The 72089-nt window shown below is 39.9% G+C and overlaps 1 protein-coding gene and 1 non-coding gene across 2 annotated transcripts; both read right to left on the bottom strand.

Annotated features, from left to right (window-relative positions):
- Window positions 1-39680: 39680 nt before the first annotated feature.
- On the bottom strand, window positions 39681-39787 carry LOC143845699 (small nucleolar RNA R71). Its single transcript, XR_013234500.1, has one exon. It is a non-coding gene; the product is annotated as a small nucleolar RNA R71 (small nucleolar RNA).
- A 3003-nt stretch (window positions 39788-42790) lies between these two features.
- On the bottom strand, window positions 42791-43243 carry LOC143888329 (uncharacterized). The gene has a single exon (XM_077392706.1). It carries the CDS (start codon window positions 43241-43243, stop codon window positions 42791-42793), a length of 453 nt encoding a protein of 150 aa, XP_077248821.1.
- Between the last annotated feature and the right edge of the window lie 28846 nt (window positions 43244-72089).

The raw sequence follows: 72089 nt of genomic DNA, 5'->3' as shown, positions 1-72089 counted from the left end.
TTAAAGTAAAGCAAAATGTGGGTGTCTACACCCACTAAAACTGTCATAACTCTTTAACCGATTGGCTAAATTTAAAGTGTAAATATGAGTTGGAAAGATCTTTCAATGGGCTACAAATTTATAGTTTATAACTTTTCGTGATTCTTCCACTAAATAGGTTGAAAACAAGCTTTAAAATTGGAAAGTACTTTTTGGACAGGAATCACCATGATATCTTGCTTTGTTTTTTTTATTTTGAAAACTACAATATTTAGAAATGCAAAATAGAATGTCTTGGTCATTAAGATAGCCTTTTGTATGGAATTTGAAAAAAATTACAATTAGAAAACAAAAGGAAAAGCAAGCCAATAGAGAAAATTAGAAAGAAAGCTAGAATGGCAACTCTCACATGAGAAATTGTCATTCTTGTTTTTTGTCCTAACTTTCTTTACAAAAGGAGATCAAACCAACCTTTTAGGGACTCTTGGATTTTCGCCTAGCTTTTCTCTCCGAAAAAAAATTCGTTCCTCTTCGTGTGGAGGAGTTCACCATATTTCTTTGAATTCAAGTGGAGCAAGCACATCTCTTTCATCTCTTTTCGATTATTATTCGGAGCGGCTCATCTCTTCATCAAATTTGGGTTTTCTTTTACGTCTCAAAAGGCTTGTCAAAGCATATATCTCGGATTACAAGCCTTAGAGACCTCGGATTTGCGATCAAAGGTTAGCTCATCAACCCTTTTTAGAGTATAACTAGTATCATATTTAGGGGTGTCTTTTTCTTATTTTTCCATGGTTTTTTGTAAATAATTCATGAGATATTGTCTTGCATGATCATAATATGATTTATGATGATCCAATTCATATTGTTACTGATTTTGATGGAAGAAAAACCATTTTACATGTAGAAAATAGGATGTTCAACGGATTAGGGTTTCAATTGATCTTTCTGTTGATTTTCTAAGCAAACTAGTTCAAAACCAAGGGTTTTTTCTAAGGTTATAGTTAAAAGAACATTATAAATCAAAAAATTTCAGTAGAATTCTTTCATCTTAAGGATTTAAAAATTCGTTTAAAAAATACCTAAAAAATGATATTTGTCGAATAAAAATTCGTTTACATAAAGAATTCAAAATTTGATGAAATTTTATTCCTAATAGCCTTTTGATATTTGAATTTAATACAAAAATTTTGAAAGAATTTTGTGTTCATTTATTATTTTTACTGGATTTTTTAATGAAAATCAATTATTTTCCAAATGAACTCCTTGGAAGCTAAAATTCTATAATAAGATGGAATGACGCAGAATAATCATATTATGAATTTTTTGAAATTTTTTATGCATGATATAATATTTGTAGTGATTTTTATTTGAATCGGCCAGAACATAAATAAATCTATTAAAAACAGTAAATTTCAGAAATATTGTGGGAAATTTCTATTGTAACTTTCTATTATTATGAACATGTTCTCGTATTAATTTGGATTGATTTGGATGATTGTTTCTATAGGTTGCTTTAGAACTCCAATAAATTGCTTAAATTTGTAAAAATCATTAAACATGACATAAATTTCGTAAAATCATGAAAAATTTCAGAACATCACAAAATTCCATGAACATAATAATCCTCATGTTTCTTAGATACAAATTGTTAAAACTCACTAAAAATCTTCACAACTTGCTAAATTTGTCAAAATCCTAGTCTAGGTGAAGTTACCCTTAAAACTATAGAATACCTTGATTTCTTAGTAATAGGAACCCTTTAAAAGATAAAAATCAGCAACTTAATAACTTGGGTGTGGCAAACCCAAATTTAGATCAACTTTGGAACCGTTGGATCACAGTCCCACCTCATATGAGCCTTTAGAGCCCCCTTTAGGAACACTTACGTCACGTTAAGTTCTAGGTATTAGGGTGTGCTAGAGTTAGGAGTCCAGTTAGCATCATCACGGCCGGTTGCTATTATTAGCAACTGAGCCATAGATTAGGATTCACTAGTTAACCCCCTTTCTCTATAGGATAGGCCTAGTTAACCTAGGATGTAGGGCCCACTTGCATTAGTCTAGAGAGTGTCTTGTATTTAGATAGGATCATATAGCATCTTAGATGGAGTCCTAGGTTAATAAAAAGTAATCAACTTGAACTAATTAATCTCTCTCATAAACTTTCAAAATAGTCTGTCTAGTATAGATCGGTGTCCTAGATGAGTTAGGCATGTAGCTTAGTTTAGGCCACCGAACTATGTCGACTTTGATCCCAGTGAGGCTTGGGTATGTAGGCAACTTGGATGGGATTCCGAGCTCAAGTCGACCCTACACACACTCCAGTAGGGTTTTAGGATTTTTATTTTGTTTATTTCTTTATCATTTTTCAAACCCTTAATTGAATTGATTAAAACACTTAAGACTTCCTCAAAATTAGATTTTAGGAGAACTCTCACATAGATTGAACCAAACTGAATCAAGAGAATCAAAAGATGCATCTAGGAATCACATTGAAATTAGATTATTTTGGATGTATGTCCCATAGCTTGCACATCAAGAGAGTTTATATGATCATTGTAAAAGAAATTCAAGAGAGTTAACTTTTGGAATTGAAGATCGGATTATCGGACGAGAAAGATGTATATGGTGGTAATCCATCATACCTTCCATTCACGTAATCAGGTAACAAATCTAGACTTCTGAGATAGCAGATCATTGCAGTGTCATTTATGGGTCCTAGGTCCCTTACCTAGGTGGTGACTCTGGTCATTCTCTTTTACGTGAAATTTGGATTGCTTTAGTGATCTCAAGTTTACGGAAAAGATGATTCATATCAATAATCAAAAGCACATGCCATTCACGTGGGTACGAAAGACCAAGAGAGGTGGGTTGCGCCCCTCTCGGCGTCGGGTCCCACAGACTGGCGACTCTGCTGGGGACCACCTAACTTTATTAAAATTTCGAAGGATAACTTATTTGAATTTAGTTTAATTTGCTCATAAAAACTCTATCTTACATGCTTGTGTTGCTCTTTGCTAGATTGATTTGTATGTTATGCTTTATTTTCTTATCACACTGAAATCCAAGTAGAGACTTGGTTTGGCAACCTAGAGGGGGGGTGAATAGGATATTTATAAAGCTTTTGCCTTTTGAAAACTTTTACTAATTTCACCCTAGTTTTATCCCTTGGTTAATTAAGTTGAATCAGTTAAACTTAACCAATTTTTACAAATGTATATAAGCTTAAAAACCCTTGTTTAAACAACCAACTTAATTAGGAGATTTAGTGGGCTAATTAGTAATGTAAAGATATTCACGTTGGATGGCAATGCTAACTCACTAAATTCTAAATAATAAGACAAGCACAAATAAGAGAGTGAGAGAGAGAGAGAGAGTGAGAAATCGAGAAATACCAACACAAGCGACACAAGGATTTATAGTGGTTCGGCCAACGGCCTACTCCACTCTACTCAAGGTCGCACTTGAGGATTTCCACTATTGAGACCTCCACGACGCCCGGCTCCAAGGCTTTTACACTCCAAGGGAATTAAATGAGGATGCCCTTCCACCTTTACAATGACTCTCCTTCTCCGCCGAGTTCTAAGCGCTTAACCCAAGGGAATTAAAAACAACGAATGCCCTTGCCACCGATTGAATAAAGAAGAAGAAGTATTAGCCTCTTACTAGGCTTGATTAAGTTGTAGCTCCAAGGATGCTCTCAAAGATAAACAAGTTGAAACCTTACCAATCTCAAGTGGATTTTTCCAAAGTCAAGGCACAATGAAGGATTGGTGAGAGATTAACCCAAAAATGATTCACAAATGGATTTCTAGGGTTTATTAGAGTTGGACAATGTTCCTCTAATGTTTTGGACCCTTTGAATGGGTATATATGAAGTCCCAACTCCATGTGACCGTTTGGGGAGCAAAACAGTCAAAACTGGGTCAAATAGTCAACTAGCCGTTGGACCACAACGGCTATATTTTTTTGAACAAAAATATTTCTCGGAGTTCCGAGCAAATTCTCGGAGTTTCAAGAATTCAAACAGAGCTTTTAATTTTAGAACCTGGATCATTTCTCGGAGCTCCTAGAATAATTCTCGGAGTTCCGAGACTGGATTTCCAGCAAACAGTGTCCCATTTGAAAAATTCATATCTCCTTCGTTTCTCATCGGATTTCGATGTTCTTATACTCTACGGATATGAGAAAAATGAGAGATATCTGTTAAAAATATTTTTAAAAATATTTGAAAATGTTTTAAATAAGTTTTGATAGGATTTAGTTGCTGGTCCAGGTTGTTGCTTCAGAACTCTGTTTTGTTCATTCTTGTGCTGAATGCCATTTGGTCCCAACATGTTGGTAAACCACCATGGCCATTCGCTTATCCATTTAAGTCCTTAAAGGGTGTGTTAGTCTCTTTGAAAAATATATTTTTAGGGGTTTTAAGATGTGCCTTGATAGGAGAAAACACAAGAGAGATAGGTGATACAATCTACCCTTCTTACCATTCTCTTGAATGAACTCTTGAGGTAGCCATTGCTTGATCTTCTCTTTGAGTGCATGGCTTGCTTTGGGATCTTCAAGGTTGAGCTTCTTTGCTTGACACCTTCCAAGGATGATGCCACCATTTGGTTGAAGCTCATTTGCAAGTTGTTGATCCACAAGCTTTGGCCTTCATTGATCTTCCTTTGTTTGTTCAATTCTTTGAGATGGTTGATGATGAGCTTCTCCTTGGTACCTCCAAGGTGTGATTGGTCCAAGTATGTTCCAAGCTCTTTTGCCATTGTGTTTAGTTCATCTTCAAGCATAGGCCAACAAGGTGTGTGCTAGTATGATTTGACTTGTGTAGGACCTGTCTAAAGCACAACACTCAAGGCAAATGATTAGTCCATAAACGACTAATCAATTTGCGTTTCTTAATCATCAAAACAAGGTGATTGAATAAACCCATGGGGAACCCTTGGGCTTACACACACTGTACTGCAGACTAAATCTAACAAAAACCTGAAGGCATCTTAGATTGCGAGAACTTATTGCACACTTACATCACTGAAGCATTCCACTCTTAGCCTAGTACTTTTATGGTGCGTAAACGGATCTGTTGGTTCACGTACTGCTACTCTGGACACCAGTAGAGTATATCGAACATGGATTCGCACTAAGGGAACTCTTTGCCTTACCCGTATATTACCCCACACTTGCATATAGCACGGACATGTGTACATCACGTGTGTGAGCTTAGATTAGGATGCCTTACCCATTTGTGTCTAGATTAGGCTGTAGTCCATCTTCCAATGGCTACGATCGGTTTTAGGTACACAAACAAGTCATGAGTTGAGATCCTCTGCACTCCACTAGATTAGGATTATGATTGATACCTTCAGGTAACACCAGAGAAAATGTAAGAAAATGTAACACCAGGATATAAATCTCATCTTTTTCCAAGATCTCATAGGTTATCTTCTTATATTATCCCTCATGTATGATCTCATCTTGACTGTATCCTTCTTCATCTATGATCCATCCATCAAGAATGGTGATTCTATCTCCATATTTCTCTGATCCCGTAACTTTCATTGGTTTCATCTTCTAAATTTTTCTTGCTTAAATCTTCATCATCTTGAGGTTTAGAAAGTCCATTTCATAGGCCTATCCTCGCCAGTCTCTGTTCGGACTATTGTCATAGTTGTCATTACCTCTCAATTGTCTGCCCATTCATCTCTCATAGCTAAGGATGTATTTGAAGAACTCATTGGTCTCATTCTAGTTAAGAAAGTCCACTCCATGACACTTGAGTTTGAGCTCCTTGCATTTCTAGTCTAGGATTATGTTCCTTCGCACTAGGGGCATTATTCAAATCCTCTCTCTTTATACCCAAGTGTTCATTTTCGTAGTCCTTAGACTAGGGACATTCCTCTTTACTCATCATGTCGCCATTGTCATACCTTACTCATTTCAGGATTCATTCTGTCATCCCCCATCGCTTGCAAAAGCCACAATCATTTCTAACCATTGAGAAGAAATACACACTGAATGCCAATCTTATACCTTGTGCTTATTATTTCCATATCAGGGGTATTCACCATTGATCCCGCTCAAGCTTCTTGGGTTCGAGTCTCTTTTCGGCTAGTAAGGAAGTCACCTCCCCCACCTCCTTTGGAAGCGTCTCCGTCACCTCCTTCTACACCCATGGCGAAAAACGTTGAGAACCCTCAGACCAATAACCTTAAAGCCACATTCATCGAGAAGTTTGGTTCATCATTTCCTTCACCTTCAAAGGGCAAAGAATCCATAACCCTGTCATGTCGGAGCTTCCTTCTAAGCCCATGGTGATCCCCATTCCTCAAGGCCCATTTGATGTTACTGATGAAGAACAATATGGTGATGAGAACTGCAATCCGGTCTCAATGCCAGTTGATAAGTCAGTCATGGAGAAGTTTGGAACGGCTAACTAAGAAGGTTGATAATATGCAGATTCAAGAGCAAGAGGCATTTAGCCTAAATGATCTCACACTCTTTCAAGAAATCCATCTTTCAAAACATTTTCAGATGCCGGATTTTGACAAGTATGATGGCACGAGATGTCCTACTTCCCATCTCCAGATGTTCACTATCATGTGCCAACCTCAGAACATATTGAAATACAAGGTGACAATCCAAGAGGGGGGGTGAATTGGCTAATTAAAGATTTGGGGCTTATTTAACTAGATTATTAAAATCAATTTACTAATTAAGCACTAGTTAATCTAACCCTTGTTTAAATAATCAATATAGTAAAATCTAGGGTTTAGTTGTTACTTTAAGCTTATATACTCTAACCCTTGTTCAATAAATCATAAATGCAATTTAAAGGGTAGAGATTACCAATCACTAAGTGCAAAGAGAGGGAGAAGAGAAAGGATCCACAAGGCACAAGATTAATAGTGGTTCGGTCACAACTTGACCTACTCCACTCTTCCATGTTTTCCTCCTTGGGATTCTCCACTAACTAATGCGATTCTTCAACGGGCGAATCTCAAAGCCATACACCAACTTCTCCTTCAAAGGGATCACACCATTTTTTGCATGAAGCCTTGCGAGGGCGCTGCCTTCTTACAATGATTTACCTTTCTTAATGGGCCGAATCAGAGACCCTCACAAAGAAATGAAGAAATAAAAGAAACGAACTCTCTTTGCCTCTTAGATAGGCTGATTACAACTTTGAAAGCTTACAAACACTCCAAGGAAGATAAAATGTAAAGCCTATGGAGTACCTCTTGATAGAATGTACAAATCCAAGTTCAAAGAGGTTTTAACCTCTCATATAAAAGTTTACGTTCAAGAAGATAGGATTTAATCTTGCCAGAAAGGTTGTTTAGAAAGGTTTGGATAGTGTATATATAGTTCACAAGGAAATATGACCGTTTGGGGGTAAAACTGTAAATTACAGGGTTGAAAAAGTCAACCTACGCAAGCCCCAACTGATCTATTTCCTTGTCGCGGCGATCGACCGAGGCACAGCGGTTGCCCTCCCTTATCGGGCTCTCAGTTTGAATTTCAAATTTCATACCGGTGCAGTCGACCGCCCTGCGAGGGCTACCTGTTTGAAATAAATTTTTGGTTAAAAAACACTATCGCAGTCGACCGGACCTATGGCGGTCGACCTCCAAGCCCAACCTGGATGTTTCCTGGATTTCCAGAAAACACATCTGCGGTCGCCCGGATTGCCATGGTCAACCGACCCTATAAATTTCGAGATGTCCTGGACTTCCAGGTAGCATCCCGCGGTCGCTCGGCATAGCTCAGTCCACCGGCCCTGAGTAAAATTCAATTTTTAACTTTTAAAATCCAAGGGCTTTGGGCTTTGGTCTTAGGCTAAAGTCCTAGGTTTTCAAACACATATTTGGGTGTGTGTATGGTTTCCAAAGATGTAAAAAGTTAAGTATGAAAACCATTTGAAAGTGCATTTTAACATAAAATCAAGAGGACTCGAAATACATTCTAAACATAAGAACCTTGAGTCTTCTTGGAATGTCTTGGCTCCTTTTCACTTCCTTGGACTTCTTATGCTTGAGTGAACATCTTGAGCTTTGTCTTGGCTCTTGTGACTTGACCTCCAATCTTCAATGCATGTCGAGGTACATGAGGTGTCACCATGGCATGTTCAACTCCAAGCTCCTTCTTGACACTTGCTAAGGAACTTGTGGGATCTTCAGGTTGAGCTCCTTGACTTAATCATCTCCAAATGGTGATGACTCCAATGTAGGTGCAAGCTCCTTGTTCCTTGCTTTCTTGATCCACAAGCTATGTGTTGAGTTGAGTTGTGTAATGGCGATTATGACATGAAATTCCTGTATATAACACAATACCTCAAGGCAACACATTAGTCCCTAAAAGCTAATCAATTTAGTTTGCTAGCATCAAAACAAGAAGGTAAGGTGAATGATTAACCCATGGTAACCCTTGGGCTTACATTTTCCCCCTTTTTGATGATGGCAAACAAATTGATTAGGGAGGAAGGAGATGTTAACCAAGTAGATGAGTATGCATGATATGATATATACAATAGAGCATATCTCCCCCTCACTATATTCACTAATATAATTAATGACGGTAAAATATATGGTGCATATACAATTGGACTATTTAATAAATTCTAAAAATTCTCCCCCTTTTGGCAACAGCAGAAAGGTAGGTATCAACAAGTGAAAGTGCAAGTGGGATGTCAAGATGAATAATAGCTTGTCTAAGCTATGTGCCTTGTATATGATATACCATTCAATCTCTTGGAATGCTTATCAAATAGAAAACAAAAGTGAAATGCTTGATAAGCCCTTCTCTTTTTATTTTTTTTATATTTTTGATCCAATGATTCGCAAGTTAAGCATAAGAATAGGGGCAATAGACCTTGTGAACACATCACAATGATCTATAGAAGCATGAAGATATAACCATTTGGCTCTCCCCCGATAATTTGTCATTGGCCCTAGGTGAAACCTATGTTGTAGGGAATGACATGGCATAATGATTTGAATACTTGGGCTTCATATGCAACTTTTGAAGCAGATAAGTATCTACCTGAGCTAGGATATGCTCAGATCTATAACTTAACCTTTCAAGTTTACAAGTTGCATTATGTAGGGGTTTTCTTGTCATGGGGCATACATTTGCAAGTGAAAGCTTCCCCTGACTATGTGCATCAAATCTAAATGTAATAAGTTCTAAGCACATAGGCCCTTGATTTAAATTGCCTTAATCATTCTAATTTTTGCTCCATTCAAATGAGAAGTACAATTTGAATTAGTATGGATGATTATTAGACATAGGATTTAAAAGTTGAGGCAAGTACAGTCTAATAACCACATGGATACCAAAATAATGAACAAGAAGTGAATACACATCCATGGCAACCAAAAGATCATATATATATATATACATATATATATATATAGATATATAGATAAGATAAGGCCCCATATACATGAATAAATGATGGAAGAGACACACCCTCTTCACATCAAAACTGCATGACAGAGATACACAAATACTGGGTGTGAGGAACAAGAACTCATCACCACTACAATGGGTAAATCACATAATCTATGAACATGACAAACAAAATGAACCATAGCGCACAAGGCCTTTCTGGCCACCATCCATAATATTCAAAAGCCCATACTGGGCATCTAACCAACAATATTGAAATATTCAAGAGGGGGGGTGAATTGATTTTAACACTAAATTAGCCCTTTTGAAAATTACCTATGAACCCTAATTGGAATTTTTCTTTACTTAATTAAATATTTGGTTAGTGCAAATATAATTGAAAGCAAAATGAAATGCCAAACCGAAAACAATAATGAAAGTGCAAGACAAGAAAGAACACACCGATGTATAGTGGTTCAGGCAAAGCCCTACTCCACTCTTCTTAAGATCGTCCTTAAGGATTTCCACTATTGGAGACCTCCACGATGCCCGGCTCCTAGGCGGTTACACTTCCAAGGGATATTAAATGAGGATGCCCTTACACCTTTACAAAGACTCTCCTTCTCCGCCGAGTTCTAAGCGGTTGCTCTCTAGGGAATTAAAAAAGGAATGCCCTAGCCACCTATACAAGGAGTGAAGATTGAATAGCTTGGCTTCTTCTTGAAAGCTTGATGCTCTTTATAGATCCTTGATTGCTCTTCAATGATGGTAGTTGCAAGTGAAAGCTCTAAGTATCCCAACTCAAGAAATTTGCAAGTGCAAGGCAAGTTTGGAAAGAAAAACAAAATATCAAGCACAAATAGATTGCAAGTTTTCTTTGATGCTCAAGTATGTTTTCAAAATGATCAAGACAGAGGAAAAAATCCTCTAGATGTTGTATTTATAATCTCTCAAGAGAATATGACCGTTTGGGGGTGGAAATATCAAATTTCACAAATTAATTCAAATCCCAACGGCTATATTCTTACTTGTCGCGAGGTTCTCGGAGTTCCGAGAACCATCCTCGGAGTTCCGAGAAATATTCTCGGAGTTCCGAGAAAACTGCCAGAAGAACAAAATATTCTATTGGACCATTTCTCGGAGTTTCGAGAAAATGGCCAGAAGCTACTGGACCATTTCTCGGAGTTCCGAGAGAACTCTCGGAGTTCCGAGCTCGGAGCTCCGAGAAAAATCTCGGAGTTCCGAGAAGCCTAAAAATCTGTATATTTTGAGATTTTATTTCTTGTTTGATTTTTGGCTTTTGGAACTCAACTCCTATGATAATTATGGAATGTTTATGAGGGTCCCAACATGTTGGTCCACCACATAATCATTCACTAAACCGTTGAAGTTCTTTAAGTGTTGTGTGAAAACAATTTTGGAAAACACTTTGAAAACGTTTTGCCTTGACTTGAAAATCTAAAGAGAAGGGATGTACAATGATACCTATGCAACCTTCAATTCCTCTTTAGCTTTGGTCTTCAATTGATCTTCCATCTTTGTATGCTTGCTTGAGTGATGATGTGAGCTCCACTTAGCTCCTTTGACTCTTGTTGGGTACATCTTCAAGCATGACCATGTTGTGTGTTGGTTTCTTCAATGATCAATCCTATCTTAAACACAACACTTCAAAGCAAATTGATTAGTATTCAAAAACACAATCAATTATGTTTAGAATCATCAAAACAAGATTGGAGAGTAGACCCTTGGGCTTACAATCTCCCCCTTTTCGATGATGACAAACAAAATTGATTATGAGGTGTGTGTGTGGAGTGACATAGTAGGCAAGTGAATACTAGAACTCCCCCTCAATATATGCACACAGATAAATGATACAAGTTATAAGCATGTGGTGCATATAGTCAATTGAATAGATAATCAATTTCAAACCTTCTCCCCCTTTTGTCATCGACAGAAAGGGTGTAAAAAAATTTTTGGAGTAGATAACTCCCCCTAAATCAATGCTTATGGTATAAAATTATATAACCAAGTAATGCACATATATCTGTTCATGATCGAGATGTTGACATATGTCAAAATGTTAAGTATTTTAATTAAAGTGAAGGTACCTCTCCAACTTAGAGAACTAAGAAGGCTAAGAGTACCAATTGAGTGATTTTTAAGATTAAAAATTTGACATCTCATTCATACAGATACTACCAAACAAAGATGATATATATAAATACTATATAGATAAGCTGGTGAAAGGCACAAAGTATTTATTTGGCAATTTCTTTAACTTGATCCGCACTCCATATGTTTAAGGCACTTCAGATATAACAAATTCTATCATCACTAAAGGATTTTGTAAAGATATCCGCTAATTGATCTTCAGTGTTGATATATTTTAAGCAAATATCCCCTTTTTGTGAGTGATCTCTGATGAAGCGGTGCCTAATCTCAATGTGTTTTGTTCTTGAGTGTTGTATGGGGTTCTTTGTTAAGCTTATAGCACTAGTATTGTCACATTGGATGAGAATATTTTCCATTTTGATTGCATAGTCCATCAATGTGCTTTTCATCCATAGGACTTGAGCACAGCAAGCTCCAGCTGCCACATATTCTGCTTCTGTTGTGGACAGAGCTACTGAATTTTGCTTCTTGCTAAACCATGAAACAAGTGATTTACCCAAGAATTGGCAAGTCCCACTAGTGCTTTTCCTATCTACTCTACATCCAGCGAAGTCTGCATCTGAATATCCGATGAGAGTGAAGGAAGATGATCTTTCATACCATAGTCCTAGACTTTGTGTTCCTCTTAAATACTTGAAGATCTTCTTGACTGCTGATAGGTGAGACTCTTTAGGATCCGATTGAAATCTAGCACAGAGACAGACAGTAAACATAATGTCTGGTCTGCTGGCTGTCAAATAGAGCAGACTACCTATCATACCCCTATACAATTTCCGATCCACAGATTTGCCAAATTCATCCTTTTCTAGCTTAGCAGTAGTACTCATGGGAATTCTTGATGTCTTACTACTATCCATGCCATACTTCTTTAATAACTCTTTTGTATATTTTTCTTGGTTTAAAAATATTCCATTTTTGTATTGTTTAATTTGGAGTCCTAAGAAATAGGTTAACTCACCCATCATGCTCATTTCAAATTCATTTTTCATTAAGGTTGCAAATTCATCACACAATTTTTGATTAGTTGAGCCACAGATGGTATCATCCACATAGATCTGAACAAGGAGGATATCTTGATTTTCTCTTTTGATAAACAATATTTTATCCACCTTTCCCATCTCAAATCCTTTTTCAACCAAGAAAGTGCAAAGCCTCTCATACCAAGCTCTAGGAGCTTGCTTTAATCCATATAAAGCTTTATCAAGCCTGAAGACATGATTTGGATGTTTGAAGTCTTCAAAATCTGGAGGTTGCTCAACATACACTTCCTCTTGGATATAGCCATTTAGGAAGGCACTTTTGACATCCATTTGATATAATTTAAATCCTTTATGGGATGCATATGCCAATAGTATCCTAATAGCCTCCATACGGGCAACAGGAGCAAATGTCTCATCATAGTCTATTCCCTCCTCCTGATTGTACCCTTGGGCTACCAGCGTAGCTTTATTTCTAGTGATAATTCCATTTTCATCCAATTTATTTCTATACACCCATCTCGTGCCAATGACTGGATGATCACTAGGTTTAGGCACTAGCCTCCACACCTTGTTCCTTTCGAATTGACTTAACTCTTCTTGCATAGCCATCAACCAATATTCATCCTTTTCAGCTTCTTTGATGGATTTAGGTTCTAATTCGGATAGGAACGCCAAATTGTTACTCACACTACGATAGTATGATCTAGTTCTCACTGGCGATGTGGCATCACCTAAAATTTGGGATTCAGGATGATCTACCAATGTTCTCCTATCCCTAGGTAATGAGTTATCATCTTCATTTTCTACTTCCTCACTGGGTAGTGTATGACTTGTAGATGCATGAGGAGGAGCACTTAACTTAGGTAAGAGATGTTCATTAGGTTCATCCTCATCATGTGGCATTTCTTGAGGTGTTGGCTCTCTTTCATCAAATGTCACATGCATGGATTCTTCTACCACTAGGGTTTTCCTATTAAATACTCTATATGCATTGCTATGAGAAGAATACCCTAAGAATATTCCATCATTCGACTTCCTATCAAATTTGTGTAGATTATCTTTGATGTTTAAAATGAAGCATTTACATCCAAACATTCTAAAATAGCTTATATTTGGTTTCAAGTTTTTCCAAAGCTCATATGATATTTTCTTAGAAATTGGCCTTAAATATACCCTGTTTATGATATAGCAAGCGGTGCTAACCGCTTCCGCCCAAAAATATCTAGGGAGATCATTTTCATGCAACATTGTTCTAGCCATTTCTTGGAGAGTTCGATTCTTTCTTTCTACCACTCCGTTTTGTTGAGGTGTTCTAGGTGCAGAAAAATTATGTTTTATGCCATGTTCATTACAATAAGTGTCAAAATGTACATTTTCAAATTCCGTTCCATGATCACTTCTAATGTAAGAGATAGCAATACCTCTTTCATTTGTATTTGATTGCACAATATAAGGAAGTTTTCATAAGTTTCATCTTTGTGTGCTAGAAATATGACCCAAGTAAATCGTGAGTAGTCATCCACAACTACAAACACGTACCTCTTTCCACCTAGGCTACTAGTCTTCATTGGTCCAAAAAGATCCATATGAAGTAGCTCCAAGGGATAGGAAGTTGAAATCATATTTTTAGGTGCAAATGAGCTCTTTAATTGTTTTCCTAATTGACAAGTTCTACAAATGTGATCTTTGGTGTATTTGAACTTAGGCAATCCTCTAACAATTTCTTTTGATGAGAGGGTCGAAATGAGATCCATTCCGGCATGACCCAACTTCCTATGCCATAGCCAAGAATCCTCACTAATGGCATTAAGACAAGTCACATTTTGAAGTCTAAGATCATCTAGTCCAATTGTGTAAATGTTATTGTCTCTAGAACCTATGAATTTTACTTCTCCATCTATCTTATTTTTAACAATGCATTTATTGGGATTGAAGACAACTTCAAAACCATTATCACATAATTGACTAATGCTAATAAGATTATGGGACAAGCCATCAACAAAGAGTACATCATGTATGGGAGAGGTAGAGTTACCTATGGTGCCTTCACCTTTGACTTTTCCTTTCTTATCATCTCCAAAGGTAACTTCTTCACCATCCTTGAGTGATAGCGATGCGAATTGAGTAAGGTCTCCAGTCATGTGTCTAGAGCATCCACTATCAAGGTACCATGTGTTCCTCTTGTTGTGGCTTTTAAGGCATACCTACATATGAATAGGCAAGTGAGATCCCTTAGGTACCCAAATCTTCCTAATCTTGCTATGTTCATTTATTTTCACTTTAGAGTTCAACTTGATCTTATCTTGTTTAGCATGCAAGCAAGCTACCTTATAATGACCTTCTAGACCACAATAAAAGCAAATTTTGGTACTGCTAGAAGAAACCTTTTCAAGTTTGTTTTTATAGTTAGATATTGTGGTATTCCATTTATGTCCAAGTCCACTTTTGTCACTTGACATTCTTTGAAGATTAACAAGCTTATCCAATTTCAATGAACTATTTTCAAATTTTTCAAAAAGTTTCTTTAGTTCATTATATTCAAAGGATAGTCTACCATTTTCATGCTTTAGCTTGTTGTTTTCATTAGAAAGTTCTTCTCGGTTTTCATTTAAGATTTTGATAGAAGCATTTAACTCATGAATTTCTACTTTGTATTTTTCATTTTTATCATCTAAAAATTCATGATCTTTCTTTAACCAACCAAATTCTTTTGTCATGTTAGCAAGAGAATTTTCAAGTGATGCAATTTTATCAAATTGAATTTCAAGTTTATCATTTGCATTTTGTAAGGAATCAAGAACTTCTTTTAAAACAATGACATCATTTAAAGTGTTTACCTCATTATTGTCGTTTGTTGAGGCCATGAAGCACACATTCCTTGCCATCAAGCAATCTTCGCCATCATTTTGTTCACCTTCGCTTTCAATTTCCTCATCCCACGTGGCGGTCATTCCTTTCTTGCCTTCTCTTCTCTTGAAGCGGTTATTTGAAGTAGGTTCATTGTTGAGTGGACAATCCGGGCGAATGTGTCCAAGCTTCTTGCAACCGTAGCATCGGGGTTGAGAAGATCCATCACCAAGTTCTTCTTTCTTCTTGAATGGGGGATTTGTCCTTCTATTTCTCATGCCTCCCATGTTTCTTTGCAAGAATTTGATCCTTCTTGTTAGGAGGGAAACTTCATCTTCCATGTCTTCCTTTGCATCTTCATTTTCACCTACATTACATGCAAAAGCAATTCCTTTTCCTTTTTCAATTTTAGTTTCAATTTCGGGTGCTTTTGTTTTGAAAATCATTTCATGGGTGATCAAGGACCCTATTAGTTCATCTAGGTTCAATGTGTTCATATCCTTGGCTCCGGTGATTGCGGAGGTTTTGGATTCCCAAGACAAAGGTAGGGACCTAAGGATTTTAGTCACTAAATCTCTATTGGAAAATTGTTTTCCAAGACCCCTTAGTCCATTTACAAGATTGGTGAATCTAGTGTACATGTCGGCAATTGTTTCATCGGGTATCATTTAAAAGAGTTCATATTGCCGAAAAAGATGGTTCATTTTAGATTGTTTCACTTGATTGGTTCCTTCATGGGTGACTTCTAAGGTATCCCAAATTTCCTTAGCCGAATTTAAATTTGATACTCTATTGAATTCTTCGGGAGATAGAGCACAAATAAGGGAATTCATAGCTTTGGCATTATAATTTGAAGCTTGTTGTTCGCCTTCGGTCCAATCATTTAGGTTTCTTGTGGGTAATATGTATTCATTATTAATGGCTCTCCACATTTGATAATCTTGGGTTAAAAAGATTTTCATTTTAGTTTTCTAAAAACCATAGTTTGTTCCATCAAAATAGGGTGGCCTAGTGTTTGAATAACCTTCATGGTGTTGAGGGTAGTTTGCCATTTTAGAATCTTTACTCTAGACCGGTTAGGGTTTTCTAAAAATTAGAGACGAGGCTTTGATACCAATTGAAATATTCAAGAGGGGGGGTGAATTGATTTTAACACTAAATTAGCCCTTTTGAAAATTACCTATGAACCCTAATTGGAATTTTTCTTTACTTAATTAAATATTTGGTTACTGCAAATATAATTGAAAGCAAAATGAAATGCCAAACCAAAAACAATAATGAAAGTGCAAGACAAGAAAGAACACACCGATGTATAGTGGTTCGGGCAAAGCCCTACTTCACTCTTCTTAAGATCGTCCTTAAGGATTTTCACTATTGGAGACCTCCACGATGCCCGGCTCCGAGGCGGTTACACTTCCAAGGGATATTAAATGAGGATGCCCTTACACCTTTACAAAGACTCTCCTTCTCCGCCGAGTTCTAAGCGGTTGCTCTCTAGGGAATTAAAAAAGGAATGCCCTAGCCACCTATACAAGGAGTGAAGATTGAATAGCGTGGCTTCTTCTTGAAAGCTTGATGCTCTTTGTAGATCCTTGATTGCTCTTCAATGATGGTAGTTGCAAGTGAAAGCTCTAAGTATTCCAACTCAAGAAATTTGCAATGCAAGGCAAGTTTGGAAAGAAAAACAAAATATCAAGCACAAATAGATTGCAAGTTTTCTTTGATGCTCAAGTATGTTTTCAAAATGATCAAGAGAGAGGAAAAAATCCTCTAGATGTTGTATTTATAATCTCTCAAGAGAATATGACCGTTTGGGGGTGGAAATATCAAATTTCCCAAATTAATTCAAATCCCAACGGCTATATTTTTACTTGTCGCGAGGTTCTCGGAGTTCCGAGAACCATTCTCGGAGCTCCGAGAAATTCTCGGAGTTCCGAGAAAACGGCAAGAAGAACAAAATATTCTACTGGACCATTTCTCGGAGTTCCGAGAAAATGGCCAGAAGCTACTGGACCATTTCTCGGAGTTCCAAGAGAACTCTCGGAGTTCCTAGAAGCCTAAAAATCTGTATATTTTGAGATTTTATTTCTTGTTTGATTTTTGGCTTTTGGAACTCAACTCCTATGATAATTATGGAATGTTTATGAGGGTCCCAACATGTTGGTCCACCACATAATCATTCACTAAACCGTTGAAGTTCTTTAAGTGTTGTGTGAAAACAATTTTGGAAAACACTTTGAAAACGTTTTGCCTTGACTTGAAAATCTAAAGAGAAGGGATGTACAATGATACCTATGCAACCTTCAATTCCTCTTTAGCTTTGGTCTTCAATTGATCTTCCATCTTTGTATGCTTGCTTGAGTGATGATGTGAGCTCCACTTAGCTCCTTTGACTCTTGTTGGGTACATCTTCAAGCATGACCATGTTGTGTGTTGGTTTCTTCAATGATCAATCCTATCTTAAACACAACACTTCAAAGCAAATTGATTAGTATTCAAAAACACAATCAATTATGTTTAGAATCATCAAAACAAGATTGGAGAGTAGACCCTTGGGCTTACAAATATCCACAAGCCCACTAGGGGCAACATCCACACAGTCATAAAGCCCACATCGGGCATAAACGACATCCATGAGGAGAGAAAAACATAAACATAGTCCAAAAGCCCAAACTAGGCAAGAAGAAGGCTAAACAGAAAAAATGATAGTCAGTAGCAAGATGTGATCGTCTGTGTCTGCTACAGAGAAGATGCTGTTTATCGACCAGTCCTGAGGTGGAGGCTGGTGCTCCTCACGAGGTGAAGTCCTGGAGGTGCAGTATCTGGTGACCTGACTCCTCTGATAAACTTGCACCATCTCCCTATGCTGCCTCACCATAAGCTCCATAAGTCTTTCATGATCAGAGGCTCTCTGACTCTCTGCAGTTGTAAAGGCAGTAGAGAGAGAATCAAAGCCAGTCGTGAGGGCGTCCATCCCAGATTTTAATGATGCAATATCTCCGGCAAGAATCTCATATGAACCAGTGGTAAGGGGCTGACGCTGCTGAGCCTGTGCCTGCTCATGTGCTCTAATCTGCTCCTGCATCCGAGATACGCTATCAGCTTCAGCTATCGCCTCATCAACCGCATCAGATGTGACCCCACTAGGACCACCTACTCCTGGTATAGAAATTCTCATAAGGGTAATGGTGGAGTGGTTGAGTGGTGGATCAGGGTTTGTTGAGAAGACTTTTTCAAAATTGAACTTATTGCGCCTTAGTAGCTTAGTAATCTGGACCCCAAAAGAAAGACCACCTTTTCCTCTCTCGAATGCCTCATCCATATAACTCATCATAATGAATCCTAGGTTTAGCTGGATCTTTTCCATAATGCAATGGATTATGAGAGCTTCGAAGGGCTTTACGATATCAAAGTTTCCTGCTCTAGGGGGGTGATGTTGTAGCCCATAATTTTGTGAATCAGTCTTGCAGTGTAATTCATCGAGCTGGCATTGATGTTCAGTTTTTCTCCAGAAGGGGTACAGTTTCTAAGGTTTTATAAACATTCGTCCTTGAAAAATATTTTTCTATTTCATCCTTTTTCAAAAAGAAAATCCTTCTCCCGTCATCAGGTACATCAACCCAAGCATAGAAGTCCTTCAAACTTAATCCAAATTGTTCTCTTCGAAGGTGGGTGTTCATTAGTACTCCTTCATGGGTAATTTCGAAATTGGCATAAAAATACCTAACAATTTCAGGGTTGACCAAGGCGAAATAAATGAGGAAAAAGGACCAACCTTGGAATTCGAAAAGCGTAGAACATCGAACTTATTGAAGTCTTGAAAAATCACTTTTCGCCCCGCGATGACACCTCTCTGTTGAAAAATTGTGAAGAGATTCATGGCCTTTTTGTTGAACAAGTGTTCGATGGGGAACATTTCTTCTTTCGGTTTTGTTCTTCCTCGCTTCCCTTTTTTAGCTAAGGTTTTCCTTGACATTTTAGTTTCTAGGGTTTTGAGAGAAAAGTAAAGAATCAAGGGGGTTTTGAAAAAGATGATGAGAATGGATTAAAAGGATGGGAACAAGTAGGAAATGAACGATTTGTGGGAGAAAATGGCGAGAGAAAAAGAGAAGAAATGGAATGGAAAGATTATATGGATGAAGACAAGGAAGAAGATAAGAAAATGAGAAATAGAGGAGGAAGGATGTATCAAAACTCACTTGAATGCCTTAATCTTGATTATCTTCCACCGAAAATGGCTTGGATGTGTTTTTGAAGAAAATCCTAAGAGAAGAAATGAGAAGCGGAAGTTAGAAATGACTCGCGGTTGCCATTTAAAACGCAGTTTTCGGCCTTCGCGGTCGACCGGGCTATCGCGGTCGCTCGCCGCAACCCACCTGTCCCTTTTTATTTTTCATTTTGCGACCATCCGCGGTCGACCGATTTCACGCGGTCATCCGCCGCGTCTAACCTGTTTCGATTTTATTTGTCCAGGTTGCCTTCCGCGGTCGCCCGCCAAGGCTCGGTCGACCGCCACACCCCTGTTTTCAATTTTTCAATACTTTTCAAGAGATTTTGTGATCTAACCCATTTTCTTCTATTTTTCTTGCATCTATGGGATTTTAATGAAGATGTAAACTTGATCCCTAGGCTATCTGAGGACATCCCCAAGCTTACAAGAATAAATGGACATATGTTTTCAATGAAGCTCTTTGTGGATGTGTTTTTGATGAATTTTGCTAGATACAAAATGTGACACTTGTTAGATCCATGTCTAGCAATTTTTGACATGTTAGCTCATGTAATTTGTGGATGCTAAGTGCACATGTGTGTGTTTTTGCACTTAGATGGATTTTACTAAAAGATTTTCAACAAAGCACAACATATAGTCTAAAGAGGTAATTTCTTGTTTTCTTTATAGACTATAAGTTATATATGATGTGATCGTGAAGCTCAATAAGCAAAGATACATTCTATTAAAAACATGACTAATGATATGTATCTATGCTTAATTATCAAATGATATATCATCAAAGCACAGGTGATCTAGATACAATGAATGTACATTGAAATAGTATCTACAGAGAATTCATATGATATAGCAATTTAAGCAAAACCCATTCAACCAAAATGCTCAATAAAGAGTTTGAATGGGTGATTTTGGAACCCAAATTACTTTGTTTCCAACCAAGTTTTTGTGTGGAAGTGAGTCTTTTCTTATCCACACAATCTTGTTTGATTTCACAAATCTAAGCTTGCAACTAGATTTGTGATGCCCTAATCTACCACAATATGAAAATGAATATGTATGGGTAGATGAGGAACAACTAGAACCACAGGAATACATATGTGAACATATATGTTTATCTTTATCTTCTTGTAATCTTTGGTTCTTTATAGAGAGTTCTTTATTCATTACTTCAAACTCATTTGTTTGATTCTCAAAATGATTTATTTGATGAGTAGAATTAATTTTTAAATGTTCTTCATTTTCACAAACAAGTTTATATTTTTCATTTAAATCCTTGTTTGTGTTTTCAAGGCTTTTATTTTTTTTTCCAATAATAATGCATTTTTTAATTAAGTCATCATTTTTTTATCAAGATTTTGCTCAAATGACATAATTTTTCATTTCTTTCCAAACATTCATTAACTTCCGATTTCAAGTCTTCAATTTGTTTTTCCAAATTTAAAATTGAATGTCTGAAAGAATTTTTCTTTGCGAAAGATTTTTATAGAGTCCCTTTTTGTTCAAAAATAATATTTTTATCATTTGAAGAGAGACTACTATTTTTCTCATAAAGATTTTCAAGAATAGTCCAAATTTCTTTTGCATTTGTACATGATGAAATTTTCTCAAAAGCATTAACACATAGTCCACAACATATTATAATTATAGCTTTTAAATTTAGTAAATATAATTTTGCATCATGTTTAGTGCATTTCCTTGGAATACAAAATCCCCTTTCAATGACATCTAAGATGTCAATGTCTATGGATTTGAGATAGGCAAGCATCTTTACTTTCCAAGCTCTATAATTTGGTCCATAAAATGGAGGTATTATAGCGGATTGGCCGAGCTCAAAATCCATTTGGCATGTCATGGATCTTTATCTCTTGTAGATTTCGAATTTAAAAATCTCTTTAAGAGCCTATGCTTTGATACCAAATGAAATACAAGCTGACAATCCAAGAGGGGGGTGAATTGGCTAATTAAAGATTTGGGGCTTAATTAAGTGGATTATTAAAATCAATTTATTAATTAAGCATTAGTTAATCTAACCCTTGTTCAAATAATCAATATAGTAAAATCTAGGGTTTAGTTGTTACTTTAAGCTTATATACTCTAACCCTTGTTCAATAAACCATAAATACAATTTAAAGGGTAGAGATTACCAATCACTAAGTGCAAAGAGAGGGAGAAGAGAGAGGATCACAAGGCACAAGATTTATAGTGGTTCGGTAACAACTTGACCTACTCCAACCTTCCAACTTTTCCTCCTTAGGATTCTCCACTAACTAATGAGATTCTTCAACGGGCGAATCTCAAAGCCGTACACCAACTTCTCCTTCAAATGGATCACACCCTTTTCTGCACGAAGCTTTGCGAGGGCGCCTCCCTCTTACAATGATTCACCTTTCTTAACGGGCAGAATCGAAGAAGCTCACAAACAAATGAAGAAATAAAAGAAACGAACTCTCTTTGCCTCTTAGATAGGCTGATTAGAACTTTGAAAGCTCACAAACACTCGAAGAAAGATAAAATGTAAAGCTTATGGAGTACCTCTTGATAGAATGTACAAATCCAAGTTCAAAGAGGTTTTAACATTTCATATTAAAGTTTAGGTTCAAGAAGATAGGATTTAATCTTGCTAAAAAGGTTGTTTAGAAAGGTTTGGATAGTGTATATATAGCCCACAAGGAAACATGACCGTTTGGGGGTAAAACTGTAAATTACAGGGTTAAAAAAGTCAACCTGCGCAAGCTCCAACGGATCTATTTCCTTGTCACGGTGGTCGACCGAGGCACAGCGGTAACCCGCTCTTATCGGGCTCTCAGTTGAATTTCAAATTTCATACCGGCGCGGTTGACAGGCCCTAGGGCGGTCGCCCGGCGAGGGCTACTTGTTCGAAATAAATTGTCCGCTTAAAAACAGTATCACGGTCGACCGGACCTATGGCGGTCGACCTCCAAGCCCAACCTAAATATTTTCTGGATTTCCAGAAAACACACTGTTGTCGCCCGGATTAGCCCAGTCGACCGGCCCGATAAATTTCAAGATGTCCTGGACTTCCAGGAAGCAGCCCGCGGTGGCCCGGCATAGCCCTGTCGACCGGCCCTAAGTAAAATTCCATTTCTAACTTTTAAAATCCCGGGGCTTTGGGCTTTGGTCTTGGGCTAAAGTCCTAGGTTTTCAAACACATATTTGGGTGTGTGTATGGTTTCCAAAGATGTAAAAAGTTAAGTATGAAAACCATTTGAAAACCTTTTGAAAGTGCATTTAAACATAAAATCAAGAGGACTCCAACTACATTCTAAACATAAGAACCTTGAGTCTTCTTGAAATGTCTTGGCTCCTTTGCACTTCCTTGGACTTCTTATGCTTGAGTGAACATCTTGAGCTTTGTCTTGGCTCTTGTGACTTGACCTCCAATATTCAATGCATGTCGAGGTACATGAGGTGTCAACATGGCATGTTCAACTCCAAGCTCCATCTTGACACTTGCTGTGGAACTTGTGGGATCTTCATGTTGAGCTCCTTGACTTGACCATCTCCAAATGGTGATGACTCCAATGTAGCTGCAAGCTCTTAGTTCCTTCTTTCTTTATCCACAAGCTATGTGTTGAGTTGATTTGTGTAATGGCGATTATGACATAAAATTCCTGTATATGACACAACATCTCAAGGCAACACATTAGTCCCTAAAAGCTAATCAATTTAGTTTGCTAGCATCAAAATAAGAAGGTAAGGTGAATGATTAACCCATGGTAACCCTTGGGCTTACACTTATCTTCTTAACAAATGGCTTAGCTTTTCCCTGTCCCTTTAACGAAGGTTGCTAGAAGGTGGTTTTTGGGTTTGGACAAGTCCCGTTATAGGACATGGAAAGACATTGCTAAACAGTGTGTGAAGCAATTCAAGTACGATGATGGGGAAGAGATCACTGAAAAAGACTTAGAGAAGACCAAACAAGATTCAATGGAGTCTTTCTTGGCATTTGTGAAAAGATTGAGGGGGTTGGCAGTTGAAATACAAGTGTGACAACCCAAGAGGGGGGGTTAAATTGGTCAATTAAAAATTTGGACTTAATTAAATGGATCATTAAAATTAGTTTACTTATTAAGCACTTATTAATATAACCTGTTAGCCCAAGGGTTCAACAAGTACTCCTATTGAATTGTTTTGATGATTAACAAACTAAATTTGTTTTAAAGGTTTTATACACTAATGATTTCCATTGGCAAAGTTATAATGTTCACAGTGTACCATCCTCCAGAGTGCATGACAAGGTTGAACTCAAGGTTGAACTCGAGGTTGAACTCAAGCACAAGAATGGCAAATCAACTCAAGCATCAATGGAGTTGAGTGAAGACATGTCAAAGCCTCTACAAGGTGCCAACAAGATTGAAGACCAAGTAAATTTAGAATGTAAATGGTCCTCAATGTTTAGTCTAGGTCTATGGCACAAAGGAGAGTTAAAATCAACCTAGATAGAATTTAATGGGTTTGTGAATGTTCATAGTGGTGTCTCAACATTGTTGGACCCTCATGACACTCCATTTATCTTGAAAAATCAAAGTTCCAAAAGCCCAAACAAAATCAGTAAAATATAAGGAAAATCTGCTGGCCGTAGGCTTCTCGGAACTCCGAGAAAATTCTCGGAGCTCCGAGAATTGTTCCAGGTTCAAAAAATAGCCGCTCGGAGCTCCGAGCCCGGAGTCCGAGACGACCATTGGGGTGCGAATATTTTGTGTTTTTTTATCCCCTCTATTTATATGAACCTAGGGACTCTTGGGTTTTTTGAACCTAAGGACATTACAAAGATTTCAAGAGCACAAAAAGCCATTTGTTCTCCTTCTCTTGAAGATCTTCACTCTCCATCTCTCACTTGTGCCATTTACCTTAGATTATTCTTGAGAGACCTTAGGACCTTCACTTGTTCAATCTTGTTCTTGTGAGAGTGAGTGAGCTTTACCTTAAATTAGCCTATCTAGAGGCAAGCAAGCTTTTTCATTTCATCTACTTTGTATTTGGCACAAAGGGCGCCGTAGAAGACCCTTGGAGCGTGGAGCTCGATTTGTACAAGGCGGAAGGAACGCCGTATTTAAGTTCCTTGGAGAAGATAGTGGAATCCTCAAGGAAAGTAACTTGAGAAGAGTGGAGTAGGTCTTGAGCTAAGACCGAACCACTATAAAAATCTTTGTGTCAAAGCTTCTTTGCCTCTTCTCCTCTTCTTGTGTGGTAAGTTTTCACTATTGCTTTGAATACTATTTTGGATTTCCTATTCAATCTAAAACTAGTGCAATCTAAGTTTTCAAAAATCTTAAAATTAGAAAAGAAACCCAATTCACCCCCTCTTGGGTTGCTAAGTGGAATTTCATAACCCTTGTTCAAATATTCAAGATAATGAAATTTAGGGTTTAGATATTACTTTAAGCCTATTTGCCCTAACCCTTATTTTAATAAAACACAAATACAAGAAAGGGTAGAGTTTACCAATCACCACAAAGTGCAAAGAGAAGGAGAAGAAAAAGCATCCATAAGGCGCAAGATTTATAGTGCTTCGGTGTATCACAAGACCTACTCCACTCTTCCAAGTTTTCCTCCTTGGCGCTCCACTAAAAACAATGAGATTCTTCAAATGACGAATCTCCAAGTCTTATAACTTCTCCAACTCCAAAGGGGACACACCCTTTCTGCACGAAGCCTTGTCGAGGGGACACGCCTTCTTACAATGATTCACCTTTGTTAACGGGGCGAATCGAAGACCCTCAGGAACAAATGAAGAAATTAAAAATATAACTCTCTCTTGCCTCTTGATAGGCAGATTACAACTTTGAAAGCTCACAAACTCTCCAAAGATAGAAAATGTAAGAAGCCTAGTGGAGATCCTCTTGATAGAATGTAAAAATCAAGTTCAAAGAGGTTTTGCTTTTGATAGAAGATTTTAGCTCGAAGAAAATGGGTTTTGATCTTTCTCAAATGTTCAAAAGCTTATTTAGATTGGTTTTAATCATGCATATATATATATATATATATATATATATATATATATAAGGTATTTAAAAATATGACCATTTGGGGGTAAAACTGTAAATAACTTAGTTGAAAAAGTCAACCTGCAAAAGCCCCAACGGCTAGTTTACCCGACCGTCGAGGTCGACGGAGCCACCGGGGTCGCCCGCCCCTATCGGGTGCTCTTTTTTATTTTCAAATTTCTTACCGTCGCGGTCGACCGACCCCGTGGCGGTCGCTCATTGAGGGCTACCTATTTGCTGAAAAATTCGGCTTAAAAACCTATCCCGGTCGATCGACCCACGACGATCGCCCGCCCAAACCCATGTTGGAATGTTTTGTTTCAACAGAACTATTTCCACGGTCGCCTGGACCTTCCCGGTCGACCGGCCCGATAAATTTCTATAAGTGCTGGATTTCCAGCAACCTTGCCGCGGTCGCCCGAGATACCCCTGGTCGACCGACCCTGTGTAAAATTCCATTTTAACATTAAAAATCAGAGATTTTGGGCCATGGTCTTTGAGCTTAAGTCCTAGGTTTTCAAACACATTTTTCGGTGTGTTGATGGTTTTCAAAGATGTAAAATGTTAAGTATAAAAACCATTTGAAAACCTATTGAAAGTGCATTTTACAAAATATCAAGAGGACTCTAAATACATTCTAAAAATGAATACCATGAGTCTTCTTTGAATGTATTCGCTCCTTTGCACTTCCTTGGACTTCTTTAGCTTGAGTGAACATCTTGAACTTTGTCTTGGCTCTTATGACTTGTCCTCCAATCTTCAATGCATGTTGAGGTACATGAGGTATCACCATGGCATGTTCAACTCCAAGACACATGTTGGGAACTTGTGGAATCTTCATGATGAGCTTCTTGATTTGAACATCTTCCAATGAGGATGTCCTCACTGTAGGTGCAAGCTCTTGGTTCATTTGCTCCTTGATCCACAAGCCATATATTGTGAAGAGTTGTGTAATGGCGATTATGACATGAAATTCTTATATACAACACAACATCTCAAAGCAATACATTAGTCCATAAATATTAATCAATTTGTGTTTGCTGGGATCAAAACAAGAGGTAAGGTGAATGATTAGACCCATGGGAACCCTTAGGCTTACATTCTCCCCATTTTTTATGATGGCAAACAGATTGATTAGGGAAGTAGGAGATATCAACCAAATAGATGAATAAACATGATATGATATAAACATTAGAGCATGGCTCCCCCTCACTATATACACATGTATAAAATGATAATGTAAAGCATGTGGTACATATACAATTGGAATACCTAACCAATTCCCAAAACTTCCCCCCTTTCGGCAATAGCAAAAAGGTAGGGATATGCAAGTGAATGTGCAAGTGGGGTGTAAAGAGGAATGATAGCTTATCTAAGCTATGTACCTAATATATGATATCACATTAAAGCTCATAGATGCTTATCAAAGAGTAAAACAAAGTAAAATGCATGATAAGCAATTTTTTTTGTTCTAAAAGATTTGTAAGTTAAGCACAACTATAGGTGTAATAGATCATGTGAGCATATCATAATTATCTATATAAACATGACCATATGACTATTTGGCCCTCCCCCTATTTATTTGTCATTGGCCCTAGGTGAAAACTATGTGATAGGGCATGACAGGACACTATGATGGAAAAGGTGAATGATTTGAACACTTAGGCTCCATTAGCAACTTTTGATCATGTAAGTATCTACCTAAGCAAGGATATGCTCAGATCTATGACAACCATTTAGGTTCACAAGTTGCTTCAAGAAGGGGTTCTCTAGACAGTGAGCAGACAAGTCTCTTCCAAAGCATATATATGCTCTGAACTATTAACTTAACTTTTAGAGATCACTTATTGCTTGCCCTAAGAGATTTACACATAAAACTGTAAGCTCCCCCTGACTATGTGCATCCAATCTAAATGTGAATTCCAAGCGCATAGGCTTTTGATTCGAAATCACCTTAACCATTCAAAATTTCTGCTCCATTCAAATGATAATCACAGTTTGAATTGGAATAGATGATTATTAGACAAAGGAAATGACCTTGAAGAAAGCAGTCTAATAAACACATGGATACAAAAGTCAAACCAATGAGGTACATATTCATGGCAACAAAAGATCATGTATATATAGATAACAACTATAATGCTCCATATACATGAACAAATGATGGAAGATTGAGACCACATTTCAATTAATATCTCTTGAAATGATAAAAGTGGTATTTGAAAATTGCTCGAAAGATTCTATCCGAAACTCTTCTATTGATGAATGTTTAGAAGAGCTTAGATCAATGGTTGACCCTTTCTTCCATGTAAGGGTAGCATCTTTACAAATCTTTCCGGATTGAGAGATTAGGTACTTGTTTTAAATCTTCTCCTTCATCAAAAGATCATCCTTGGTAGGATTCAGGAAATGCCCATGCCAGCTAAGAATCTTCAATTTTCCTAGTCTCTGTTCATCCGTCACCATAGGATTGGACAGAGAAAAATTGTGTACATCTACCATCTTATTACATCTGGCATGATAGAAGGGGACAAGTACTTTAGATAAGCTATGAAAGACTGATTATATGAAATCAATCAACTTGAGTCATTCAAAGCTAAAATCTTGAAAGAGATGACGGGACAGGATAAGCTTAAAAATATTTTTAATACTTTATCAGCTCAAAGAATAGACTCTCTCCTAAGAATTTGTCATTGGCCTTTGCTAGAACCTATAAGGTAAGGCATGACAATATAGAATGGCTATAGATAAAACTGTAAATGTATAGCCATTGGATCTTATCATGATGAATTATAAGTTTTCCTTCAAAAACTCATGATAAGAGACACACTTCATAAGCAATGAGATAAATAGCTCAAGCACTATCTTATGAAAGAGAGTTCTAGAGAGTTTTAAGACTCTAGAACAAGATACTTATTATTGGAAATGATGGAAATCATAAGAGTACATCCAAGATAAGTATAAAGCCTAAGAAGATATGGCACTGAGGCACAGGCTAAGGGATTTTGTCAAAAATGAGAGATGATCTCAAAATGTAAGCATAAGACAAATCCCAACTACCACACATATGAAGTAATAAAGCTCCATATGAGTGAACTCATCACATGTAGTGTGATACCCATATCAACCTACATATGACAAGATGGAAAGGACAACAATTTTTATGTATTGCTCCCCTTTGTTAGAGACTCATACATGGTATGAATCCAAAGGGCTATCCTAACACAAAAGCACCAAGGGATTTTGGGGTGAATGTTTGACAAACAACCCTTGGGCTACTAATGCATGATTGCTATAGGTAGTCATATGATACTAAAAGAGATGAAAACTTGGCAATCCATGCTCCCCCTAAATATGTGCATATATATATATATATATATATATTATATGTATAAGTGACACTTTAATGCACATATGGCTTATCATGGTGAAGATGTTGGCTAGAAGCAAAGAGATTAGATGTTTTAATTAAAAGGTGAGTGTACACTCTCCTATCGGGCGCCCTTTTTTATTTTTAAATTTCTTACCGTCGCGGTCGACCGGCCCTATGGCGGTCACCCGGTGAGGGCTACCTGTTTGCTCAAAAATTCGGTTAAAACCCTATCCCGGTTGCCCGACCCACGGTGGTCGCCCACCCAAACCCATGTCGGAATGTTCTGTTTCAACAGAACTATTTTCGCGGTTGGCCGGACCTTCCCTGTCGATTGGCCTGATAAATTTCTGTAAGTGCTGGATCTCTAGCTACCTTGTCGTCGTCGCCCGGGATACCCCCGGTCGACCGGCCCTGTGTAAAATTCCATTTTAACATTAAAAATCAGGGATTTTGGGCCATGGTCTTTGGGGTTAAGTCCTAGGTTTTCGAACACATTTTTTGGTGTGTTGATGGTTTTCAAAGATGCAAAATATTAAGTATAAAAACTATTTGAAAACCTTTTGAAAGTGCATTTTAAAAAAAACCAAGAGGACTCTAAATACATTCTAAAAATGAATACCATGAGTCTTCTTGGAATGTATTTGCTCATTTGCACTTCCTTGGACTTCTTTAGCTTGAGTGAACATCTTGAACTTTGTCTTGGCTCGTGGGACTTGTCCTCCAATCTTCAATGCATGTTGAGGTACATGAGGTGTCACCGTGGCATGTTCAACTCCATGACACATGTTGGGAACTTGTGGAATCTTCATGATGAGCTTCTTGATTTGAACATCTTCCAATGAGGATTTCTTCCCTGTAGGTGCAAGCTCTTAGTTCCTTTGCTCCTTGATCCACAAGCCATGTGTTGTGAAGAGTTGTGTAATGTCGATTATGACATGAAATTCCTGTACACAACACAACATCTCAAAGAAACACATTAGTCCATAAATGCTAATCAATTTGTGTTTGCTAGCATCAAAACAAGAGGTAAGGTGAATGATCAGACCCATGGGAATCCTTGGGCTTACAACAGCACAGATGATTGACCGTCCCACTGAGAAAGAGCAAGTTCAGTTGATACTAAAAAACCTGTCTCCTTAGCTCTATTATCACATGTCTCCCTAGTATTATTCTGACTTCGAGCACCTCATTAATGCTGGCACACAAATTGAAGAAGCAATGGCTCAAGGGGTGAATAACTGAAGCAATCCTAATACCCGAGATTTTAAGAACCCTGTACCTGCACAGGTCAAAGTGGTTGGCAATGTCTCTCATGCCAATCTTCAACCGCCAAGACCTCAGAACCCCATTGTCATGGATTATGATCAACCCATGATCATGCCCCAACAGAAACCAAGGAAGGATTTTGATCCTCTACCTGTTTTACCTTCTAAAATCCTACAAGAATGTTTAGCCTCAGGTTGCATCATTTTGCTTCCCATTCGACCACCTCCCAATCCATTACCCCAAAGTTGGAGAGCACATGAGCGCTATGATTACCACTAGGGCCCGGGCCACATCACTGATTGATGCATAGCCTTGAAGTATGTAATCCAGAAACTGATTGATGAGAAAAAATTAGCATTTCAACAGAGGCCGAACGTTGTCAATAATCCTATGCCGACTCATGCAGTACCACCGCCGGCAAATCTCAATGCTTAGACAACCCAGGGCTCAAAGAAGGATAGGTCTAGTTGCAATGAAGAAGAATCAGATGTTGAAAGTACTAGACATGAGCCAGCCTTCGTCGAGCCTCTGAAACTAGACCGTTGCAGCAGTTAAAGTCAAAGTTTCAGTCATTTACTAATTTATATTGAGTCGAGTCTTTGTGGTCAGTCCAGTCATTGTGGTCAGGTCAGTTATTCAGTTGAGTCAGAGCCAACGCCTAGTCCGGGTGAGTCTTTTTCTGCATTTATTTTCAAATCCTGAGTATGTTCAGGATGGGTCATCATATGTAGTTACTTTCTATTCGATAAAATTCGCTTCCCAATAATGTGCCAGTGATTATTTCTGATCTTATTAAATAAAAAATGAGACTCCTTCCTTGGAAGAGGATGAAGTGGTCGACGAAACTTAACTTGAGTTATAGCAGAAGTTAAAACAAGAGGAGCACCGAACCCAGCCTTTCAAGGAGGAAATTGAACTGATAAACATTAGCACTAAACCTTTAACTCAGAAAATATGAATGAGAAATGAATTACGCTCTAAGGAGTGTGAGGAATTAATAAACCTAGCAAGAGGAAGAAGAGATCGTCCAGTAACCATTACCAAGATACCAGGGGCATGGCCCAAAGAAAAGTTCAAAAGAATAAGGACGTGAAACACACCTATTATACTAGGGGCATGGATTAGAAATCCCCTCTTCGATTTTCAATCATTGACCTTAGTTTCCAAATTCATTTGAGACACTTAGTATGAAAAAAGGTTCAAAAGCAGACACCGCAAAGCAATTGTCAATGTCAACATTCGAAAAGCAAATTTTCAGAATTCAATTCAAGTTCAGATATTACATTCAAGAATATTAAAGATTGGTTCACATCCTTAATAACAAAGCACACATCAAGATTCAGAAGGAAGAAAACTCATTAATTCTTACCTGGAAATGCAGTCAAACTCCGAGAAAATTGATCAAAGATGAAAGTCTATCAACCTAGATCAATTCTAAGCTTGAACACCAGAAGGCCTCCTTTGGCCGAACAAATGCCCAATGTCATAACCCAATGTCAAAAAGAAAAGAAAAGAATACCCATTTGCAAACCCCTTTGAGCCTAAATAATATTTTCTTTGAAAATCAATTACATTAGGGGCATTTGCCCTGAACTACGCTCGGCCTGATCCCTACACTGGGGTACGTAGCCAGCTTGGTCAATCCAAGTTCGGTTGCTGTCAAAATCAATCCATCAAAGAAAAAAAAATTACCTTTATACTTGGTCAATCCAAGTTCGGTCCTTCAAAAAAAAAGAGAAAGAAGAAAAGAAAGTGACAAGAAAAAGTCTCTCACAAGGAAAAAAGAAAAACAAAGAAATTTTTTTTTTACCTTTATACTAGGGGCATCTGCCCTGAAATACGCATGACCGGATTCCTACACTAGGATACGTAGGCAACCTGTTTACAGGTTCAGTCAAAATTTGCAAGCCTTTAGCCTTTTTCTTGTCTAACCATATCCAACTTACAAAGTCCTGTAGGTGTTCAAAGTTAAGGTTCTAGACCAAAAAACAAACACAAAAAAAGAGAGAAAAGAGAAGAACACGGAGTTTGAAGATCAGCTAGGCTGAAAACCCAAAAGGGCGGTCTAGACAAAATTTAGGATCAATCACCTGCTGAGTTGAAAACTCGAAAGGGCGACTCAGGCAAAAGTTAAGGTCAAACGGTCCTCCAAGTTGAAAACCTAAAAAAGGCGACTTGGTCATGGTAAGAGAAGGTATTGAAGAAGGCTATCTCTAGTATCAAGATTAAGGATTCAAGAAGTTCAAGCAGGTACACTTTGCATTCTCGAAACTAGGGGCATGAAACCAAGTGATCCAAGGGGTGGTAATCAAATCCTTGGAGTATTACTGTTTTAGAGAAAAAGTCTAATGTGTATCAATTCCAAAATTATTCCTTTAAAGGCAAGACCTACCAAACAAAACGCTAACTGAGTCAGAGGCATCATTGTGTGTCCGTTTACTCAGTCAATTCGTGTTATTTTTTGGTCATTCGTTCAGAAATCCTCGATTATTCGATTAGTGTCTTTTACCAGTTTTCCCCTTTGAATAGAGTCGGTCATTGTCTTTGACTCCAAAGGTCACAACTGTCTTAGTGAAAGAGGTAAGGTATCAGCTTATCCGCAACTGTAACTGAGCCATACGAATCTTGAGGGAGGGACTTCAGAAATTAAGTGAAAGGGTCCGGTTTAAGCAAAGCCACTTCAGAAAGAATTCAGAAGCAGAAACGTCAGAAAGCACAGTCTTCATAGGAAGACCATGTCCCAGAAAGGCACCATAGGCTTGGGAGAGTCTTGTAAATGACGATGGTTGGACCGATTTCTCAGCAAGATGAATCATTAAAATTCAGAATTTCCTTCCAGTCCATTGAATACCATTACCATCGAGAAAGTTTTGTCCAAATACTTGTTAGGAGAAAAGGCCATTGTTCTAGATTACCAGTTCAGGTTTATAGATCAAAATACGCATTTTCTCATCATTCGTCAAAGCCTCAGTGTCAATCTTAAGTCAGTTTCAAAATTTATCAAATCCAAGTTCATGCTAAAATCTTCAAATTCGATTTCATTTCAAATCATCAATTCAAGTCCATTTCCAATTTTCAAATTCAAGTTCATTTCAAGTCATCAAATCAAGTTCAGTTCAAACTTCAAAAGCCTTTTTCCTTTTCCTTTAAGAGAAAAAGAGAAAGTTCATCTCTGAAATACAGTTGTGACAATCCAAGAGGGAGGGTGAATTAGTCAATTAAAAATTTTAGTCATAATTAAGGGAGATTAAAAATTAATCTATTTAATTAAGCACTAATTAGTCTAACCCTTGTTCAAATAGATTTATCAATAGAAGCTACGATTTAGACATTCTAATCATGCACATTTAGCTAACCCTTGTTCAAATGGATATCATAATGCGATTAGGGTTTATAACATTTAACACAAGTGCATTTACTAACCCTTGTTCAATTAAAGCATAAACATAAGTAAGGTTAGAGATTACCAATCACCACACGTGCAAGAGAAGGAAAGGAAGACAGAGAGAGAGACAATGCACACCACAATGTGAACACCAAGATTTATAGTGGTTCGGTCACAACTTGACCTACTCTACTCTTCCAAGTTTGGCTTTGGGTAATCCACTATGGTGAGATTTCAAGCCTAATCTCGAAGCTCTTACAACAAGCTTTTCCATTCTCAAGGCCCAAAGCGAAGCCCATCTGCACGAAGCCTTCGGCAAGGGAACAAACCCTCATATGCCGTCTTCACCTTTCTTGGGCCGAAGAGACCCTCGTCTTCACCTTTGTTCATGGGCCGAAGAGAAGACCCTCTTCTTCACAATTCTTTTCGGGCTGAAGAGAAGACCCTCAATGAAGAACAAATAAAAATAAAAACTCTTAATACCTCTTAATAGGCTGATTACAAAATTTAAGCTCACAATCACTCTGAAATTCCACTTAGCAACCCAAGAGGGGGTGAATTGGGTTTCTTTTCAAATTTTAAGGATTTTGAAAACTTAGATTGCACTAGTTTTAGTTTGAATAGGAAATCAAAAAAGTATTTAAAGCAATAGTAAAAAGCTTACCACAAGAGAAGAGGTGAAGAGACGAAGAAGCTTTGACACAAGGATTTTATAGTGGTTCGGTCTTAGCTCAAGACCTACTCCACTCTTCTCAAGTTACTCTCCTTGAGGATTCCACTATTTTCTCCAAGGAACTTAAATACGGCGTTCCTTCCGCCTTGTACAAATCGAGCTTCAAGCTCCAAGGGTCTTCTACGGCGCTCTTCGTGCCAAATACAAAGAAGATGAAAGGTTTTAGCTTGCTTGCCTCTAGATAGGCTAATTTACAAGTAAAGCTCACTCCCTCTCACAAGAACAAGATGAACAAATGAAAGTCTTAAAGTCTCTCAAGAATAATCTAAGGTAAATGGCACAAGAGAGAGATTGAGAGTGAAGATCTTGAGGAGAAGGAGAATGAATGCCTTTTAGTGCTCTTAAAATATTTGTAAACTCCTTAGGTGGTGTTCCAAGACTCCCAAGGTTCATATAAATAGAGGGGAGAAAAATACACAATGTTTAAGCTCCCCAACGGTCTTCTCGGACTCCGGGCTCAGAGCTCCGAGTCCCTATTTTCTTTTAACCTAGAACCATTCTCGGAGCTCCGAGAATTTTCTCAGAGTTCCGAGAAGCCTACGAACAGCAAATTTTTTCTTATATTTTTGCTGTTTTTGTTTGGGCTTTTGGAACTTTGATTTATCAAGTGAAATGGAATGTCATGAGGGTCCCACAATGTTGGGACACCACTATGATCATTCACAAACCCATTAAGTTCTAATTAGTTTGATTTTAAGTCTCCTTTGTGCCATAGACCTAGATTATACATGAAGGACCATTTACATTCTAAATTTACTTGGTCTTCAATCTTGTTGGCACCTTGTAGAGGCTTTGACATGTCTTCACTCAGCTCCATTGATGCTTGAGCCAAGCTTGAACTTTTGAGTTGATTACCATTCTTGTTAGGCTAGAGTTCAACCTTGTCTTTGAATACCTTTGAGATGGTGATGCCTTCTTCATGCCTTTGATATCACTTTGAGCTTGAATGATTTGCCATTTGTCATGCACTCTTGAGGATGCTATGCTATCAACACCATAACTTTGCCAATGGAAATCATTAGTGTATAAAACCTTTATTTTATAACAAATTGAGTTTGTTAATCATCAAAACATTTCAATGGGAGTACTTGTTGAACCCTTGGACTAACACACTCCCAAGAAATAAGCAAAAGAAAAGCCCTATGGAGTGCCTTTTGAAAGAATGTGGAAATACATGTTCAAAGAGGTTTTTGCTTTTGAAATAAAACTTAAAGCTTAAAGAGAAATGGGATTTGATCTTTCTCTAATGTTCAAAAGCTTATGGAGATAGGTTTTAATCATGTATATATAATGTATTTGAAAATATGTCCGTTTAGGGTAAAACTGTAAATGTTTGGCTTGCAAAAGTCAAGCAGAAAACGCCCCAACGGCTAGTTTACTCTACCGCGGCAGTCGACCGGGCTATAGCGGTCGTCCGTCCCTATCGGGTGCCCTATTCTATTTTCAAGTTTCTTATCGTCGCGGTCGACCGACCATATGGCGGTCGCCCGACGAGGGCTTACTTTTTGCTCAAAAATTTCGCTCATAAAACCCATCCCGGTCGACCGACCCACGGCGGTCGCCCGCCCAAACCATGTAGGATTATTCTATTTTGAAACAGACACATATTTACGGTCGCCCGGCTTAACCCGGTCGACCGGCCCGATAAAATTCGAGATGGCCTGAATTTTCAGGTTCCATCCCGCGGTCGCCCGGCATAGCCCGGTCGATCGGCCCTGAGTGAAATTCCATTTAAACTTTAAAATCTAGGGGCTTTTGGGCTATGGTCTTTGGCCTAATGTCCAAGGTTTTCAAACACATTTTTGGGTGTGTTGATGGTTTTCAAAGATAAAAAATGTTAAGTGTAAAAACCATTTGAAAACCTTTTTGAAAGTGTATTTAAACATAAAATTAAGAGGACTCCAAATACATTCTAAAAATGAATACCATGAGTCTTCTTGAAATGTCTTGGCTCCTTTGCAGTTTCTTGGATTTCTTCGGCTTGGGTGAACATCTTGACCTTGTCTTGGCTCTCTTGACATCCTCCAATATTCACTGCATGCAGTGAGGTGCATGAGGTGTCACCAATGGTATGTTCAGCTCCAAGCTCCTTCTTGACACTTGCTTAGGAACTTGTGGGATCTTTTTGTTGAGCTTCTTAACTTGAGCATCTTCAAATGAGGATGACTCCAATGTAGGTACAAGCTCTTGGTTCCATTGATCATTAATCCACAAGTCATGTGTTATGAAGAGTTGTGTAATGGCGATTATGACATAAAATTCCTGTATACAACACAACACCTCAAAGCAACACATCAGTCCATAATTGCTAATCAATTTGGTTTGCTAGCATCAAAACAAGAATATAAGGTGAATGATTAACCCATGGAAACCCTTGGGCTTACATTCTCCCCCCTTTTATGATGACAAACAAATTGATGAGGGAGGCAGGAGATATTAAGCAAATATATGAATGAGCATTAAATACAATAAACAATTTAAGCAATGCTCCCCCTCACTATATGCAAAAGTGTAATATATGAATGTAAAGCATGAAGTGCATATAAGATATGGACTACCTAATCAATTCTAAAAAACTCTCCCCCTTTTGGCAACATAAAAAAGGTAGGGATATGCAAGTGTGAGTGCAAGTGGGGTGTCAAGATGAAGAATAACTCATAAGAGTTATTCAAAGTGTATATGATGTGTCAATGAAGCTAATATGATGCGTATCAAATGTAAAACAAAGTTAAGAGCATGATAAGCAAATTTTTTTTTTTTTTTGTTTTTTTCGTTCAAAAAATATTGCAATAAAAGCACAACAATGGGGGCAATAGACTATGTGAGCATTGATGAACACATTTATGTGTGAATGGTAGTGGTAGGATGCATGCATATTTTATATTTTAAGCGGTGCTACTAAGGTATTTTTGTTGTTTTTGTTGTCTCAAGGTTTTTATTGGAATTATGAAGGAAATTGAGCTTAACATATGAAAATAGTGAAGAAATGACCAATTGCCATGAGAATCCAAAGTTTCAAGATGCCTTAGTTGGCCGAATTGGCATGATGCTTTAGTAGGATCAAATTGATAATGCCACACCCCCTTATTTTGCTTTGAAAGATGAAATTTCAATGATGGATGATGAAAAACAAGAGAAGAGAAAGGATCTTAATTCCAATGGTTGAGATTGAAATGATCAAGAGAGGAGAAGGGAATTATTAGTTGTTTATGTGCATTACAAAGGAAGGGTAGATTTTCCATTTGCGAAAGTATATGGCATGGTTGCAATTCATTCGAAATATAGGGACAATTTGGTCATTTCATGCACATATTCCTCAACTTGGAAACTTTCCATTATTTTTCTACCATTTAGAAAGTTGCTTGACAAAATAATTAGAAGGTTTTAGACAAACCTTTGGAAAGAAAAAAAAAGAAGGAAAGCAACCCATGTGTTTTTTAGACGAGATATAGAAAGCCCATTCAAGCCTTAATCTTGTTCTTTCATTTGTTTCCTAAGATTAGCTTTTTAATCTCCACCTTACATCTTTTTCAATCACTTAATTTAGCAACCCTTCTCACCCAAAATCTATATATCAATCTTTCTTGAACTCTCTCCCATCTTTTTGAATTTTTAGTCTCATCTCGTCGCGATTTCAACAGTTTTTTTCATTTTTTTCTAAAACTTCAACGGACCATAACTTCTTCGTTTTAGCTCCGATTCGCGCGTGTCGGATCCGTTGGACTCGTATCGATGAGAGGAATCCGATCAAGGCTTGAAGGAGGAGAATGATTCAACCATTGAAGGAGAAAAAGAATAGGTTTTTCTTATTTTGCTCTTTATTTTAAATTACAATTTGATGTATTTTTGCTTTCAATTTCAATTAAAGAAGAGTTCTTTTTGTTTTCTTTTTCCTTCTCAAGTTCTTAATGGCAATTCTCTTCTTTCTATTTTTTATTTTTGTTTCTTTGACTTTCTTCATGAGTAACTAAATCCTATATACTTAGGGTTTAGATGAAACCATGGGGAAGGAGAAAGGTTTTTAATTAAATTTAATGGTATGGAATTAATGGTTTATAATTGTTGCATACCAATCATTCATGCCATTGGCTTTCCCCTTTCGTATGAGTGATTGCTATGAACATTATAAATATTTATGTAGCCTTTAAAATTGGAGTGTGTCTTTGATAAATTACTCATGGGCAATGACATCCATTGATCTTATTTCCCATAGACTAATTATCAAATATACAATTCAATACACAAAAAATATTTTAATTAATCAATCTAATTCAAGCCCATGGTGGATTCTAACCCTAAGTAATCTTTTATATTGAATTAAGGTTTTTACACTATTCCAAATTACTTTTACAATTTTTCAATTTACTTAAGCCCTTAGAATTTTGGTTTTCTAATTAAATTAGATAAGTAGTTAAAAGAGATCATTAGAACCTTGGTACACTTTGCCTAAATTAGGATTTTAAATAAAAAAGATCTTAGTTAAATTTGATTCTTAGATTGATTAGAATATACGCTTATATATAGTGTTGGCTCCGACGTCAAGTCCACGGAAATCCTGAGTCCATTCCAGGCAATATTATATCATAGCTAGTATTCTAATCGGTACAAGAATAGGATTGACAACTAGATTTCTCTTCCCTGAGTTTGACCTGTATTTACACGATTCGTGCACTTGCGGTTATTTAATTTCTCAATCAAGTTTTTGGCGCCGCTGCCGGGGAAGAGAGTTGCATTAGAATCTTAATTATTCGAAGTGTTAGATTAGTAGTTATTTTTAGTTTAATTATATTTTTAGTTTCTTGCCTATCCATCTCTCTTACTTGGTTTTCTTATGTTTATGAGTGCAGGTTGGGTGCGGAACTCGGCCAATCGACTAGAAAGAGCAAACCGGTTAGAGACGGCGTAAGACATCGCACCAAATCCAAATCAAGTAGTCATGGCGGAAGAACAAGAGCCACCCAAGAGTTTGCGCGATCGCTTCTATCCGGCCCGAACCGCGCAACCTTCTTGCATTCGATTGCCGGTTGCGCAGGGCAATAATTTTGAGCTAAAATCGCAATTTATCTCTTTGCTTCCTCATTTTCATGGCCTCCCTTCGGAGGATGTTTATTTATTTTTGCGTGAGTTTGAAGATGTATGTGCTTTGATTAAGTTGCAACAACTTACCGATGATGCGGTAAAGTTGCGGTTTATTATGTTTTCACTCAAGGATGGAGCCAAAAAGTGGCTCTATGGCTTACCAACGAACTCCATCACCACTTGGGAGGAGTTCGTCGTTGCTTTCCTAAAAAATTTTTTTCCATTACATAAAACTAATAAGCTTAGGAACGATATTTTACAATTCAAACAAAAGCCATTAGAGTCATTTTCTAAGTTTATGGAGAGGTTCAAAGACCTACTCCAAGAGTGTCCTCACCATGGAATTGATTTGTGGCACTTATGCAAATTGTTTATGAGGGCATATATTACCAAACAAAGCGACTTCTTGAATCCATGTGTCCTAACGGTTTTACATCTTTCACGGATGAGGCCGTGGCATGGAACTTCTTACTTGATTTGGCGGAAAAAATGAGAGAGTGGGAATCCACTCAAGACGGTGAGAGAGCCACTTCAAGTAAGGGATTTCTAATAGAGGGTGCCGTGGCAAAAGAGGCCCATCTTGATAGCCTTATCAAAAGATTAGAACCAATAGTTGTCAAAGGACCTTCACAAGTCAATCAAATTGCACATAGTGTTCCTATGTGTAGTTGGTGTCAAGCCACGGACCATGTCATGGAAGAGTGTCCAACTCTTGCTAAATTTGGTAATTCTAATGAGAATGTGAATGCTCTTTATGCTAATAATCCTTATTCTAGCACTTATAATCCGGGATGGAGAAATCATCCAAACTTTCATGGAGTCAAAGTGGGCCATCTAATTTCCAAGGCCAAGGCCAATTCGGCCAACCTAGGCCCACCTTCCCTCCCACTTTTGTTCGGCCATCCCCTTCCCCTCCTAGTTTTCAAAATCCCATGATTAATAATGTTTCAAATCAGCAACCGCCGGGTTTTCAAAAACAAGGAGAGTCGGTACGCATAGCTTCCTTAGAAAAAAGCATAGAACTTCTCACTAGCACTTTCATGACAAGCCAACACAACATGGAGAAGCAAATCTCCAAACTTGCCATGGCGTTGCATGAGAGGGAAAAGGGGAAGATGCCAAGTCAACCCGTTCCTAATCCAAGGAATGTGAATATGAATGTGAATCGACAGGTACCGCCAAATCAGTTGAATGCCATTCAACCAATTTTGCCGCCGCAAGAGCCTTCCAACGAATGTAATGCCGTATATGCTTTAAGGAGTGGTAGAGATTATCACAAAGAGGAGGTCAGCACCAAACCTTCTAAAATTGCGCAAGATCTTCCAAAAGAGGTAAGTGAAGAACCTCCCTCCATGGGCGGTGTTCATGAAATGTAGGGCCCACTTGTATTAGTCTAGGGAGTGTCTTGCATTTCGATAAGATCATATAGCATCTTAGATGGAGTCCTAAGTTAATAAAAAATAATCAAGTTGAACTAAGTAATCTCTCTCATAAACTTTCGAAATAGTTTGTCCAGTCTAGATCGGTGTCCTAGTTGAGTTAGGCATGCGCTTAGTTTAGGCCACCGAACTACATCGACTTTGATCCTAGTGAGGCTTAGGAACGTAGGCAACTTGGATGGCATTCAGAGCTCAAGTCGACCCTACACACACTCCAATAGGGTTTTAGGATTTTTATTTTGTTTATTTCTTTATCATTTTTGAACCCTTAATTGAATTGATTTAACACTTAGGACTTTCCCAAAATTAGACTTTAGGAGAACTCTCTGATAGATTAAACCAAACTGAATCAAAAGAATCAAAAGATGCATCTGGGAATCACATTGAAATTGGATCATCTAGGATGTATGTCCTGTAACTTGCACATCAAGAGAGTTTAAATGAGCCTTTTAAAAGATATTCAAGAGAGTTAACTTTTGAAATTGAAGACCGGATTACCGGGCGAGAATGATGCATATGGTGGTAATCCATCATACTTTCCATTCACGTAATCAGGTAACGGATCTAGACTTCTGGGATCGCAGATCATTGCGGTGTCACTTATGGGTCGTAGGTCCCTTACCTAGGTGTCGACTCTGGTCGTTCTCTTTTGCATGAAATTCAGATTGCTTTAGTGATCCCAAGTTCACTGAAAAGATGATTTATATCAAAAATCAAAAGCACATGTCATTCGCGTGGGTACGAAAGACTAAGAGAGGCGGGTCGCGCCCCTGTCACGGGATTGGGTCCCACAGTGTCCCCGATTGTGAAGTTACATTTTCTGAACATTCTTGTCCTGTACACAGACTACTGAGCTGGATCCTGATTCTTCAAAACAGAAGAGAAACCCGGTGTGTTTTCCTTCAACATATGATTACCTTTGCTGGGTAACGATTTAGCTGGGGAAATGAGCTTTTCTTTTCTGAATTTCCTTTTAGAGAGGAAAGGAAGGAGACTCGATTTTATTGAAACAAATGCTTTTGTTTTATTTTAGGTAAGTCGAACCTTGATAGATGAGTTTGAACATAGTTGTCCATGGGCGGTGTTCCCTGCCCCTGGTTTTTCACTCATGGTCCAAATACCCTTTAGATTGTTTGAAGTATTAATACATTTTGTTTAAGACCAAAAAGTGTTTTTGTTGATATTTTCAAAGGTATGCCTTGTCAGCAATTAAGTTGTCATTTGCGGATTTTTAACTTAACGGACCGTTTGCACCTTAAGGTTTGTTAGAAACGTGTTTCTGGTTGTTTTGTTTCTATAGGCACGATGACCCTAATTTTTACCTAAGTCGCCCTTTCAGGTTTTTGACTCAGCGGATTTTCAGATCTTCTTGTTCTGGAAATTGGGAAGACTTCTAGAGATTTTGAGAAAATCGATGTGTTGGTTTTGCTAACGGTGACCGAGCCTGAGATGATCAAGTTGCCTACGTACCCAAAGAAATGTTGGGATCAGGTCCACGTAGTTCAAAGTCTTCTGCGGGAAAACTAATTGGGTAGTTTGGCTTTGCCAAATGGGACCGAACCTGTAATGACCAGGCTGCCTACGTACCCAAAAGAAGGATTGGGATCAGGTCCGCGTAGTTCGAAGCTTTGCTATGGGGAAAAGGGGATCGAATAGAGTGAAGTGAATGACTTCTTTTGGCTTTGCCAAAAAGGGTGACCGAACCTGAGTTTGTCAGGTTGCCTACGTACCCCAAAGAGGTTGGGATCAGGTTTTCGTAGTTCGAAGCTTTGAAGGTATCTTCAAAAGGTTTTAAATTTTGTTGGTGAGTCATTTTAGGCTCTGATCGGCACAAGATGGCCTTCGATGTTTATGAGTAATATATTTTTATTTGATCGAGGTTAGTAGATTCAAAAATTCTATCTCCATTTTAGTCAAGAAGCTTGACGGCTTTTTCGGACAGGATTTCATCAATGATGTAGTGGCCAGACAAGTTAGGTTTAAACTTTTCCCGTGGATCGAAGATAGAAGCTCGGCATTCTCTAAGCACCATGTCCCCCTCTCTGAGTTCTCGGCTTCGAATCTTCTTATTGAAAGATCTTTCTATTCTGCGTTGATAGTCTTGTACATGGTACGCTGCTCTCAACCTTTCCTCATCCATCATGCATAACTCTTGATGATGAATGCGGGCCCATTCAGATTCCGGTAGATTACTTTCTATTAGGATTCTGAGTGACAGGATTTTTAACTCAATGGGTAGGACAACTTCCACACCATATGTGAGTAAGTAAGGAGTGGCTCCAGTGGATGTACGGACAGACGTTCTGTATGCCCAAAGTGCAAATAGAAGCTTACTTGACAAATTCCAGTAAGATCGAGTCATTTTCAGAAGAATAGTCTTGATATTCTTGTTACCTGCTTCAACAGCGCCATTAGTCTGAGGCTGGTACGAAGACTACTTTTGATCCTTGATTCTGAATTCTTGACCCAAAGAGGCTATCTCTTTCTTGAAGTGAGAACCATTGTCTGATATCAACTCGCGCGGGACTCCATATCTACAGATGATGTTGGCAACTGATGCTGATGATAATGAAGCATATGATTGTGCTTCAATCCACTTGGTGAAGTAATCGATCATAACAAGTATATATCTGTGCCCACTGGAAGATTTAGGGAAAATTTTGCCAATAATGGCAATACCCCAAACTGAGAAAGGCGACGGAGATGTAAGAGAATGAAGCTCTGACGGTGGCACATGTATCAGATTTGGATGAATTTGACATACGTGACATTTCTTGATAAATGAGAAACAATCTGCTTCGAGAGTAGTCCAGAAGTAACCCAAACGAAGGATCTTTCGTTCTAACATCTTTCCGTTCATATGAGGACCACAGACACCTGAGTGAACATCTTCTAAGATTTCTGAGGCTCTATCTATATCGACACAAAGGAGTTGAACTCCGTAAAATGATCTGCGGTAGAGGTCTCCTCCACAAATGACATACCTAGATGCCAGTTTCTGCAATGCTATTTTCTCCTTTAAAGAGGCCTCTGGAGGGTGTCCCCTGCCGGAGATAAGATTTTTGATATCGAAATACCAAGATTTACCGTATGTACATCTGACTACTAACTGAGCCATATGTACATGTGCTGGGATGATGTGTCACTTTATTGCTAAAGGACGAACCTTAACCCCTACTGTGATATCAATCATAAATGCAAGAGTGGCCAAGACATCGGCGAATCTATTTCTCAATCTAGAGATGTAAGTAAAACTGATATTTTGGAAACTTTCCATCAAGCTTGTAAGGTAGGCGTGATACGAAATCAACCTATCTTCTTTGGTGAGCCATTTTCCGTTTGTTTGAGAAATGATTAACATAGAGTCTCCATACTGTAAGCCCAAGGGTTCCCCATGGGTTCATTCAATCAACTTGTTTTGATGATTAACAAACGCAAATTGATTAGTTGTTTATGGACTGATCATTTGCCTTGAGTGTTGTGCTTTAGACAGGTCCTACACAAGTCAAATCATACTAGCACGCACCTTGTTGGCCTATGCTTGAAGATGAAGCAAACACAATGGCAAAGGAGCTTGGAACATACTTGGACCAATCACACCTTGGAAGTACCAATGAGAAGCTCATCATCAACCATCTCAAAGCATTGAACAAACAAAGAAAGTTCATGAAGGCCAAAGGTCGAGGATCAAGAACCTAATGCAAAGGACCAAGGAGCTTGTACCACAACTTGAAGGTGTCAAGCAAAGAAGCTCAACCTTGAAGATCCCAAAGCAAGCCATGCACTCAAAGAGAAGATCAAGCAATGGCTACCTCAAGAGTTCATTCAAGAGAATGGTAAAAAGGGTAGATTGTATCACCTATCTCTCTTGTGTTTTCTCTTATCAAGGCACATCTTAAAACCCCTAAAAATATGTTTTTCAAAGAGACTAACACACCCTTTAAGGACTTAAATGGATAAGTGAATGGCCATGGTGGTGTACCAACATGTTGGGACCCATATGGCATTCAACACAAGAATGAACAAAACAGAGTTCCGAAGCAACAACCTGGACCAGCAACTAAATCCTATCAAAACTTATTTAAAACATTTTCAAATATTTTTGAAAATATTTTTAACAGATAGCTCTCATTTTTCTCATATCCGTAGAGTATAGGAACGTCAAAATCCGACGAGAAATGAGGGAGATATGAATTTTACAAGTTCGACACTGTTTGCTGGAAACCAGTCTCGGAACTCCGAGAATTATTCTCGGAGCTCCGAGCTCGGAACTCCGAGAACATTCTCGGAGCTCCGAGCTCGGAACTCCGAGAACATTCTCGGAGCTCCGAGCTCGGAACTCCGAGAACATTCTCGGAGCTCCGAGAAATGCACCAGGTTCCAAAATTAAAAGCTCTGTTTGAATTCTCGGAACTCCGAGAATTCTGCTCGGAACTCCGAGAAATTTCTCGGAACTCCGAGAAATGTTTTTCTTCAAAAAAATATAGCCGTTGGGGTGCAACGGCTAGTTGATTTTTTGACCCAGTTTTGACTGTTTTACCCCTCAAACGGTCACATGGAGTTGGGACTTTATATATACCCATTCAAGGGTCCAAAACACTAGAGGAACATTGTCCAACTTCAAGAAACCATAGAAAATCATTTGTGAACTAATTTTGGGTTAAATTCTCTCACCAACCAAACTCTTTGTGCCTTGATTTGAGAAAATCTTTTGAGATTGGTTTAGGCTTAAACTTGTTTATTCTTGAGAGCATCCTTGGAGCTTCAACTTGCATTGTAGCTTACATAGAGGCAAAGCTTTTATCTTCTTCTTTATTCGATCGGTGGCAAGGGCATCCGTTGTTTTTAATTCCCTTGGGTGAACCGCTTAGAACTCGGCGAAGAAGGAGAGTCATTGTAAAGGTGGAAGGGCATCCTTATTTAATTCCCTTGGAGTGTAAAAGCCTCGGAGCCGGGCATCGTGGAGGTCTCAATAGTGGAAATCCTCAACTGCGACCTTGAGAAGAGTGGAGTAGGCCGTTTGCCGAACCACTATAAATCTTTGTGTCACTTGTGTGATTGGTATTACTCTCACTCCCTCTCACTCTCTTATTTGATTATTTGTGCTTAGAATTGAGTGAGTAGTTAGCATTGATAATCAACCTAAATATCTTAACCTTGCTAACTAGGCTATATCAAAATTACCTAATTAAGTTTGCTAATCAACAAGGGTTTTGAACTTATATTAATTTGTAATATTGTTTAAGTTCAACTATTTCAAACTTAATTAAACAAGGGATAAGTCTTTGGTGAAATCTTAGGAAAAGTTTTTAAAAGGTAAAGATTTTATAAACATCCTATTCACCCCCCCTCTAGGTTGCCAAACCAAGTCACTACTTGGATTTCACATACACATCGAGGTCTTGTACTTTTAACGAGAGGGCTGCTTCCAGATCGGCTATGCAAGCTTCGTACTCAGCCATATTGTTGGTGTGGTAGAATTCTAATTTGATGAAAATTGGTATGTGCTCATCTCAAGGTGAGACAAGAACAATGCCAACTCCTCTGCCTCTTGAGTTTGACGCTCCGTCAAAATACATAGTGCATGTAGTGTCACTGGGTGCATCTCTGATCATCATGATTCCTTCAATTGGAAATTCATGGCTCAGCTTTGTATCTTCAGTAGGTGCATCAACTAACTGTTCTGCAATGATTCTGCCTTTGACAGACTTCTGGGTGACATACGTGATGTCAAATTTTGATAGCAATAGCAACCAACGAGTGGTCCTGCCGATTAGGGCAGGTTTTTCGAACAGATACTTCATCGGATCCATACGAGATATGAGGAAGATTCTCTATGATAACAAATAGTGTCTGAGCCTTTGAGTGGTCCACACTAATGCTAGACAAGTTTTCTCCAGTTGAGTATAATTCAGTTCATATTCCAACATCTTCTTGCTGAGATAATAAACTGGCATTTCTTTTCTTATTTCTCGATCTTCTTGTGCCAACATACATCCGAGAGATGTGTCCGTGGTGGAAAGATACAAGAGAAAGGGTCGTCCAGCGACTGCTGGTGATAAAATTGGAGGTGATGACAAACAATCTTCTATCTTCTCAAAAGCTTGCTGAAATCTGGGGTTCCGCTGCTTAGAAGTATTTTTGTTTAGGAGCTTGAAATCGACTCACATGTACTAGTAAGCTGAGTTATGAAACGGATAAAGTACTGAACTTTTCCCAAGAATCCTCTGATTTATGTCTCTATTTGCGGAGACGGCATCTCCTGAATTGCATTGACTTTGGCAGGGTTTACTTCGATTCCTCTGTGGCTGACAAGGAAACCGAGCGACTTTCTGGAGACAACTCCGAAAACACATTTGTTTGGATTAAGCCGGAGCTTGTACTTTGCGATTCTTTCGAAGAATTTTCTCAGAGTTTGAATATGATCTGCTCGATCTTTGGATTTGATAATCATGTCATCAACATGTACCTCTACTTCCTTGTGGATCAAGTCATCAAAGAGGGTAGTTGCAGCCCTTTGATAAGTTGCACCAGCATTCTTGAGACCAAATGGCATCACCCTGTAGCAGTAGCTTCCCCACTGTGTAGTAAACGTTGTCTTACTCTTGTCTTCTGGAGCCATCTTTATCTGATTATACCCAGAAAAACCATCCATGAATGAGAGTAAAGCATGACCTGCAGTGTTATCGACCACAATGTCAATGTGAGGCAAATGAAAGTCATCCTTTGGACTGGCATTGTTCAAATCTCTGAAATTGACGCAACACCGTACCCTTCCATCCTTCTTAGGCACTGGAATGATGTTTTCTAGCCACTCGGGATATGTGACAACCTCTAGAAAACCTGCTTTCAATTGGTTCATCACTTCATCTTTGATTTTGAGAACCCATTCAGGCTTCATCCTCCTGAGCTTCTACTTCTTCGACTTAGCTTCTGGGAAGAGTGGGATATGATGCTGGACAATTTCCTCACTTAATCCTGGCATGTCTTTGTATGACCACGCAAAGACTTCTTTGAATTCTTTTAACAATTTGATTAATTCTGCACTTTTCAGGGGATAAGGTTTTGCTAATCTTTATCTCCTAAAGTAGGGATTCAGTGCCTATGTTAATAGTTTCAAACTCATCTTCTAATAGTTTTGCTCGACGTTGCTCCCTTCGTTTGATCAAGTTTTTAATCTCAAAGGAAGTTTTGTTTGCATCCTCATCTGCGGAAGGTTGTTTGATGTTATTTAAAGCATTAGTTTCAAAAGATTAAAAAGAGAAAGGCGAATACTGAGAAAGTTCTTTGATTGATTCGTAAGATACATCAGAAGAAGAACTAACTGACGCGCCTCCTTCAGGCTCAGTTACATTTGACGCTCTTTCAGAAGATGAGTCAGAATCGGAAAATGAGTCTGACTCAGAAGATGAGAAGTCTGTATCTGGAGGGATAATTGTAGTAAGGAGAGGGACAAAGGTATCAGTCAAGTTGGGGAGTTCTGAATAGCCAGCATCGGTAATCATACTATGAGGGGAGAATATTAGAACAGATTCCCTGATCATACAAACTGCCAAAGGAGCTTCCTGAAAAATTGATCACATCAGCACCGGTTCTAGGTAATCTGGCCAATCAAATTTTAAAGTCTCCGCACGTCTGTATTGCTTTCTCCACCAAATGACTTTCTTTTTACAATCACATGGCTTGAGATGTGGGAACTAATTGAAGATGAATATATTCATCCCATAACCGATAGAAGTGAGTGGTCGGCCGCTCAAAAGAAGAGAGCTGCGTTAAATTGCTAAAGGAGTAAACACAATCTTTTGTGCATTATCTCCTGAGGAATTTAATCGAGTCTCCAATTGCAAGACGGCCAAAGAAATTTTTACCACCCTCGAAACTACGCACGAGGGAATCACTCAAGTTAAAAAAACCAAAATAAATCTTCTTGGTAGTGATTTTGAAGCTTTCAAAATGAAAAATGATGAATCTATTTTCGAAATGTATATTCGATTCACTAATATTGTAAATGAGTTGGAAGGACTATGTAAAGTCTACACAAATGAAGAGATCGTAAACAAGTTACTTCGATCACTTCCCCCTTCTTGGGATCCGTAGATCACCGCTATTGAAGAAGCAAAGAATCTCGACACCATCTTTCTCGAAGAACTCGTTGGGTCTCTCATCACTCACGAAATGAAGATGAAAAAGAGAGCGGATCAACAAGGTCAAAAGGACGACACAAAGAAAAAAGGGTGTCGCCTTCAAGGCCAAAATGGATAGCGAAAGAGAGAGCGAAGGAGAAAATTTTCAAAACCTTGGAGAAGTTTTAGCTCTCCTCCCAAAGAAGTTCCGCCACTTTTCAAGGAGAAAGAAATGAGGCTTCAAGAAAGATAAGCCCTCTTGGAAAGAAAAAGATGGAAAAGAAGATGATCCTCCAAGGTACTATAGATGTAAGAAAGTCGGACACATCAGACCTAATTGTCCTCTAAACAAACAAGAGGACAATTCAAGAAGAAAAAGAAGGAAAAGAACAAAAGTTTCGCTGCAACTTGGGACAGAATAAGTTGCTCATCCGCAAACGAATCAAGCGAGGAAGAAGATCCTAATGTGTACTTCATGGCGCTCGAATCCCATGAGGAAGAGGTATATGTCGAACCCCTTAACTCAAAAAGTGAATTTATTGAAAATGAAAATGATATTGAAAAATCCTTTACATACGATGAACTCTTTGATGCTTGTGAAAAGTTTCAAGAAGGTCACCTTCTTGAAGTCTCAAAAACTAAGAACCTAAAGAGTTCACTCGAGAAAATTACAAAAGAGTTTGAAATTCTAACAAGGGAACGGGATCTTCTCGCCTATGAAAACAACTCTTTAAATCAAAGGATTGATAATCTTGTTTTGAAAAAAAAAGAATTGAGAGAAGAAAACAATAAGATATATGAAGACATTGAAAAACTCTATCTTGAAAATAAAGAACTGAAACAAGATAATGATAAGCTCCAACTAAAGTTCTGATGTGGTAAATCTAAACTTGATGAAATTCTTAAGAAGAACTTTTCTAATGGAATTGCTGGTTTGGGCTACCAAAAATTCCAAGAGAAAAATTCTCAAAAGAACAACATCGTACAACCACATAGACAAAGCAAGACTACAAAGTCATATGCTAAACCCAACACATTTGTTCCCTCTTGTCACTATTGTGGAAAAAGTGGACACTACAACTATGCTTGTAGAATGAGAAGACAAGCAAATGTGAAGTATGTGTGGATAAGAAAAGATGAATTGAATGATACTAACCTTGAAGGACCCAAGAGAACTTGGGTACTTAAGTCTAGAACATGAACTTTGTCTTGTAGATTTGTTTAAAAGGAAATATCAACACTGACAAATGGTACTTGGATAGCGGGGGCTCGAGACACATGACCGGAGACTCATCCAAATTTTCATCCATCACCATGGGAAATCAAGGTAAAGTCACCTTCTGCAACGACAAGAAAGGAAAGATCATCGGTGAAGGTACAATTACTTTTAAAGATATTACTATAACCAATGTTTTGCTTATTGATGGGTTGGCTATGAATTTGCTTAGCAATAGTCAACTTTGTGATGTTGGTAATGAGGTCACCTTTAGGAATGATAAATGCATTGTCAAAGGCACACACAGTAACACAGTTAGTTTCACTGCCACTAGAAATGATAATGTTTACACTCTTGCACTAGAAGAACTCACAACTCAAAATGTCAAATGTCTTTCTTCTATTGACAATAACTCATGGACTTTGGATAGATGATTAGGACATGCACATATGGAATTGTTGTCTAAACTTTGAAATAAAGAAATAGTTAATGGTTTGCCTAAGCTCAAGTACACAAATGATCATGTTTGTAGAGCTTGTCAAAAAGGCAAGCCAAAGATTCTTTTATGTTCAAAAGTATTATGTCTACCACTAGACCACTACAACTTCTTCATATGGATATTTTTGACCCTATGAAAACTTATAGCATCGGTGGGAAAAAATATGTGTATGTGATTGTTGATGACTTCTCTAGATATACATGGGTTATGTTTTTGAGTAGTAAAGATGAAACTTTTCAAATATTTTTCAAATTGTGCAATAAAGCCCAAAATGAAAAAGGAATTTCTATCACATCTATAAGAAGTGATCATGGAAGTGAATTTGAAAATATTGATTTTGAAAACTATTGCTCTACTCATGGAATTGATCATAATTTCTCTACACCCAGAACTCCCCAACAAGATGGTGTAGTGGAGAGGAAGAATAGAGTGCTTCAAGAGATGTCAAAAACTATGTTAAGTGACTATAGCATCCCTAGACACTTTTGGGCCGAAGCCGTTAACACGACATGCTATGTCATTAACAGAGCCCTAATAAGACCAAAAACTCTTAAGACTCCATATGAACTTTGGAAAGGGAGAAAACCTAACTTAAGTCACTTCAAAGTTTTTGGTTGTAAATGCTATATTCTAAATATCAAGGATAATCTTCATAAATTTGATCCAAAGTCGGATGATGGGATTTTTCTTGGTTACTCTAACCGAAGTAAAGCATATAGAGTTTACAACAAAAGAACCTTGATTGTTGAAGAAGCAAATCATGTAAAATTTGATGAATCTCATGACCCTAAATCAACAATTGATGATGAAGAAGAAAATTCCCAAAAATCTCTAGAAAACAATGACATTGATGATATAACTAAGAAACTAGAGGAAGCTAATCTTGAAACTGAAGAAACAAATGAAGAGGAAGAAGAAGAAATCTTAACCAACAAAGGAAAAAGGATCATGAAAAATCATCCTAATTCACAAATATTGAGTGATCCTTCTCAAGGAATTAAAACAAGAGCTCAATATAGAACTATATGTGCAAAATTTGCTTTTATATCACACATTGAACCTAAAAGCGGTAACCCTTTCAAGCCAGTGTAAAGCCAGTGTAACACGGTAACCCTTTCAAGCCAGTGTAAATCTGTTTCTACGTGGTATCAAATCTGAGTTAACCCGTTACGACACGTTAGCTCTCCAGGGTAAGTCCGTCTAAACACGGTAACCCTTTTAAGCAAATGTAAACCCGTTTCCATGCGGTATCAAATCTGAGTTAACCTGTTATGACGCGTTAACTCTCCATGGTAAGTCTAAACACGATATCCTTTTCAAACCAGTGTAAATCCGTTCCCACGCAGTATCTAATCTGAGCGAGCCCGTTACTATGCGTTAGCTCTCTAAGGTAAGTCTGTCTGAACACGGTGGCCTTTTCAAACCAGTGTAAATCCATTTCCAAGCGGTATCTAATCTGAGCAAGCCCGTTTTGACGCACTAGCTCTCCCGGGTCAACCCATTATCACACATTAACCCTCCAAACCAGTATAAACCCGTTATCACACGGCCTCCAAACCGAGCCAACCCGTCATAACACGGTAGCTCTCTAGGAAACGTTTGTTGTTTTTACAGAATAACTTTCCAAACCAAAAGTGTTTCGTTCCTACAATGATCCTGCAAATCAAATCAAAGCCCTAGTAAGTCTATTTGTACACGGTAGCTCATCAAAATCAGAGCTATTTAAAACACAGTGTCATATTGAAATCTTGCATTCGATCCGTCATATCAATCAACAGATGTCGCTTTGGCAGTTTTGTTATCAGTGTCCACACTGGATGTCAAAATGACATCCCCTGAGGTCCCTCCCCAAATCAGGTGTCCTTAACCTAACTCAGAAGTCCCTCCTCGAATTAGGTATCCTTAAGCTGATTCCCGATGTCCCTCCCGGCTGTTAGGAATGATGTCCATCCCAGGACTCGTTCTGACGGTCGTGTCTTCAAAACCCCAAAAATCATCGGCGAGAGGTTTCCACTCGATGACCTGACATCAAGACTCCTTGGTGAAGGTTGTACACCTAAGGATCCGATGTGAATCTTGCAAGCTTATCATTAGTCTCCATTGACAAAAAATTGATGTCTCCTTACTTTAGCATTCAGGTGCCCTGCACCCTCTACCAAAGAGGGGAATTTCTAGACAGGCAATTTTGTGAAGGGTGTATTAGTGATAGGTGACGCGAGGAAGAACTTTATGACGAGTTCCGGAGCACCAGTCGTGTTTTCTCTTAATCTCTCTTTAGGGTACCTAACGATGTTTTCAACCACCGAAAGCCTATTTTAACACAACACCCGCCCTTTTCGGGAAACGAAAAAGCCTGTTTACATATCACCTGTCTTTTACGGCATAAACCAGTAAGTTTGTCGGCACACGGCACTCCCAATCGGTAAGTTAACCTAGGATCTGAAACTCTCTTTTTAGCACCCAAAGGACACCGTCTCTCTCGAAAGTACTCGATTTCTAGTTTATTGGAAAGCCTTGAACACGAGGAGTCCAACAAATCTAACCGTGTGCGAATCAGAGTCCAATCCGAAGAGATATGGACGACCGAATGCATTGGCAAGAGACGAAACCACCACCACCCAGAAGCCTGTTTAAACACAGCAAATGCTTTTGTCATCAAACCAAAAGCCTGTCCACTCAGCACTAGCCATTTACGACATTCGTCGTTGAACCCGTATGCACACGGCATTCCCAATCGGTAGGTTAACTTTGGGTCCGAAACTCTCTTTTTGCACCCAAAGGGCACCCGGTTTTCTGAAAGCACCCGATTTATGATCCATTGGAAAGCCCTGAACATAAGGAATCCGACGGACCTGACCGCGTGCCAATCGGAGTCTAATCGGAGAAGATATGGACGACCGAAAGTATCGAGAAAAGACGAAAACACTACAAAACAAAACGAAGAAAAGACTAACTATCGCGGCAACCAGGGATGACATCTCCAAGATATTTATGGGTGATGTCATCACCAAATTCATCCGAGACGAATTACAATTCGTCCCAGATGAATTACAATTCATTCCAGATATTTTTTACCCCTCCCCGGTAAAGGTTTTTTAACACTTTTCCCTTCTCTACCTCTCTATCCTCTGGTTTATCCACCTTCTTTCGGTGTATTTCTCCCTTTTTTCAAGCCCCAAATCCCTGCAAAAAACCAGACAGAAATCCTAGTTAGCTTGCTTTAGAAGAGAGAAAGTAGAGAAACACTAGGTAGCTTCTTTCGGACGTTGGCACTCTGCTAAATTTCTGAAGGTTCAGAGCGTCTATTTTCTTGTTTACGCCGTTGTTCTGCCAAATTTCGCAGAACTACAAGCTACTTTTCCATAGTAGCACCGTTGTTATGCTGAAATCTCGACAAATTTAGAGGCAAATCAGCTATACAGTGCCGTTGCGCCGTCGATTTCTCTGCAGCCACGAAGGCCCCCTTTTCAATACAAGCACGGTAGCGCTGCCAAATTTCAGGGAACCCAGCGCCCTGTGCTCAATATAGCGCCGTGGTTCTACCAAATTTCGGCAATCTCTGAAGCTTCCTTCTTCAGACAAGTGCGGTTACGCCGCCCAACTCTCCAGTGGTAAGAATGTAATCAATTTACTTTTCTACCTCAAAGTAAGATGCGAAATCAGGCTCTGCCGAAAGCAACTTACGATAAAAACCTAAAAAATGTAAATCAGGCTCTGCCGAACGCAACATATGATACAAACCTAAAAAGAATGTAATCAATTTACTTTTCTGTTGAGTATTTACAAAACAAGTAGGGTGGATTTCATCGCCTTGATGTCTAGCCCCTCTACCTGCCTTTCACTAATTCCAGCACTTTACAGCTTTCTGCACAAGTAAGGTACGAGGTTGAGATGTCACAAGAGTCGATCCGATCCGACTGATACCTTGTGACGTAAATCCCTCCGACTTGCTCTTTACTTTATGCAATTTACAACTTTCTGCACAGTAAAGTACGAGGTGGTGACATCATAGGATCCCGGGCGCACAAATTGCCCCTTGAACTTATGTTATAAACCTCTCTGCCTTCCTTTTACTTTCTGTACAGTCATTTTCTGTTGGATTCAAGTTAACCTGATCGTGAGTAGTTGCGAGTTCTATTTGAGCCGTAAACAACTTACAACACCGATCAGGTTAATTATCGCTTATTTTCGTTTTCTTTTGTAAATTCACTCCATTTACATTCGGAATTAAGCATAATCTACCAAGGGAAATAAGATCAAATCTTTTTATTTTAAATCCTTCCAAAATGCCAATCTAAGTTAAGAGACCGGATTAAGCCAGGGGAGAGGGGTGCTTAATACCTTCCCCAATTGTAACCACGACCCTTACCTGGATATCTGTAAGGACCATGCCTTAAGCAAACAGAGTAAAATATAAGGTTCTAGGCGCAGAGCAAAGGAACCCTTGATTACTATTCTTCCAACGAAATTCGAGTCGTTACTCATTTCCTTGGAAGAATAGACACGGGTCCCAGACCCTAACCTAGGTGGCGACTCTGAGTTTCTCTAAACCTTGCAAAGTAAGGACTACGGTCCCGAGTCCGCAAGTAGCGCAGATCAAATAACACCTCTCTATGTAAAATCTGATTGTGGTGATCCCCTGTCGTCATGCGCAAGCACGGGAAAAAACTGGCTCCCACAACTACAAAGCAACACGTTAGTCCATAAAGACAAATCAATTTGGGTTTACTAGCATCAAAAGAAAAAGGTAATGGTGAATAGTTGAACCCATGGGAACCCTTGGGCTAACATTCTCCCCCTTTTTTATGATGGCAAACCAAATTGATTAGGTGGTAGGAGATATCAAACAAATAGATGAATAAGCATCAAATAGTATAAACAGTGAAGCATTGCTCCCCCTCACTATATGCACAAATGTAATATGATAATATAAAACAAACAATGCATATAGGTTATGGACTACCTAATCAATTCCAAAATTCTCCCCCTTTTGACAACAATAAAAATGAAGGGTTTTAACAATGAAGGTTCAAACTATAGTGCCATGATGACTCCCCCTATCTACTTATCATGGATGTGACATGATAAACATGAAATATGCATGATAAGAACACTCATCAAACATAGAGATATAAAAGCTCAGTGTGAAACATTTTTATGTTTTTGGTATGCGTATGGTCATAGGTAAAGGGTGTATACTACAAAATACTTCTACGACCTATGAAAATAATAATGATATGAAATTTATGCTCACCTAATGCTTATCATATAGATTGAAGAAGAAAAATCAAGCATAGTGCATGATAAACAGTTTTTTTTTATTTGAATATAAAAGATTTACATTTTAGTGCAACTAATGGGGCAGTGGACATTGTGAGCATATCATAATAGTCCATATGAATATACAAATGAGACAATTTGGCTCTCCCCCTAAGTATTTGTCATTGGCCTTAGATGAAACCTATATGGTAAGGCATGACAACGCAAAATTGCTAAAGATATGACAGTGAGAGCATAGCCATGGAAACTTAACATGGAAATTGAGTGCAAATGACTTATAAAGCACATGATAAGTGTGAATTCATAGAAAATGAGATGATCAACTGGAGCACTATCCTATGAAGAAGAGTTCCAGAGAGTTTTCAAAACCGAACTCTAGAAAAAGATACTTATCATTGGCAGAGATATTAACATATGAGTACAACCAAGATAAGTCTAAATCCTAAGATGATGTGACACTGAGGCTCAGGCTAAGGGTACTTGTCATAAATGGGAGATGATCTCAGAATGAAAGCATGAGACAAGTCCTAACTACAAGACATATGGAGCAATAGGGCTCCACATGAGTGTACTTATCGTATGTAATGTAGTATACATATCAAACAACATATGATAAGATAGAAAAAGACAGATATTTACATATATTGCTCCCCCTTTGTTAGAGACTCATACCAGGTATGAATCCAAAGGGCTCTCCAACACAGATTCACCAAGGGTTTGAGAGGTGAATAATTGAAAAATAATCATTGGGCTACAATTACATGTTTGCTAGGAGTAATCATATGATACCAAATAAGATGATGGAATAACCTAGCAGACCATGCTCCCCCTAACTATGTGCATATAATATATATATATATATATATATATATATATGTATAAATAACAATTAAAGGCACATATGGCTTATCATGGTTAAGATAATGGCCAGAAGCCAAAGGAATTAGAAGTCTTAATTAATGTGATGATACCGTTCCTTAAAAAGAAGGCATGAGCACCTATTGATTAGCTTTTAACTTTAAGGTTTCACATCTTTACCATGCAGCTAATACCACACAAGGGGAATATCACATATATATAGAGTGCTATAAATAAACAAACAAATGAACACCAAGGATAGCAAAATCAAATAAGTTTGATGAGGCACACTATCCTAGACAAGCAACTCTATCCTATTGTGAGGACAACTAGGTCTAGAAGATTTCCTATAAAGGCACACTAGTTTCCAACTATTTAGGGAATGTTCATTTTCATTCTCATTTTCATTTTCATGCTCCCTATTAGCTTGTTAGCGGTGTTTTGATGGATTAAGTCTAATTAAATAGTTAAGTGTGATTATCAAAAAATATTTCATTTCAATTTTTCTCTTGTAAAGCCAAATATATACATTTCTTATTTTTAGCACATTTTTGGCCTTTTAGGCGTAATCTCATGATTTTACTGATGTTCACAATTTGCAATGAACTCATGAGATACAAGTTTGAGTGAATGGTGCAAAATGTTTTCAAATAACTCAAAATTATAGTAATCTAGCTTGGGAATATTTCACTATGTTATACATAGATCACATATATAGGCATGAAGTGAGTGTATCTTTATTTTAGATTACATGCATTTAACTAAGTGGATTTTGATGATTATTTGATAATGCCACTTTTGTTTGAACTTCAGAAATCTAAAATGGTTCAAGTTTTAATTACTTTGTGAACTTATCAATGTCATATATGGATAAAATAGATTACCAAGTATCAAATACATTCCATAATGACAATGTGTTCTAATGTGCACACTTATATAAATTTTAATTAGATTTTTTATTTTTCTAGTTCACCTATGTTTATTGTGAAGGATTAGAGATGACACATGTTTCTTATTACTTCACAATCACCACAAAATTCCCTTGTTTGAATGATTTAAGTTCATTTTAGAGTTATTTCAAAACAAGTGAGTTATATGTCATAAATGAATTATCATATTGAAGCTTTTAGACATGATTAGTTCAATGAAAAGCCAAGATAACTTACATGTATTTCTCACATTGAACCAAGTCTCAAATTTCCCTTAAATGATCTAAGATTTTTAGTTAAAGGGAATTATATCAAAAGCCAAGGATATTCAAAAGTGTGTAATGAATTATAATACCTTGGACTGGTGAATCAACTTATGAATTTCTCATGATGTTAATAATAGTTTTGGAAATTCACTAAGTTTTGTATTTTGACCCAACCTTGTTTATTTAGTGAAGTCTAAGATTTGATTTACAATGAATTTGCTTAGACATAATATTTATGTTTTTCTCTTGATTTTCTATCATTTCTTTTATTTTTAATTTTTGCTCTATTTCTTTTATGATTGCTAGAATGACATGATTAACAATTCTAGAATAATAAACTCTAGCACTAGCAAGACTTGTTTAATTTTAGTTCAAGTTTCAAGATATTAGACTTAGGAACCTAGCTTGAACCAACCTAAGCTATTCCTATGGGTCAATGAGGGTACTAAGTGCATGGATAAGTTTCAAGTGATATAGCAAACACTTAGGCCTTACTTCATGATCATACGAAAATAAGAGAATGTACTTTATTTTGCACCATAACATGAGTTTATAGAGATCAACACAGTAAATCATGTTAATAATGGTAGGAATACCTAAATATAGATACATATAGATAAACCAAGATAAGTATATGTATATCTATAATACATTTTCAAAAAGATGTGATCTTTAAGCGTTAATGTCTAGACATATGATATTCAATCATTACAACATGTCTAGTAAGGAATTTAAATGATTTATCATTTTAGCATAAGCTAACTAGATACATATCAAGCCTATGATATCTAGCATACAAATAATTCAATATGGTATAACAATTAAGCACAAGTATAGCCTAGATACAAGAAGTGAAGTATCTAGAGCACCTTTCTAAGAGGTATGACAATTAATTGCACATGAGATACAAAGTAATGCTTAACTTTAAATGCATGTATCTTTTTTATATTTTTCAAAAGATTTTACAATATGAGCACAAACCCTTAAATCTACAATCCAATTATGATTAGGATTTAAGTGAGGGGTTTTGGAATCCAAACTATCTTGGGTCCAACCAAGTTTGTGTGATGTAATGAATTTTTTCTAACCCACACAAACTTAGAACTCTTTACAAATCTAAATCTACATCAAGATTTGTAATGTCCAAATCTACCACACTAATCATAAGATGTATAAGAATAGGTAGATGGACAAGATGAACCACAAGAATGCTCACATACATGTTTACCTTTTTCTTCTTGTAGCTTGTGGTTATTGTTTGAGAAATTAAATAACCGCGAGTGCACGGATCGTGTAAATATGGGTCGAACTCAAGGAAGAGAAATCTAGTTGTCAATCCTATTCTTTTATCGATTAGAATACTAGCTACACGTGTGGTGATTGGTAATCTCTAACCTTATGTTTATCAACCGGGATCTAAGAGCAAATATCAACAGGGATCAATAGTATGGTAATAGGTTAAAAAACGATATAAAATCATTTTGATTGTTCATCTAATCAGGTCATTTTATTTCTTCTCTTGAACATAATTGATCTTGAACTAAAAGAACTGTACCTCATGATTAATCAAAAGCTTGCATCACTTGAACCAGGAATCACAAGGCAAAGAAATCAAAATGATGTCAATGCTCTGAATTATCAGCTAACATTCTACTCTTTCAAATTTTCATGAACACTCTACTAGACAAATTATTCATTACGAGATAATGCAATCACAGGTTTCGTATTCCGACTATCCTTTTGCTATCTACTGTCCATAATGTTGTATATTATTATAATCCTCGGAAGAAAAAGAGAACTGGTTATATTAATCTAATCATTGAAATAATACGACACTAATATTATTATACTTTAAATAGTACTGCCTTGGTTCAGTAATTATCCCCTACTTGCTCCAGCTCTTAAAGAATTCACCTAAAACCAAATGATAATTCTATATTTTGTATATTGATGGGACACAAATACGGCGTCGCTCTCAGATATCCCCACGTGTCGTCCATGCACAAGGAGAGCCTACCCATCATGAAGAAAGGTGTTGAAAAACGGCAAAGACCATGCAATCATGACACGTGTCACCGTCCAGGCCTCATCAGCACAAGTTATGGAAGGAAATATCCGGCAAAGCCACACGCACCGGCGAGGCAGGGGGACGGCCCAATCTAGCAAAGGAAGGTTTTCTCTCCATAATGATGAAAAGGCCCGCGCACCTCCCTTTAAAAGGGAGGGAAAGGGAGAAGAAGAAGATCCACGCTTTTGGCGGAGAGACTTCCCCATTCTCAGCTCCCACAGAACAACCAGAAAAAGAGGCGAGGCAACAACAGAGGAGATTAGGGACTCGATCCTACTCCCCCTGCTAGTCCCCTCCGACCCACTCATTCACCCACCCAGAAAAGAACCCGCATTTTGGTCCTGGTAACCCTGATCAAACCTCTTCCTCTTCTCGCTGTCCTTTATATTGATTGGTCGAAGGATCTGACTTGGGTGTCGAAGTAATCGTCCGGGACCCAACCCGGACCCCCTGACCCCCTATGTTTGTGATTACAGACCCCGCGGAGGCCCTCTACCGACCGCGCGATCGCAGACCCGGATTCAGACGCCATCATATTGGCGCCATCCGTGGGACTCGTCGAGTACTGAACGCCTTACGGCGATGAGAAACCACACCCAACAGCAAGAAATAGGGGTAATGACCAGGAGCCAGGCTCAACGCCCGCAAACCTACACCTCAAGCTCCCGGCAGCCTAACTCGCCACTCTGGGGCCGACACCAGCCCTCCTCCAGCTCACCGCAGATGGTCCCCACCATGGAGATGTTCAACAAACTACGCTGAGAACTGCTCCAACGATTGCCTCCGCCGGACCCCCGGCCCCGGGGAGGCCCCTAACAACGCAGGACCAGACGGAAGCCTACGACGAAGGCGATGAGGAACAGCCAGGGGAGCGTCATCCCCAGCGAAAGAGAGCACCTACTCGCCGAACGCCGTCCCCATCGGCGAATAGTCCCCTGCTCCCCGCAGCTAGGGGGCACCAGCGAAATAACGGGAAGCAAGCTACGCTGAGCCGCGCTCCTCCCTCCCGGACCTCTTGTTTCCAGGAACCGCCCCCAGCACGGGCAGAGGAGGTAGCCACCTCAGCACAACCACCCAGCATGGATCCGATAGCCGACCTGCAAAGGCAAATCCGAGAGGTAAAACTGGAAATGAAAAAGCCCTACGCCCACGGCATCCTTGATGAGTGGGAGAGGGACACGACATCCCCATTCACCTCGGAGGTCTTAAAAACCTCAGCAGAAGCAGGAATAGACCTCTCCCGTTTTGGTCTGTACGATGGAAGTATAGACCCCCTCGAGTTCCTACAAACTTTCAAAAGGGTAATGACGCTCCGGGGCGCGTCGGACGGATTCATGTGCAGGGCCTTCGCCTCCCTATTAAGAAAAACCGCTAACGACTGGTACATGAGATTGGAGCCCGACTCCATTGCCTCCTTCCACGAATTCGGAAGGAAGTTCAGCGCAAGGTTCGCCAAGAACCGCCTCTGCCACGACCCAGCGGACGCCCTCTTAGCCCTCCGGCAGGGAAGAAACGAGACCCTAAGAGACTTCATGTTAAAATTTAACGCCGAATTTGCCCAGCTTTCTAACATGGACGTCCAAATAGCGGTCGCCACACTGAAGCATGCCACCACCGACCCGAATCTCAAGCTGCATCTCACCCTCAAGCCACCACGGGACCTGCAGGAGCTCGAATCCAAGGCTGACAAGTTCGTGTGAGCAGAAGAAGCCTGCGCCCGAGAGCAGAATCAGCCCGGCCCCGATGAAAGAAAAAACAATGACGGCCGAAGGGCCATGAGGCCACGAGCCGAGGAAAGACAGGTGGGCCGGAACCCCGTCCCCGTCTTTAAAAGACTGGGAAGCGCCCCACTAAAGGTTCCCCTCTCCCACGTCCTACTGGCTATCAGAGATCAGGGTCTCCTGACCCCCCCAAGAGAATGGCCATAGACCCAAAGAAGCGGTCCGCTAAAAAATTCTGCGAATTCCACGGGGACCACGGCCACGAGACTGACCATTGTTTCCACCTTCGCCTCCAGCTGGAAAAGCTGGCCGAGGAAGGGCACCTAAATCAATATCTCAGGAGCCCTGGCGAAAACTCGCGCGAAGTCCAGTGTCCGCCCGACGAACCGAGAGGCAGGCGTCAGTCACCCAATAGGCGCCGGCCCAGCGGCCGCCGCCGGTCCAGCAGCTGCCACCGATCCACAAGCCAACATCGATCCCTGAGCAGGCGTCGGTCCCGAAGCAGACGTCGGTCCCACAGCAGACAAGACACACGCTGCCACCAGCGCCCCCGGAAAGAAGAACCCCTCGAACAACCGTAGGCCCGCGAACAGCCGCCTACTATTATCGGAAAAATTAAGATCATCACGGGTGGGCCGGCAGCGGGAGGGCCAACAACAGCTGGTAGGCGGGCGTATGCAGAACGGGTGTTCTCCATGGAAATGCCTTCCAAAAAGGCCCAAACAGATCCACCCCGTGAAGATAAGACCATGACCTTCTCCAACGAAGACATCGACGGGCTACAAACCCCGCACGACGACGCATTAGTCGTCGCTAACTTCGACATAGGGAAAATCCTGGTTGACACGGGAAGCTCCGTCAACGTGTTACACCTCGGAACCTTCAAGGAAATGAAACTGGGCCAAGAGAGGCTGGGACCCGCAGAGTATTCCATCTACGGGTTCTCCGGGGCATCGGTACGGGTCAATGGCAAAATCGACTTACCCGTGACTTTCGGGACATACCCCCTCCATCCTGACCACCTTCATGGTTGTGGACATACCTTTCACCTACAGTGCCATCATAGGTCGCCCCGCTCTAAGAGACCTGGGAGCGGTAGTCTCCACCCCCCACCTCAAGATGAAATTCCCCACTCCAATCGGAGTAGGGGAAGTCCGGGGACAGCAGATGATAGCACGCCAGTGCTACGCAGCGAGCCTAAGGGAAACCAACGCTCCGGCCGAGAACTTCACGATCGGTAGTGACGACCCCCGGCAGCGGGCCCGCACAATCAGACGAGAACCCGCCGAGGAGCTAGACTCCATGCCCATAGCCCAAGATCAGCCGGAAAGACAAGTCTGGATCAGTTCCCTGCTAAAAGGCACCTTGCGAGGCTAGATGATCAACTTCCTCAGAGCCAACGAAGACATGTTCGCATGGTCCGCTAAGGACATGCCCGGGATACCCAAGGAGTTGGCCGTTCACAAGTTAAACGTGAACCCAACCCTTAAGCCTGTCCGGCGGAAAAAGAGGAACTTCGCGGTAGAACGTCAAACTCACAAAAAGGCCGAAGTGGAGAAGCTGCTACAAGCTGGGTTTATCAGAGAAATCCGGTACCCCGAGTGGCTGTCTAACGTCGTCATGGTCAAAAAAGCTAGTGGAGGTTGGCGGGCCTGCATAGACTTCACAGACCTAAACCGGGCTTGCCCGAAGAACCCCTACCCCCTCCCGCGCATAGACCAGCTCATCGACGCCACATCCTGGCACGAGCTCCTCACCTTTTTAGATGCCTTCTCGGGTTACAATCAGGTGAAAATGCACAAACCAGACATTCTGAAAACAACGTTCATTACCGATCAGGGCGTCTACTGTTACACCGTTATGCCCTTCGGGTTAAAAAATGCAGGCGCCACCTACCAACGGCTCGTAAATAAGCTATTCCGGGCGCAAATCGGAAGGAACGTAGAGGTGTATGTTGACGACATGCTGGTGAAAAGTTTGGAAGCCTCCAAACACATCTCCGACCTCTAGGAAACTTTCAACACCCTGCGACGAGCCCGGATGAAGCTGAAGCCCGCGAAATGCGCCTTCGGGGTAACTTCCGGAAAGTTCTTAGGGTTCATGGTCAGCCAGAGAGGGATCGAGGCCAACCCCGAAAAGATCCAGGCCACCCTAGACATGGAACCCCCGACAACGGCGATAGAAGTGCAGAGGCTCGTAGGGCGAATCACCGCCCTCGGCCGATTCATGCCCAAGTCGGCGGAAAAATGCCAGCCCTTCTTCAAGCAACTGAAAAATATACGAGAATTCGAATGGACCTCGACCTGCCAAGAAGCATTCGACGCCTTGAAATAGTACCTCCAGACACCGCCCGTACTCGCCAAACCTGAGCCGGGAGAAGAACTATTCCTGTATCTGGCCATCAGCCCCAAAGCAGTAAGTGCTGTATTAGCTAAACAAAGCGACAAGAAGGAATACCCGGTGTACTATGTGAGCAAGACCCTCCACGGTGCGGAGGTCCGATACCTAAACATAGAGAAATTTGCCCTCGTAGTCGTCAGCACCGCCCGAAAGCTCTGCCCCTACTTCCAAGCCCACCCCATTGTGCTTCTGACGGACCGGCCCCTGAGGAAAATCCTCCAAAAACAGAGACCTCGGGCAGGACGGTAAGTTGGGCCGTCGAGTTAGGAGAATTCGACATACAGGTCCGACCGAGGCCGGCTATTAAATCCCAAGCCCTCGTTGACTTCATAGTGGAATCTACGGCCCCGGCCACGGAACCAGCAAGAACGGAAAATGGCGAGGGCCCCACCGAGCAGACGACTCGCGAAGACGTAGCTCTAGACTCAACGGGGCAGAGCGACGAGATTCACTGGACCCTGCACGTTGATGGCTCAGCAGGTAAAACGGGGCACGGAGCGGGAGTGGTCCTTAACGGCCCTGAAGGATTCACACTGGAATACGCCCTCCGGCTAGATTTCAAAGCTTCCAACAACGAGGCTGAGTACAAAGCCTTGCTAGCAGGGCTAAGCCTAGCCACGAAGCTCGGCCCGGGAAAGTTAAAAGTGTATAGCGATTCACAGCTCGTCGTCAATCAAGTGAATGGGATATATGAGGCCATGGGCCCCAGGATGAAGCGATACCTCCAGAAGGTAAAAGAAAAGCTACAAAGAATGAGGGAAGTTGAGATCCTCCAGGTACCACGAGACATGAACAACTGAGCAGATGCGTTGTCAAAAATGGCCTCGGAAGAAACCCATGACTTCGGCACCGTGCTCACAGAGATACAGCCCCAACCAGCATCCGACGGAGGGACAATGAACACATACTTCTCCTTCCACTTCTTAATAGAAGAAGGCAAGTTCGCCGCAATCTTCACCTGCGGGCGCTGGGTCAGATACAACCAGCTGTCCTCCCCCTTTACAAGAGGACTAAGGGCAACATAGGCCCGGAGCAGCGGGAGAGTAGGCTGAACCTTATGAAGACCCGCCTTAGCCACAAAAGCCAAAAGAGTGCGCCAACTATTAGGCGCCAGTTGGGAGGGGGCCACCCGGTAAAACTCAAGGGCCTCCACGATAACACCCAAGAGCGGAAACCTAACCCCCGCCCGAAAAGCCTCCACGTAGAAAGCTACCTCTTCCTTCGTGGTACCTTCACACACCCCCTCTACAAAGGAAGGAACCCTAATCCCATAATTGTTGGGAATTTGGAACTCCCTCCTAATCTTCTCCGCCACCCCTTCTCCCAAAGTGCTCCTAAAGCACGCCACCCTACTAGGACGAATAACGGCACCAGACCGAATGTCCCTAATCTCCGCTTCACGAGCAGAAGAAGCTTGAGCAAGAGATTCCGAAGGAGCGGCCCCCACCGATGATCCAGAGGCCCCGGAGCTATCTTTCAACTCCGTAGGCTGCTATACATGTCGAGAATCGCCGCCCCCTCCCTCTACGAACAACCGCCTCCTTTTTCTTGGCGGAGCCCACTCCACTACTTCTACCGACTCAGAAGAGGGACTCTGAGGAACAGTCGCGACAGACATCATAAACTATCAAATGTCGGATGAAATAAAAGACACAGAACTCACCAGAAGAAGGTTGGTGAAGAGCAATACGTAAAAAAATCGCTGCGGAAGAAAGCCCGTTTCACCCGAGGAAGACGAAGAAATAAAGGAAAGAATGAAATCCCTAAAGAGGCTTTAAAAAGAGCTAGGGTTTCGACACGCGTCGATTGATCTCCCTTCCTTTCTAATCCGATGGGACGCGCACACGTGGCACCGATTGGGAAATTCAACGGAACCGCCAAAATCGAAGCGCCATGCTGAAAAGACGTCGCTACCCCTACCACCAAGTAACTTCCCCAGCAAGCCACCCATAAACCCTCCCCACGTACGATGGCAAAAGGCTCGAGACCCCATCACAAGGGCCCGGCATACAAATCCATAAGATGAAAAATGCCACGTACGATGGCAAAAGGCTCGGGACCCCATCACAAGGGCCCGACGTACAAATCCACAAGATGGAAAACACCACATACAATGGCAAAAGGCTCGGGACCCATCACAAGGGCCCGACGTACAATACGACCAGACGAAAAAATACCAAGCACAGTGAAAAGGGCTCGGTTCGAGTAGGAAAGCAAACATGCGAAGGGAAAGCAAGCATAAAATACAAGTCGTAAGAGACCAAAAAAAAGGAGAGCCATTCATAACTATTTCCTTCTGGCCCACGGGCCTACAAAAAGGGGGGAGTGAAAACAAAAAGGCATGCAGGCCCGGGCCCCTAAGACCCCCAACAATAAAAAAAAAGAAAAAAGAAAAGAAAAAAGAGGCCTCCTCCAAAATCCTGCCCATCCCGCCGCCTCCAGCTCAGACCGACTGGCCGCTGAAGGAGTTTTCCGCATCGGAAAGCTCCTTATCACTGTGTTCCTCCTTCGAAGAGCTTCCCCAATGCTGATTCTCAGCAAATCGGGTCTGGTCATTTAACCACCGCACCCGGTTCCTCAGCAAATCATTCTCCGCACGCAAGGCCGCTATCTCTCGATCCATGTCGATCATCCGGTTACAAACCTCCATTTCCCTACAATGGACATGAGAGAAGAACGAGTAGTGGCGACGAACAAAAGCTTCATGGGACTCCTTCTCGTAAAGGGGAGGAAGATGAGAGCGCGGGGAAAGCCCTTGAGGCGGGTTCCTCTCAGGAAACGTTTGCCGAGGCCCCAACCCGTCAGGGCTCATCTCGGGGCTGCTGGGAAGACTCCCCTCGATAGCAACTCTCCCCTCGCCACTTATAGAGAGACCCTGGAAAGACGACGACATCTCCGACGAACCCGAAGAAAGGCCAAAAGAAAGCAAAGAAGGGGAAAGGAACGGAAGGGTAATCTGCATACAAAGCAGAAGAACTCGCTCCTTATAAACCCTATGGAAGACTCTCGGGTAGGAAAGCGAAGCGACATGCCTACGCATGTCCGTTGCCCATTGGATAGCCAACCGACACCGCATAATGACACCGCAGTTCCACGGGAAGGAGCCACCGGACGAAACGGCACGTCCTCTCGTACCCCAAGGCTCCCATAAATGCTTTCGTCACGATATTCCTTAACTCCCTTGGGCCAGTCAAGGGACCAAAGGTAGTATTATGATGAGACATAAAAAACGGCGCCGCTCTCAAGCTTTCACCGCGTGTCGCCCATACACCCACACTGCCAAACCTTCGTAAAAAGAGCCGATGGGAAACGACAAGACCGTATGAACTCGACCCGCGTCACTTCCTCGCCGTCCAAACCTCACCATCACAAAGCACTTCCGATTCCTCCCCACCGAATGAGAGGGAGGGGCCCGAAGGTAAGAAACCAAGCAGAGGGGCCCGACCGCAGTCCCACCCGAGAAAAATGCACGCCCAGGCCCGGGCCCCGGCGCAAGGCCACTGCGCACGAGTACAACAGGCGAAGGAAATTAAAAGCGTCAGGAAAAGGCTCGGAATCCCGCGCAAGTTCGGACAGAACGCCGCAATTCCTCACAACAAAGATAATCCATATCAAACAGATGGAAAAAGCAACACAAAAAGACACGGCACCAATTCATAAAGACCGTCCATTCACATCCTCCTGGCCCACGGGCCTACGAAAAGAAAGGGAAACAAGGAACACAAACAGGGCACGCAGGCCCCAAAAATCCCCAAGAGGAAAGAAAAAAAAAACGCGCAGAAAAACAGGAAAGGCCAAAGACTAGTCGGAAGAAGACTCTTCTCCCGAAGGGTTCTCCTCCTCTTCCTAGGAGCTCTCCAGCAGGGGGTCCACCTCATATTCAAACAGCTGCTCATTAAGGAAGCGAACCTTTTTCTGCAAAGCCTCGTTCTCCCGCTACAGGTCCTCGATTTCCTTACCCATCTTCGAAACACAGCCACGCAGTTCCGTTCCCTGGTGGTAGGCTCGGGAAAAAAAGGACCACTCCCTGGCGACACGGGACCGAGACGACTTGTCTCCCCTAGGCAAGGAGGAAAGGCGAAGGGAGGGGGGGAACCCGAAGAAGGGCCCGGGTTCCCCCTAGCCTTCTTCAGACTAGCCACGGGGTCCTCCTCCAAATCGGAAGACAAGTCAGGGTCACTTGACGATTCCTGGGGAAGACAGGCCTTGCTCCTGACTCGCGAAGGAGAACCTGACATGTTGTTAAAGAAGGCACGAATGAACGCCTACTACGAAAAAATTGGGGGAGATGGAGAGCCGCAATAAAGCGCCAGGTAATTCCTCCTTTTAAGCCCAAGAAAGGAATCCTGGTGCCTCGAAACAAGGCAACCCACCTAACGACGCTACCACTTCCCGGGGACGGCCGCCGCATAAAACGGCACGTCTCCTCGTACACCAGAGCCCTCATAAATGCCCTCATCATGACGTCGGTCCAACAAAACGTTACTCCCTTGGCCCATTCAATGGACCAAAGGAGTAAGGGGGAGTTATGATGGGACACAAATACGGCGTCGCTCTCAGATATCGCCACGTGTCGTCCATGCACAAGGAGAGCCTACCCATCATGAAGAAAGGTGTTGAAAAACGGCAAAGACCATGCAATCATGACACGTGTCACCGTCCAGGCCTCATCATCACAAGTTATGGAAGAAAATATCCAGCAAAGCCACCCGTGCCGGCGAGGCAGGGGGACGCCCCAATCCAGCAAAGGAAGGTTTTCTCTCCATAATGATGAAAAGACCCGCGCACCTCCCTTTAAAAGGGAGGGAAAGGAAGAAGAAGAAGATCCACGCTTTTGGGGGAGAGACTTCCCCATTCTCAGCTCCCACAGAACAACCAGGAAAAGAGGCTAGGCAACAACAGAGGAGATTAGGGACTCGATCCTACTCTCCCTGCTAGTCCCCTCCGACCCACTCATTCACCCACCCAGAAAAGAACCTTGGTCCTGGTAACCCTGATCTAACCTCTTCCTCTTCTCGCTGTCCTTTATATTGATTGGTCGAAGGATCTGACTTGGGTGTCGAAGTGGTCGTCCGGGACCCACCCCGGACCCCTGACCCCCTTTGTTTGTGATTGCAGACCCCGCAGAGGCCCTCTACCGACCGTGCGATCGCAGACCCGGATTCAGACGCCATCATATATGATTGCCAAAATCAAGGATCTAAGAGCAAATAACTAGTTTAGGCTCTTATTAAAATCAACTATTTCACATCTTCTGAAATAGAGTCATCACCTAAGATCAATTCTCCTTTGGTCATCACATATCAAACACAAATTGAAATTCAAGCTATAGGACAAAGGAAATAAATTTTTCATCATACTTGATATCAAAGGAATTAAAAGCTGGAGAAATATTTAGAAAATCAAACTCTAATCTTACCAGGTAACAAACAAATCCTGAATCATTTCAATTTATAAAATACATTAAGCAAAAGATATCATAACCTTCATCATCAGTACACTAAAATTATTCAACTTTGCAAGAAAAATCCTTGTAAACCTTATATCTGACTGATGAATCTTCAGAACAAATCTCAGATTATATCAGTATAACAAATGTGACAGAAATCAATATCCTAACAAGGAAACAAGTCCTAATTCAGTACTTCAACACATATGATGTGCTATAAAAATTAGAAATCCTAAATCAAACAAGAGGTCATATACCACCTAATTTCATCCATCTAGCTAATATCTTTGGAAAATAAAGAATCACTAATCTAATCAAGAAATCACATGTTACTTTATTTCATCAGTGCACTTAAAGCATAAATCAAGTAAGACTAAACACCTAACATGACTTAAAATAGGAAGCACTAACTGATTTGAAGATAATATTGATATACTCTAAATCTCAGATTTTCTCTCTAAGATTGACAGATTGTGTAGATCTCTCCAACAGAAGTTCAGATTGGAGAGAATAAGAACTCATTGAGCTGGATCAGAAGTGGCCGGAATTATGACCACGATGACCAGATCTAAGGTTTTTATGAAAGAACTAATCAGATTTGAGCAACAAAAGTTCAGATCTCAGGGTTTTTTACGCAGAATCTAGGGTTTGGAGTTTAAAAACATTGTAGATCTTGTTAGAGTTGGTGCCCTAAAACCTTCGTATGTTAATCAATAAAAGTTTCTTTTTATGACAATTAATGGGTACTAAAAGTTAAATATGTGTGATATCTTATTTATTACTGACACGTATTTGTCCTTAGGTAGCAAAGTAGGAAACCCATGCTCATGGATTCACAGATCCTAGGGAGCAAGGAGATATGAGATTCTGGTTCTTTGCAGACCTTAGTACACAACTACTCCTATACACAACTAGCATCTATCTTGCCACATGCATGTATCTCAATCACATGGGTAGTGGACCCTAATCAAGATAGAATGGGTATGACAATGAGATTGTATACTGAACAAGATCACATTAGAATAGCTTGTGGACAGGAGAAAGTTGAGCTATTCTTCCAGACAGGACCTTTTACATGTCCTTTGACCTGAGAGGTCATATTGATCTGTTAGCGACTCTCTCATTATTGGTCTATCTAACCGTGATTCTCTTGGAGTCACCAAATGGTAGTACTGGAGTGTTGGACAAACCATCGAAGTCAATAGTGATACCCGAGATGGAATTCTCCACCTATTTTATAGGATAACATCTACGATTTTGGTGAGAGCAGTAGGCCTAGAAAAATACCTGGCTAGTTGGATTTGATAAATTATTTTTCAAAAGGATTTCATAAAATAAGTTTTGAAATGGTTTTAACAAATGCATTTGTGGGCCGATACTGCTTGACTGAAAGGTATACCATGAGTAAGCCCAAGGGTAGTTAATGTCCACCCACCGTAAGACTCAACTCGGTAGATGTGGACTTGAAGAAAGGACTTGCACATTTGATGTGATTATGGGTATGATGATTTGACGGTTATCTTCAGGGTTAGTCTCGATGGAGGCCACTGACTCAATGCGATTGTACCATTAGTTACGGAGCAACAATCGCAGTAGGGCCAACTTGTGGGTTTTGCAGGATCTACTGTTAAATCACTGCTACGATCCCACTCACTACTCGATTGACCTATTATAATCTATTAGATAGAGGTCCCGTATTTATTTGGTTGCTTACAGGAACTAGTTTCATGGCGTTGGATGCATTGAAAGGATATACACAATGTAGATAGTGTATATGCACTATGGGATACATTGGGAATACCAAAATGGTTAAATATTAACAATAAGGGTAGTTTTAGAACATCATAAATTATATTGGAGCTTTAATCCTATTGGATAGGATTGGATTGCATTAATTTAATTGGGAATTAAATATGAAATGCAATGGGACTTTGAAATGGATAAGTGGACCCACATGGGACGAATTTGGTTTGGGCCCATGTTCACACGCCCCATGTGGTTTGCCATTATCAGTTTGGAATTCAAATAATATTTAGAATATTATTGCTTGATTTTTTTTCTAAATTAAATCAACACATGTGATGAAATTGGAAAGAGAGAGAGAAGGAAAGAATCAACCAACAAAATTGAAAACTTGGGAACCACATTGGACAACCAAGGGTTGCTTGGGCAGCAAGTAATCCCCTTGGGGGACGTCCCATGTGGGTTTCCATATCTGGGGTTGCTTGCTTTGCCAATTGGAGCTTCCAATTGTGGCTAGTTTCCCTAGTTTTTGGAATTTCTTTAGAAACTATGTATTGTACATAAGGAAATTGAAAACTCTATAAATTCAAGACATATGGCTGGAGTTTTATATAGCTCTCCCATAATTCCATGTGCTGAAAATTGGTAGAGACACC

Source organism: Tasmannia lanceolata, unplaced genomic scaffold, assembly GCF_043159265.1.
Source record: "Tasmannia lanceolata isolate RefF3 unplaced genomic scaffold, GAP_Taslan_0.1 ptg000002l, whole genome shotgun sequence".
Classification (NCBI taxonomy): Eukaryota; Viridiplantae; Streptophyta; class Magnoliopsida; order Canellales; family Winteraceae; genus Tasmannia; species Tasmannia lanceolata.
The sequence above is the reverse complement of the archived record's forward strand: the minus strand, read 5'-3'. Positions and strand labels throughout refer to the sequence as shown.

What these genes read in the sequence shown, in the direction of transcription:
- LOC143888329 (XM_077392706.1), bottom strand. Translation starts at nt 43,243, where the DNA reads ATGACTCGATCTTACTGGAATTTGTCAAGTAAGCTTCTATTTGCACTT.